Raw genomic sequence first — 58,794 nt, forward strand, 5'->3', positions numbered from 1 at the left:
GTGCAAGGAATGCCGTGCCATGCATGGGTGCCCCCACGCAAGGAGTGCTCCCCATAAAGAGAGCCACCCCACGCAAAAGAAGTACAGCCTGCCCAAGATTGGCACTGCAGACATGGAGAGCTGTTGTAACAAAACGATGCTACAAAAAGAGACACAGATTCCCCGTGCCACTGACAAAAATACAATTGGACACAGAAGAACACACAGAGAATGGACACAGAGAGCAGACAACTGGGGGAGGGGAAGGGGAGAGGTATAAAAAAATAAATAAATAATTAAAATAATAAAAGAATGAAGGAGGAAAGGACGATCCAGCAAAGGATCAAGAAAGAGCCATGGTAAAGTTGGAGGAAAGCAGTTTACTTTTGAGAAATTCTAGCTTCAGGATATAGACTGTTTAAAATTCTGCTTAGAAATTGAGAAATGTAATTTAGCCAGAGCTCTATCTATTGTGCTAGAATGATAGAATGAAAACCAATTTCCAGGGTTTGAGCAGATACTGGGAGTGAAAGAAGTAGAACAGAAAAGTATTTTACTCTTGATATCAGATTGTTTTCAAATGTCCATCCTTTCCCTTCTCAGAATTCATTTTAAAAAAAACAATAAATCGTACTTGTTCATTTTCAAAACTAAAAATCTCTGTAGGTCCTTATCTCTGGACTTTTTTGGTCAGTGTCATTATAAGAGTTTATTTTCACAAAAATTATTTATAATGGAAGTCCTGACAGGAAAAAAAAATGATATTTATGATTCCTCTTACTGAAATCATTGTATTTATTTGGATAGTTTTACTTTATCTTTTCTAATCCACATTTATTTATTCTTTCCTTTTCATAATTTCTAATAAAAATAATGTGATATCCTTGATTTGTAACTCACCATAGGGTGAAAGAATTAACTCTTGCACCACTAAACATGATGATACCGCAGGTTGTTTTTTTGTAGATAACTTTTTCCCCCTAGTCCTAGTTTGTTAAGAGTTTCTGTCATGAATGGGTATTGAATTTGTCTAAAGCTTTTCTGTATTTATGCATATGAATATAGGATTTATATTCTTTCTCTGGCTTTATAGTGAATTGCAATGTCTGACTTTACAGCATACATATATTCTGCATTCCTGGGATAAATCCCACTTGATCATGAAATATTTTTCTTTTAAATAACGCTATATTAAATTTGCTACTATTTTCTTAAAGATTATTTGGTTGTGTCTTTCTTAGCAAATGTTCCATGTGCAATTGAAAACAATGTATATTTTGTTTTTGTTGGGTGAGTTGTTCTATAAACGCAAATAATGTCAACTTCCTACATAGCTTTATATAATTTACTATATTCTTACTGATTTTCTGACTACTTTTTAAAAAGCAATTATGAGATTGGATTATCTTTCATTAGGATTTATCTCTTATACCAGAATTCCTTTGTTTTTGCTTTATTAATATTGAACTTCTTTCACTCTACAGGCATGCACCATTTTGCTGAGATATGTGCACTTAAGAGATATAGTGATTTTTACAAATTGAAGATTTGTGGCTATGCTACATTAAACAAGTCCATCAGTGCCTATTTACCAAAAGCCTGTACTAATTTGTGTTTCTGTGAAATATTTTGGTACTTCTCTCACTATTTCATTTATTCATTGTTATTTTATCTGTGATGGTGATCTATGATCAGAGACCTTGTAATTCCTTTGGGACACCATGAACCACACCCATAAAAGAAGGCGAACTTAATTGATAAATGTTTTGGGTATCTGACTGCTCTACCGAATATTCATTTCCTTGTCTTCTCTCTCCCCTTGGTCTTCCCTATACCTTGAACTATCACAATATTGTAATTAGGTTAATGAATAATCTTACAATAGTTTCTAAGTGTTCAAGTGAAAGGAAGGATTACATGTCTCTTAGTTTAAATGAAAAGATGGAAATAATTATGCTTAGTAAGGAAGACACATAGATTTCCCAATAGGCTAAAAGCTATGTATTTTGCTGCAAACTGATAACCACGTTGTGAATGCAAAGGAAATGTTCTTGGAGGAATTTAAAATCTTTTGTGAACACAAGAATGATAAAGCCAAACAACCCCAAAGCTGATACAGACAAAGGATTTAGTGGTCTGGGTAGAAGGTCAGACAAGTCACATTTCCTTTAACCTAAGCCATTATAATACTGTGTGAGACCCTTATATTAATTGTTAAATCAACCAACTATTAATTATTTCTATTTGCTACTTTTAGCTAGTACTTCTGTTATTTTGTTTAAATAATAGCATTTATGTAACAGACAAATATTTAGAATATGTAATTATAAATAAATGCATATTTTAATATTTTATATTAAAAACATAACACATGAGAACAACTATGTATTATAATGGGAATTATTTTTCTGGTATGGCTGCACTCTTACTGGCTCTCAAGAAAGTTCTTCACCATAGATAAACTGCTGGAGCTGAGTGTGGAGTAAAGGAACTGTGTCCAAGAGGGCTGTTATCAACTCCTTTTCCTATAAACAGAAGCCCTGCTCTGACTGCGAGATGAAGTCTCTTCCTCAGCTTTCTCACTACCCATTTCATAACCCTGCTTTGATCTGGCCTAGACTTACCTTGGGCTTGAAAAACAGAACTTGGCAAAAGTGACATACTGTAATTACTAACTCTAGGTCAGAAGAAGATTCACATTCCCTGCTTGGGCTTCCTGTAGTTTCTGGCACATTCAATACTGTAGAGTAAGGAAACTGCCAAACCTAGTGGCCATATCTAGGCTCATTAGTAAACAGACCCTGCTAAGTCTAAAAATCTGGTCATCTCTTTTAAGTCAACAGACATTGATTGAAAGTACCTAGTATTCTCCATGAAGTCAAAGCAGTTGAACGCTATCAAGATAATGCAGTCAACATTATAAGGATAAAAAATAATGGCTATACAAATCTTACCAGAATTCATGGACTGCACAGTTGTAACAGTAATTTAAATTTTTTAAAATCACTAAGTTGCATAGTGTGTCACACGGCCATAAGTAATCTGAACAGTGTGTGGCCTGCATGAATTTCTGTGGACCAGCATCTTGTTTACCCCTCCTGAGGCAAGTTTTCCACAGGCTTCACACCAATACAGCATCAGCTTACAATATACAATTGCATCATCTCTTGAATATAATCCATCCAGTAAAGCTCCTGGGTAACATCCTCTCTTCTGTGGATCTATGAAACAAATAGGGCATGTTTTCTGTCTCCAACTCAGACAGAATGCAATGGTGGAACATTCGTAGATATCAGCTATAGACATTCATTTCTCAAACTGGAGAAATGGAAGGTAGAACAGAGCCCAGGTCAATGCAAATTCCAAAATCTAGCTAACTCCATAGAGCATTTGTTGAGTAGGTTTTAAGGCCAGAGAAGAATCCTCTATTCGTTTTGACTATGTCCTCTGGTTTTGGTTTCACCTTCCAAATAATCATTTCTTATACATGAAAGGTAGTACCTGTTATCAGCTGACAAGTTTGTTAATATGCTTCCTGCCAAGAGAAATTTGGGAATTCAAAATTTCCTTTCATTTTGTACTTTTTTTTCTCTATTTCTTTTAAATGTTACATTCAAAAAATGTAAGAGGTCCCCATATACCCCCCAACCCCCTCACCCCACTCCTCCCACATCAACAACTTCTTTCATCATCGTGGGACATTCATTCCATTTGGTGAACACATTTTCGAGCACTGCTGCACCACAGGAATAATGGGTAATGGTTTACACTGTAGTTTACATTCTCCCCAAGTCTCCCCAGTGAGCCATCGCAGGATGTATGATGTCCAGCATCTGTCCCTGCAGTACCACCCAGGACAACTCCAAGTCCTGGAAATGCCCCCACTTCATATCTCCTCTTCCCTTTTCTTACCCTCAGCAGCTACCATGGCCACTTTCTCCACATCGCTGCTACAATTTCTTCCATTACTAATCACAACAGTTCCATAGTAGAATATCAGTTAAGTCCACTCTAGTCCATACTCTATTCCTCCATCCTGTGGACCCTGGGATGGTTACGTCTACTTCACCTCTATATTGAGAGGGGACTTAGAATTGATGGATGCAATTCTCCTACTTGCAGTTTAGGCACTCTCGGCTCCCTGGTGTGGTGGTTGACCTTCTTCACCTCCCTGTTAGCTGGCTGGGATAAGTCCAAAAAACCAGAGGGTAGGAGTTGCAAGTGTGCTGAGGCTCAGGGGCTGGCTGTCACATGGAATAGTCCAGAGATTCAGGTCTTCTGAGTATACACCAACCCCAGCCCCAACCGCAGGTCCAGTAAAAGTGACAAGAGGCATGTGTAGAAAGGTTACATCTGAGTCCAACTCCATCACACTCAGGAACACAATCTCAAAGTAGGGCCAACTGACATGGCACTGAACTTCAGAGCCATCTGCCATGACCACAGAACCTGTGCTTCTCTGTAGCCCTCAGGAGAACCAGTACCTGGGACTGTATCTACTTTGACTGTCTCTGGGACCCTCTTGAGGCATGTGTTAAGTGCGACCACTCTGATAACCTCCCGTCTCCTTTTTGGAGACTCATAGCCATATAAATTCATTTGTCTTTTCCATTTTCCCCTTTTATTCAAGGTCAAAAAGCAGTTTTTAACACCTGATATTACATGTGGGCTGAGATATTCTGCTGGTCCCTTTTATTCAAGGTCTCTTTCTAATTACATCATCAGCTGGTGTTTGGTAGTAATCCCTTGGTGCCAGGGAGACTCATCGCTGGGAGTCGTATCCCATGCTGGGGAGAAGGTAATGCATTTACATGCTGAGTTTGGCATAGAGAGTGGCCACATTTGAGCAACATGGAGGCTCTCAGGAGGTAACTCTTAGACACTCTGCAGCTCTAAGCCTAGTTCAAATTTCAGGTGCACAGGCTCATAAGCATAGTCATCAGTATCAAGGGCTCATTGTTGAACCATTCTTCTTTATCCGTCTTTGCCCTTGCTCTTGGGGGATTGTTGCTGTTCCATTGGGGAATGCGATAGAGCTCCCCTTGCTAGGAACTCAGCACTCCCTCAATTGTCCTTTTTAACTGTAACTATTATGAAAATGCCCAAACATTTTTATGTACCTTATATTCATGCCCTGGAGAACTCCTTCCCAACTATGTGCTGTTGGACATGTGGGAATACCCTATATTGTATATGTACCCTATATTATTTTGTACTTTTTATGTTTCCACAGTCCAAGCTGGCTATGGTTTCCTGAAATAAATTCTTGAAAACTTTATCATACTTCTACAGATTTCATGAGGCTCCTTTGAAATATTCCCTCCTCTCACTTGATCTTCTGCTGAGTCAGCAAAGAACATGACATAAACTTACTTGTGGTACTGTCATTTGCTTGACAATAAGACAGCATCTTGGTGATAACACTCTCAAGATCCTGAAAAAGCAATTTTTGTGATTTGGTATTCTGAACTTCTGCCCTTCCTGTGGTTTTCTCAAGAAATTATACAACCACATCCTCAACATTCCCTCTCTCACATATATTCTTGACAATGAATTTATATATATATATAAATTCATATATATATGAATATATATATTAGTATTTATTACTATCAGGGGATGCTGAGAAATTTAAAAATTTTCAAGTCCTGTTTCCTTTTAAAAAATAATAATTTCCCTTTCAATATATCTCTCTCCTCTCTCATTTTGCAATAATAAAACAAGTGGGCAGCTTTGCTTGGAGATCTCAGTTATTTTGTTAAGGTTTCTGCCATTACACAACTAGTATAGCCCTTCCCACTTTCCTATTACATGTACCTCATGTTTTTCTGAGCCTTCATCAGCAGTCAATGTCATTATTTTACTAATAACCTATTCAACCAATTTTGGATTCTCTATCACACAGTTCCAAATTCTACAGTCTTGATCCACTACCCATTTGTGAAGTCACCAGTTTTAGATATCTATTATAACATCACTCCCTTATTCCAAATATTTATATTTGTATTTATCACTTCATAAGAAATTGAAGAAATCTAGTAGCTTAAAAGCACACACACACATAATTATCTCAAATGAGCAGCGGGTCAGGAGGGAGTCTGGACATAGCTGATTTCACATTACAATCAAGATATCACCACATTACAATCAAGATATTCTCATCTAGAGTCTCACCTAAAGTAGAATCTGCTCCAATCTCATTGACAACTCATACCCCATCACCTTTGGTAGTGATATTGTTTAAAAATTAGTCACATGACCCACCCCTACTCATGAATCTATGAATCAATGGGAGTTCATGCTTGGGTGTATCCTCCACAAGTAATTCCATGAGTGAGAATACAGGGCATCCAACAGCTCCATAGAAGGATTTAATAGGACTGCAAAACTTTAACAAATATAGATAATTAAAATATTAAATGCACTTTTAAGGGATAAGGACACTGGAGAAATGATTCTTCTGCAGGATTCAGATGGTAAATCACAAAATTTTAAGTTTCTTAACAGTGGTGCTCCTCTGAAGGACCCAATGATGCTTAATTATATCATTATTTTGACTTAAATATAGTATATTTTTTTATTCTTTTTTTATTTTTAAAGAAGCTTTAGATTACATAATGTTATATATAAAAAAAAACAAGGGATTCCTTCAAACTCGTGCAAAGAGAACTTGCCATGAACTTGTCCTCTTAAAATGTGTCAATCATAAAATCATAGTTTGTTAAAGGTGTTTACATCACAAAGAACTCTAGAAGATCTTCAAGATGTGTATTTGGCTATGGAATTAATGGATGCTAACTTATGTCAGGTTACGCATTTGGACTTGAACCAGTAAAGAATGTCCTATCTTCTTTACCAGATGTTTTGTGGTATTAAACATGTGCATTCCGCTGGTATAATTCATAGAGATTTGTAACCTACCAAATTCGTGATATAGTCAGCCTGCACCCTTAAGATCCTCGACTTTTGCTTGGCCGGGACAGCTGGCACCAACATTATGATGACCCCTACATGGTGACATGGTATCTTCAAGGCCCTGAAGTCATTCTTGGGATGGGGTACAAAGAGAATGTTCATATTGATATTCGTTTAGTGGATTACATTATGGAGACCTGGTGAAAGGTTCTGTGATATTCCAAGTCACTGACCATATTGATCAGTGGAGTCAAGTTATTGAGCAGCTGGGAACACCATCAGCAGATTTTATGGAGAAACTTCAGCCAACTGTGAGGAATTATGTAGAAAACCAACATAGTATCTAGGCATCAAATGTGAAGAACTCTTTCCAGACTGGATATTTCCTTTAGAGTCTGAGTGAGAAAAAATGTAAACAAGTCAAACCAGAGATCTGTTATTGAAAATGTTAGTGAACGCTCCCGACAAGAGGATCTCTGTAGATGAAGTTTTGCACAGCCAGTATTTAACTGTTTGGTGTGACCCTGATGAAGCAGAAGCACCACCACCTCAGATTTATGGTGCTCATTTGAAAGAGAGACAATATGCAATTGAACAATGGAAAGAGCTAATTTACAAAGAAGTAATGGATTGGGAAGAAAGAAGCAGGAATAGCGTTGTCAAAGACAGCCTTCAGCAAAGATGCCGCAGTAAGTAGCAATGCCACTCCTCAAGCATCATCTATCAATGACATTTCATCCATGTCCAACAAGCAGACACTGGCCTCAGGTACAGACAGCAGTCTCAACACCTCAACAGGACCCCCTGAAGGTTGTCAGTGATAATTTAGACATAGCAGTTACTTCTCACTTCCATGGGCCTGAAATGCTGGGGAGTGGCTTGAACCAAATAGAGAAACTCCATGTTCTGCATGGAAGAATCCCAATGTCTTGCCCTTACTCAGTTCTAATAGGATGAACTGCTTAGATTATAAAAGGAAACCGATTATGCCTGAAGAAAAAAGGACAAGCCACACTTTTAGAGATTTTGTTCAAGGTCATTTCGGGTGAGCAATTAAAATAGATGAAATTTTAAAAGTCATACAGTAACAGTGGTGATTTCTAATCATTAGTAATTGTTGGGACTTATATGCATGTCACCCCAGATGCTAGATTGGTCTTGCCCAAATAGCAGTTTGGAAATCAGTATTTAAATTCCAAGCAATCTTCCAGGTAGTGCTGCTTCTAGAAGTATGTTTTACTCCTATTAAGTAACTTGGTGCCCAGAAAAAAATAGATTTATGTGAATTAATTGGTCACCATCAGATTTTCCTATTTTACCATCTTTGAGGTATCATTTATTCTCCTTTGTATTTCATAATAAAAGGAAGATAATTTATTTAATAAATAAAAAAATAAATTTCTTTTATTTGTGATTATACATATTATCACTTCTAAATCCAAGGTACTTATGTCCATGGATGGATATTTTGTTTTCTCTAAATTATCTTAATCTGGGATGATTTGTAAATTCAGCTTAATGACATGATAAAAATTTAAGTTTGATTTTGTGTGACTTAAGACATGTGTAACTTTATACATCTGTCCACGGTATCTCTTATTTCGTGGTCTTCTAGGCTCCTTATTAACTTAAAATATTACCTAGAACATGACCTTCCTTAGAGGGCACATAAAACTACATCTCAATAATGATTCTTAAATCTATTACCTTCTGATAGAGTAGAACTTTGCAAAATAATCATTAAAAACTATTGCAGCTATTTACTACATGATAATTTTGAGCCAGAGTCTACACTAGGTCCTTTATTCTCCTTAGTTCATTTAAGATATAAAATACATGGCTTGACAAGGCAGCATTTCTCTTTTCCAGTGACATCCTTACTTGATTTTCTTTCTTTTCTGAAATAACCCAAGTTAGATACACATCCCTCTTTAGTCCATTTTAGGAAGCAGGGCTGATTCAGAATGCCTGTTTGTTGTTGTTTTCCATTTTGGGGGGCATGTCCTTTTCTTAAGGAAAATCGCCAGTGTTCTGGGAAAACCCATGAGAGGGATATGGAAGAAATATCCTAAAAAGAAGTGCTTAACTATTGGATATTTTATGATTTAAAACCGCTCACTGGAATTTGAGATTTCAGACTTGTTAATAGGTAAATTATTCAAAATTCTTTAAGACACTGAGTATTTCAATGTTATGGCAGAAATGTTGTTATGATCAAATTTTGGCTTCCTGTTATCATGATTTTTTTTCTATTGAGTTTAGTCTGTTACGAAATCACATTTTTTAAAAAAGATTTTATTTATTTATTTCTCTCCCCTCCCCCCCCACCCCAGTTGTCTGTTCTTGTGTCTAGTTGTTGTATCTTCTTTGCCCGCTTCTGTTGTCAGCGGCACCCGAATCTGTGTTTCTTTTTGTTGTGTCATCTTGTTGTGTCAGCTCTCCATGTGTGTGGTGCCATTCCTGGGCAGACTACACCGTCTTTCACACTGGGCAGCTCTCCCTACAGGTGCACTCCCCACGCGTGGGGCTCTCCTACGCGGGGACACTCATGTGGCAGGGCACTCCTTGCACACATCAGCACTGCACATGGGCTAGCTCCACATGGGTCAAGGAGGCCCAGGATTTGAACTGCAGACCTCCCATGTGATAGACAGATGCCTTAACCACTGGGCCAAGTCTGCTTCCCACAAAATCACATCTTGTTTTGACTTATTTTGGAAACTATTTGGATAACTTTCTATAGAATGTCTTCTGAAGAGGAATTTTGATAAAAAAGTTTATTGTAAATATCTACAATTTTTTATTCTCTGCATCAGTTGCATCTTCTTGGTTGGTCTTATCATTGGAAACTGGAAGACTGATGAACAAAATTAATACTGAAATAAATAATTTTATATTGTGTCATTTAAATACAGCATTTTTTTTTTTAAATGAAAATACTAACTTGGATTGAGGCAGAAATACCTATCACAGGTTTTGGATGATTTTGGGCTTTGTGGCTAGACTGTTAATTAAGAAAGGTCTCAATATGCATATCTAAATTTCCTAAAATGGCCTTTCTCTCTAGTATGTGCTTTTTTTTCTCATTTTTAAATTATTTTTTTCAAGATATATAGATCACAAAAAATGTTACATTAAAAAAATTAATCCAGAAATGATGTGGGCTCCACCAGAATCTTCCTGACAAAAATCAAGGGCAATGGAAGGTCTGAAGAGAAAGATTCTGGGAATGAGAAAGAACTCTGAACATGGAAGAAGGTTAGACTCCCCGGTGAGCACAGTCTGGAAAGCCATAGCTTTAATAGCTAGGAGGGGGAGGCTGATCACCCCCCGAGAGAACCCTAGTAGCCCCAGAAAACTGGGGGGAAGGTGTTCTCTGTAGGTCTGGAATAAGGAGAAAAACTGGGAAAAAGCCCTGGTGTTTTGGGTTTGTGTAACTGCATGTTAGAATCTGGTACTGCTCTCATATCCACTGAAGGAGTGCAGGCTTGATTTTAATAGGAAGGGCTGTTTATAGGTTCAATTCCTAATGTCCTGGAGAAAAACCGGGAAAAGCCCTGGTGTTTTGGGTTTGTTTAACTGCATATTGGAATCTGGTACTGGTCTTATATCCACTAAAACAGTGGAGGCTTGATTATAATAGGAAGGGCTGTTTATAAGTTCGAGTCCTAAAGTCCTGGAAATTGGTCTGGATTTAAAAAAAAAAACAAAACTTGGTTACAGGAAAATGGGTTGGCTTTTGTAGTGAAGCTTGGTCTGGGTATAAAGTTAAACAGTGGAAAAAGTCTAGCTGAAATCTTTTGTTATAGTGCTAAATTGTGAATGAATTCACTTTATAACAAATGTTAAGTGTTCTAAGGTTTGTGATGGCTGTGGGGGCAGCCATGCTGAAAAAATATATATAGAACTTGTGGGTCAGATTAGTGACCTTTGTGCTTCTGTCTGTGTTAACTCAATGCTAGTGTTAGAGTTGTGTGGTTATGTAAAGTAGAATTCAGTTGAGCTGGAACCCTCCCTTGCCATTGGAAAGGGTGTAAAATGATTATGGGGCAAAACTGAGGAGTTTGGATGTTTGCAGAGTCTAAATGTTTGTGCATGCTCTGCTGTCTTGTCTCTGGTCTGCCCCTTTGCCGGGGCTTGGAGGCCATCTGTGTCAACACCACGCACCCAAGTTTGTTGCGGTACCCCAGTCAGGGTGGCTGGGTCCCTGGGAGATTTGCTGAATTTGAGTAGGTTCTGTCTGCCCATTTTGGCCGAAAGCTGGAAAGGGGGGAGTGGCATGCCCTTTCCAGTGAGTCCACACCTTCTATTCATAAGCCACATTCCTATTTGATTTGTGCACCTGGCTGCCTGGAAGGGGGGGGGGGGAGTATAGGGCATGAAAAGCAGAATCAAAATAAATGCAGTAAAATTCCCTCCCTAGGGTGTCAAAGCCAATATACATTTGCATTCTGCCCAGGTTCTTAGAAGGTATTGTGGTAACTTTAAGTAAGAGAATGTGTTCTGTGAAGGTAAAATTTGTCTTAAAAGTATAAATAATTATAAAAGTTTAACAAAGCATTGTTTATATTAAGGTATTTAAATGGTTAATTGCAGAAATTCATTATTAAACAAAAACTGAATTGATAATAATAATAATAAAAGGTAATTTTATAACAAGAAAACTTGTCGGCAGCCAGCCTCCCCTGCCAACTTGCTTCCAAAAAAACTTTTTTTAGTATTACATGCTACTAAGTATTTAAAGTGAAGAAAAGTTCATTATTTTAACAAGCTTGTTTAGTATTAATGACAATTATATGTTGTAAGAAGTTTGCCTGGTAACTTAGTATGTGGAATATATGGAATGTGTTTTTATTGTTAAGGAAACAGAAGATGATTTTGTCCTAAGATAAAATGATTGATTATTGGAAAGAGTAGAGGGTGGGACAAAACCCAAATGAATACTGAAAATGTAGAAGGTTTGTGGAAGGAAAATTTTTATGATTAAAATTGAGTAATATTTAATAATAAGTCTATATAAAGTTTTAAAGGATTTAGTATCAAGTAGTATACTGATGCAAAGTTAACATTTTGTTCTTTCTCAAAGTCTCACGTCATCAGTCTCTTTTAGTAAAGGTTTCCTGAATAATAAATATACAAAGAAAATCTGTTTTATCAAAATAGCTTCTTGTGCTTTAACCTCATCATTTCCTCAGTGTTTGAAGAAGAAAGGGTCTTATCTCTTTTAAAAGAACATTATGTTCTAGAAATCAAATCCTGAAAAGTAGCTTTTTATTTCAAACTAACTTCAAGAGATTTATTCTTTTTCCTTAAAAGAAAAATTAAAGTAATAGTTAAGTTCATTTAATATGTTATAAGTCGAATGAAAGGTGTTTAAAGGTGTTATAAAATTAACAGATTTTTAAAAATTAATAAAAACTGTAACAAAGAGTTAAAATCATTTATAAATGCATTTATAATATAAAACAGTGGAAAGATAATAACTGAAATTATAGCTGGGTGAATTTAGCCTGAAACTATTATTTAAGTGTAAATTCTAAACTAATCTTTCCTTTGTTTATGGTTACTTCAAGCCTAACCTCACCCCTTGCCTTTGCCTATGGTTATTTCATAATAGCTTCTGCCCCTACAGTCCAGAGAAGAGCTGGGATCTCCTGTCCTGGTATTAGTAACCCTTTCTCTCATGAATTCAAGTGTTAACTAAATAAATTGCTGCCTGATGGAATAAAGTTAAATGACCACTGGAGTTTTATTATCTCCAAAAACTGGAAGAAAAAAGGGGAGGGGGGGGAGAAGACTCCTGCCTTAATGGTCAGTGTTCCTAAGAGTGGCAATTCATGAGAGAAACTGGTTTGTCTCCCTGAGGCTTCAAATAGCCTCAGTAAATATACATAGAATTAATCTTGTTGCTTATCCAAAATTCTGCTAAATTCAAAGTAAAATATAAAGTTCTGAAACAAAAAATGGTGCTAAAGCATTGAGAACATATTGGTTACAATCCATTAATTAAGAAGGAAAATTCTTGTGTAAAACTGCATGGTCATAGTGTAAAACTGCACAGTCATAGTGCAAATTAAAAAGAGTTTCAAGAGTCTTTGAAATGTTTTGCAGTCACACTTGTTTTGTAAAATTTAGAAGTTTAAAGTAACTAAATTTATGTTTTTGTGTCAAACTATTCATGTCTGCCTATTTTCTCAAATTGAGGTTAAATATGCAGTTATAAAGTAATATTTATTTCTGAAACCAAAATTAAGCTAAAAAGTATATAAAATGATGCAAATTAACAAGAGAAAATTCCTAAAAGAGCTCTATTCAAATTGTTAAAAATTAAATATACAGTTATATATGTAAATAAATATTCTTGGAACCCAAATTAGACTAAGCAGGATGAAAAGGTCATATAAAAATCTGATTATAAAAACTATTGGGAAAGGGCCTCCTCTTGGGCCTCCTCTTTTCAAGAGCTTTGAAGGGAAGACTAGGTGTGGCAGATTAAACCTATCTACTAGGCTAAGGAATTAAGAATCAGTTTGCCCTGTAATTTCCTAGTTTAAACTTTTTGTCAGCCATAAAATGTAAAAAACAAAGATTAGTTTAGTTTCCCCATAAAGAAAGAAAATATTGATTAATGTAAGCTGGCAGCCTATTGCCTCAGTCTCCCACTCCCGGGTTAAACAGCAGCAAAAGAAACCAGCTTAAGCCAGTCTTATAGGCAATAAAAGGATGCCCAAGAAAGAGCTATGTCAATACCAATTCAGTACACTAAATTCCATTCCTTATTTGACAAAGGGGAGCAGGTAAAAACTAAAATATTTGGAATGTGATTAGAGGAAGCAGTTAAATCACAAACTTTTGCGTGGGAAAGTTAGATCTCAGAAAAACTGTAACTTCTGAAGTATCCAATCTATAGAGAAACAGAGGAAGAGCTTGCCTGCTAGGCTTAAGGGTATAAATTATGTCATTTTTCTTTATCTGGGGTGCCAGCCATATCTGGTTCTGCATCCCTTCTTGCAAGATTGAGGATAAATTCTTTTCTTCTCCACAATCGGGTGAGCCTTATTTTCTTCCAGAAGAAGATTTCTTTCCAACAAAATAAAAGTAATTAGAGGCTCTATTGACAAATTTCAATAAGTAAAGAAAAGTCCATAAAAACTTTGGAGAAATCTTTCCTGGATTATGATGAAACAAATTAAGTAATTGTGTAATGTGCTTTAAAACCTGGTAGTCAGTATGCTTTTAAATTATTCATTTTCATAACTGAAACAAAGAAAAGAAGATTTTAGCTTCCTGTAAGGAAAAAAGAGAACATTCCTTGCATAAACTATAATGGTGTCGATTTTATTTAACTTGAGTGTACTCTTCCATAGTTAACTTATAAACTAAATTAACATTATATGTATGAAATCTTTAGAGTAATGGAAATTGTAAGTTCACATTGGTGAAATTAGGCTAAAGGAAAAAGATTGTAGATATGCTCTCTTAAATAAATAGAGTAAATTTCTTTGGTTGGTAATTGTAATTTAATAAGTTTATTTAAACATGAGGTGGCTAGTCAATGTGGTTATAGTCAATTATAAAGAGCTTGTAAAACATCTTCCAAACTGAAAAAGTTTAAATAGTTCTAGTTCTAGAAGTCATTGTTAACTAAAAACTTAGATTAGTATTGGTTGCAAAAAATAACTTCATGATAATAAAACCTGTCTGAAGGCCACCGCAAGGTGCATATTTAAGTAAATGGTAATAAAAAGTTATCTTGATTCTATTAGGAATCTTCTGTTTTCATTTTAACAATGAAAAATAATTTTTCCATCTATTACTAAAGTATAATACCTACTGTTATCTTCATAGTAAAATTGTGTAAGTAAACAGTCATTTGATATAGGTGTTGCATTAAATTGTTTAAAATATATACAAAAACAAAGAATAAACTTTAACATTGTCAAACTCTTGTGCATTCAAACCAGGCCTTAAATATGTTGCAGGTTGCCTCTCCATGTGAGTTATTGGCTAGGCTGGTCACTGACCCCTCAATTAAAAATATTTGCTATATCAGCCTCTGGTTCTGCTCCTGAAATCGATGGAAACTATACTGCAGTTTCAAGCTCCTGCAGCAGCCAATGATGACTCGGTGCAGCCAAGTGTACAATGGATATCACCTCCAGACTGGCACTGTTTCATAGTGCCAGACAGCACTATGCACCAGGCTAGTAGAATACTAGAAAATCTCTGTAGGATCAATGATGCTGCCACTTGCTCACTGTGTGAAGAACATGCTAAGTGGAGCCATGATACCAGGATACTGTAAGTAAAACTTAAACACAATTGGCATTATGGCCTGCTCTCATGGAGAGATAACATGTAAAGTATTACAAACCTGAAACTTAAAACTATTAATTGCAACTCTAAATCCTTTGCATTAAGTAATACATTAGTTAATATTAAGTGCTGTACTCTTATCCTGTATTAAATATATGCCTAATGATTATAATGTTATCTTTTCTATTTTGGATCAAGTGCAGAAGTATATTAGACATATTAAATTCCTAGTAAATTCATTTTTTAAACAGTTAATAAACATGTCTATAGAATAAGGTGGCAGTCTCAGCCAGGCTCAGTCAACTTACTATATTCTACTGTACTTTACTGTGTAGCAAAAATGAAGCTTGCTTGCTAATAAGTCACCTATTGAACAAGTCAAAATTACTAGAAATTGTACAATTAAAACCAAAATGTAAAACCTTTATTCTGTAGTTCTGATCACTCCCACAGCTAAAAACTAGGAAAATTTCCAACTTGGTGTACTAATCCTGAGTGAAACCAATTGCCCAAGGGGTGCCAGTTCACCAGGAGCATCTGACAGAGCACATGAGTGCCAATCCTTAAACAGCTTGAAATGTGCCTTCAAACAAAGCTAAGTATCTTTTGCAATTTCTCTCTAAATATAAATAACTTAGAAATATATATATATATATACTGTTCCCACCAGCTTTTAAAAAGGAGTGCCATCTTTATAAGCACCTAACTTTGTCTACCTTTGTAATCCAATGTCCTCTTTTAAAAACGAGTATTCCAAATTTTTAATTAAGTTTGTTTCTTTCAAAGTGAACATCTTATTAACCATATGAAAACTACTTCCAACTTTGTACAGAATGCCAGATCCTTCTTTCTCCAGTTAAAATAAAATAAGAGTTTTACACCTTGTTAGGCAATGACTACAGCCCATGGCCAGCAGGAAGCAGTTACAGAAAGAAATCATCCCCCTTCAGCACCCCTTTTAGATTAAAGGTGTAAGCTCTCTAAGGGTAAAATAAAAGTAATAGATGGATCTGGAACCTGACTGGAAATCCATGAGAGTGCCAGTGGCCCCAGGATGACTGCAGGGGGCCCCTGCCCCAGGATTCTGCTGTCCAAAATAAAAACTTCTAAAAACAGTCCTGGATGCTACACTAAAGATTGATAAATAATCAACCAAAACAACAAACAACCATCCACCTCATAGCTCCAACAATAATTATGCCAAAGCTTAGCAAGTTAAACTTTGGCAAAGGGGGGAAATGATGTGGGCTATGGGTGGGAGGCTCTTTGTCTCTTCAGAGATAACCTAAGCTGTCTGACTTGTGGGTATGAGACAGTAAGAGGCTGCAGTCCTGCCCTTGGTGACCATGGCAACGACTCCAGTCCCAGGATACAGTTTAACACTGCAAAGTCTATAAACTTTAAGTATTCAGGGGAAATGCAAACCAAATATGCTAAAAGCTTATCTAGAATGTATGAAGTCCATGCTAAAAGCTTACCTAAGATGTGGAAAATATATATGCTAATTCAAGCCTATTGGGAACTGAAACAAAGCTACCATTTAACCTTTCCTCTCCGTATAAAAGAAACTCCAAAGTCTTGTTCAGGGCTCGGGATTGAAACAGAAAGCTCCTGAGTCCGGCTGGCCATCAATAAACCATTTTTCCTTCTCAAAATCATTCCTGAGTCCTAGCCTCTCTATATGCAAATAATTAAACCTGTAATTCTACAACAATACATTTTATAGGTTTTGATGAAATCTGAAGTGGCCTGACTCTGTTAGTACAAGATCATGCTGAATAATTCCAATGCCCTAAAAACGCCCTATGTTCCATCTATTCTATTCTTCCCTCCCCTTTCCCTCAGAACCTATGGTAATCGCTAAGTTTCCATTTTTGGAGAATAAGATTCATGGTTACTTGCAGTAATATTGAGGGTTGACAAACTAGTCTGTTTTCTTTTGTCAGCTACTGTCTATATTGAGGGATTTCTGCCCCTCTAATTGAGATCATAGTATGAATTCCCAGAATGGGAGTCTGATATTTTCTTACTTATTGTGTGAGCCTGGAAGCACTGATATAACACACTATGACAAGATAAACATATATTCCATAGAAGCCTGCCCCAGGATCACCCTGTCCCACATATACCTCCACATCCATATACCAGTAACCCTCTCCTGCCATATTTGCCAAAAGAACATTCACAACATTTTAGTTTTAATCACAGACCTGCAAACCCTCAGATTTGACTTGGTCCTTTCCCCAACAATCCCCCCAGGTCCATGGATTGCCTAACTGAAACCCCCACCCTACTTCCCCTCAATGACCAGCACCACTGAACCTAATCCCATCAGTGCACAACTGTCACTCTCATGCAATGCAAAACTACACCCATCCACTTTATTATAGATTTTGCCCATATGGGTATTGGTTCACACTCTCTACTACCTTTCCTTTTTTTTTTTTTACCTTTTTTTTTACTAAAGTTAATAGATCACAAAGAATGCTACATTAAAAAACATTAAAAAAATAAAATAATACAAGAGGTTCCCACATAACCCACTCCCTACCCCCACCCCATCATTTTTGTAAATTGTATTTTTTGAAGATATATATGTCACAAAAAAATGTTACATTAAAAAACATAAGAGTTTCCTGTATATCCCTTAGCTTCCAACTCCAGCTCTGTGAGTCTGCTCAATTTGCTTAATTCATAGCCATGAGTTCATGTAATATATGTCCTTCAGTGCCTAGTTTACCTCACCCAATATAAGGTCTTCAAGATTCATTCAAAGCTATCCTATGTGTTAATGCTGCATTCCTTATTATAGCTGAGTAATATTCCTTTTTATGTATACATGATAGTTCACTTATCCTTTCATCTGTTGATGGACATTTGGGTTGTTTCCATCTTTTGGCAATAGTGAATAATGCCACTATATAAGTTCATGTCCCTGCTTTCATTCCTTCTGGGTACATATGCAGTGCTGTGATTGCTGGATAATATGGTAGTTCAATAGTTACCTTCTGGAGGAACCCCCAAATTCTTCCCCACAATGGCTGCACCATTCTGCATTCCCACCAGTAGTGCAAAAGTGTTCCCTTTCTTTCAATCCTCTCCAGCACTTGTAGTCCTCTGTTTGTTTAATAGCTGCCAGTCTAATGGGTATAAGATGATATCTCAATGTAGTTTTGATTTGCTTTGCCCTAATAGCTATTTATTTGACATCTTTTCATGTGTTTTTTAGACTGTTGTATTTCTTCTTTTGAGAGCGTCTGTTCATATCACCTGCTCATTTTATAAATAGGTTGTTTGCCTGTTTTCAAGATGTAGGATTTCTTTATATATGCTGGATATTAGACCACTATCAGATAGATGGTTACCAAATATTTACTCCCATTAGGTCACCTGCCTTATCACATTCTTGACAAAATCCTTTGAAGTATAAATTTTTAAATTTTGAGAATATCCCATTTATCTATTTTTTCTTTCATTGCTCATGCTTTGGGTATAAAGTTTATGAAACTATTTCCCACTTCAAGATGTTGTAAATACTTCCCTGTATGATCTTCCAGGAACTTTATGGACTTGGCTTTTTAATTTAGATGTTTGATTCATCTTGAGTTAATTATATATATAGTTTAAGATGAAAATCCTTTCTCATTCTTTTGATATGGGTATCCAGTTCTACAAGCACCATTTGTTGAAGAGGCCATTCTTTCCTAGTTGATTGGGCTTAGTGGCCTCATTGAATATGAGTTGACTGTATGTGCAAGGATCTATCTCTGATCTCTCAGTTCTGCTCCATTGTTCATTACATCAATCCTTGTGCCAATACCATCCATTTTTGACCACTATAGCTTTGTAGTAAGTTTTAAAGTCAGGTAGTGTGATACCTCCAATTTCACTTTTGTTTTTCAATATATCTTTGCCCTTCCAAAGAGTTAGTTTTTTCAATTTAGTAAAAATTGCTTTTGCAAGTTTTATTGACATTGTGTTAAATCTGTAAATCAGTTTGGGTGGGATAAATATCTGAATGGCGTTTAGTCTTCTTATCCATGAACTGGGGAATATTCTTCCATTTATTTAGGTCTTCTCTGATTTTCTTTAACAAAGTTGTGTATTTTTCTATATACAAGTCCTTTACATCTTTATTTTTGTTTATTCTTAGATATTTGATTTCTTTAGTTGCTGTTTTGTAAATGGAATTTTTTTCTTGATTCCTCCTCAGATTGCGATTATTGGTGTACAGAAAGGTACTGATTTTTGCACAATCATTTAAAATCCTGCTACTCTACTGAACTCATTTATTAGCTCTAGAAGTTTTGTTGTAGATTTCTCAGGGCTTTCTATACATAAGATCATGTCATCTGCAAATAGTGAAATTCTTACTACTTCCTTTCAATTTGCATGTCTTTTATAACTTTTTGTTGTGTAAATGCTAAAGCAAGTACTTCTAACATAATGTTAAATAAGACTGGGTGACAGCGGGCCTCCTTGCCTGTTTCAGATCTTAGAGGGAAAGCTTTTAGTCTTTCACCATTGAATATGATGTTATCTGTGGGTTTTTCATACATACACTTCATAATGTTGTGGAAGTTTCCTTCTACTCCTATCTTTTAAAGTGTTTTGCATCAGGAAAGGGTGCTGTATTTTTTAAATGCCTTTTCTGCATCTATATGGATGATCATGTGATTTTCATTTGATCTTTTTATGTTTTTGTGGTGTATTATATTGATTGATTTTCTGATGTTGAACCATTCTTGCATACCAGAGATGAAACTGACTTGGTCAAGGCACATGATTCATTTGATGTGTTATTGAATACAATTAGTATGTATTTTGTTGAGGAGTTTAGCATCTAGTTTCATTAGAGAGATTGGTCTATAGTTTTCCCTTCCTGAGACATAGTTGTTTGGCTTTGGTATTAGGGTGATGTAGGCATTACAGAATGAGTTAAGTAATTTTCCCTCCACTTTTTTTGGAAGATTTTATGCAAGATTGGTATTAGGTCTTTCTGGAATGTTTGGTAGAATTCACCTATGAAGCCATCTGGCTCTGGACTCCTCTTTCTTGAGAAGTTTTGATGACTAGTTCTATCTCGTTACTTGTGATTTTTCTGTGGGGTTCATCAATTTCTTCTTTCATCAATGCAGTTTCCTTGTGTGTTTCTACAAATTTGTCCATTTCCTCTGAATTATCCATCTTGTTAGCCTACAATTTTTCAAAGTATCCTCTTATGATACCTTTATTTCTGTAGGACCAGTGGTCATATCCTTTTCTTCATTTCTTATTTTATGTATTTGAATTGTCTCTCTTATTTTCTTTGATAGTCTAGCTAAGGGTTTGTCAACTTCATTAATCTTCTCAAAGAGTCAAGTTTGGTTTTGTTAGTTTTTTAGTGCTTTCTTGTTTTCAATTTATTTTAGCTCTGCTCTAATCTTTGTTATTTCCTTCTTTCAAATTGCTTTGAGATTCATTTCTTGTTCTTTTTGTAATTCCTCCAGGTAGGAAATTACATCTTTGATTTTTGCTATTTCTTCTTTTATAATACATGCATTTATGGCTATAAATTTCCCTCACAGCACTGCTTTTGCTGTTTTGTAAGTATCAATTTAATTTTCCTATTAAAATTTTCCTACACTTATTATCAACTATCTTTCATTTTCATAATCTTTTATTTCCCTTTTCTTACTGACAAGAGGCTCCTTCATAAATGAAGCATATTTGTTTGCAGAACTTCAGTATCTATGGGTTATTGCTTGAGATAATGAAGAGATTACAGATGATTATTGATGGATGGAATATGTTTTACAATGTAGGTGATTTTTATGGATATTAAATAACTTCTATTGTTCTATTATATTCAATGTTGAAGAAAGAATCTGCAATCACAATAACAGTGAGCAAAGAAATGAAGGTGAAATGATAACATTGTGTATAGAGAACACATAGATGTGGAAGAGGAAGCTAACTGGATTCATTCATAATGAAGTGAAATTAGAAATAAAGTTCAGTGGAAATAGGGAAACCAGGATGGGGATGAAGCCAAAGCATGTTTCCATGGTCTGTAGAACTAAGAAAGCAAGTAAATCTAGAACTTGATTGGAAAAAAAGTAGAGGAGCTCTATATTTCTCTTAATTACTTGCTACCAAAATCTCTGTTGTTTCAATAAAGTCCTTAGTTACGAGCTTCTTCTCTGTTCCAAATACATTTAGTCACCCACACAGAGCTGTGTTTATGGTAAGGATCTCCCCATAGGCAGATAATTTTCAGCACACACACAAGCTGGAAGTGAGCACAGCAACCTACTTTTTCTATTATTACAGCTTAACTCTACAAATAGACCAGGGAGCTTAATGGTAGACATGGGTATTCTTGACTTTCCTCTCCTGGTAAGGAAACTCTGCCCTCCAGGTGTCTTGGGCCAGTGAAAATTAAGGGCTTGATTTTCTAGGCCTGTGGTATCAGGGGTAGGACCTTCACCATATGAGTTGCTGTAGAATGAAAGTGAATGAGGTAGGCCATCCCCATACAAAATAAAGTGTTGACAATACAGAACACACAGAGGGAATTTAGACTGTTTATCCTGCCCCTGAGTGAGTGAAGCAATATAGCTAGACTAGGATCTTGGGACTGAGGGAGTCCCTATGCCTGGGTAACAACTTCCCATTACTGAGCTTATGTAACACAGAATCTGGGAGCCAGGTACATGGGAATATGTTGTAAATCGCTAACCAAGGATTCTCTCTGTTCTTTCCAAGATTTAGTAGATTTTGTGGATAATTATTTGCCCATTTGAATTATGCCCTTAGGTCAATTTCCAGAAACTTTTATTTTTTTCCCCAGAACTTTAATCAGTTAAATAATTGTCCTAGGAAGAGGGCCCATCAACAACTCACAAAGACGTTCTGGAACTCCCAATCATCAGACATCTTGAAGAAAAATACAAAAACCTTGGCATTGTCTGTCCGTCATGCTTTCTGCCAGGCCAGCTACCTTCCTCCTTTCACTATTCAAATATGCCTCAACTCCCCTCTCAGAGTGTTCATGCCTATATTCTTAGAGTGGATGCTGAGGAGTGATGGTCATTCTTCTGTAATCACTTCCTGCTGGTTAGGGCCTGCTGGTCCAAGTCTGACAAGGCGTAAACCACTCTGGCTATTCTACTGAGGTTGAGGTATGATGGGTTCAGCACTCTGATTGTAACTGGAATAAATCTCTGTGAGTTTAATAAGGCATGGCACTGTAATGAATAAACTTAATTAGAATTTTGAAGATGCAAAGTCCTATACAAAGGATAAACAAGAAGGTGCTCAACAGACATGGCCGATAAGCAACATGACTGACAGACCTGCCAAGACTTGACCTCCATCTTGAGGTGCAAGCGGGACTCTTTCCTGGGCCAAGCAGAGCCCCCAGATATTTCAAACAGGCCTCACGTTGGCACTCACCATTAATGGGGCAAGCAATAAAAGCTGGGGTGCCTCCCCTTAGCATTAGCAAATAGAGGAAGAATTAATAGATTAAAAGGTAACCACACAAACTGGAGCTCATTCTTTTTGCCTAGAGGAGCCCGTACCAAATCTCAGTAAGTATTTCCATCTTTCTCTCCCATCTCAGCAAGTTCTGCTTTTTTTTTACCCTATTTCCCAATAAATTCTTTTCCTTGGCCTGAAAAAATATAAATAAAATAAAAACCAAACACACAAACAAACAAAAACCTTGTATTTTACACTACCAGATATTCAAGGTTAATATAAAGCTACACGAATTAAGTTACTGTGGTACTGACCAATAAAATAGACTAGAAAGCACAGGTGGCCTCTTCAGTAACTGGCGCTGGGTCAATTGAGTACCAATGTGGAAAAGACACACCTTTAATTTTACCTCACACTGTATACTGAAACCTATTCCAAGAGGATTTCAAATCTATGGGTCAATGGGAAATCACTAAGGTTTGAGAAACAGAATCATAAGATTATTACCCTGTAGTAGACAAAGATTACTTAAAGAGAAATAAAATCAGGTAAGTAAAAAAACATACTTGATAAACAGTACATTAAAAATGAGAATGTCCTCTTCCAAGAAAAAGAATGTTAAAAAGAGGTAAATTGCAAACCTGTTTGATACATGCAGAATATTATAAAAATACATATATGGATAATTATATGTATTCCATATTCATAATCATATGAAGAAAAAATAAATAGTACTCCTTCAAAGCAATGAAATTGAAGAAAGACATCCAATAGAAAGCAGGCAAAGAACTCAAAGAGTAACTTCTTAAAAGAGGATATCCAATAGCCAATAAACATAAAAAATAATGCTTAATTATTTTAGTTATAAGAAATACAAAAGAAAAATGGAATTTGATGCAATTTTATAAACATCAAATGGTGAAAAATAAAGACTTAGAACAATATCAAGTATTAGAATGTATATGGATTATGTAGAACTTTTATATTTGTTGTTGGGTGTTTAAATTGGTCCAAAGACATTGGATTCCTACTTTGATGTATATACTAAGCCTGAGCATATTAATGTGCTATAAATTAAACTACAGGTACAATTGAAATGCCTGCCTGTTTCCTGAATGTTCAAAAAACTACTAATTCAAATGTTAAAAACTGGAAAAGTACCAAATGTCTACCAATGTTAGACCAGATGAATAACTTGGATATGTTCCCTTGCTGGGATCCTAAATGGACAGGAAGTATGCTCTAACAAATGCAACTGATAATGTGGATGGAATTCACAAACAAAATATTGCATGAAATAAACATTACAAATGAGTATAAATTGTTATTACAAATTAGTATAAATTGTATGATGATTACATTTCCATGAAGTGTAAGACAGGTGAAAACTTAATTTATGTTGATAGCAATCTGGACTGGACTTATTTTTAGAGAAAAGGGGAGAGAACTCTTAAGTATTCAGGTTATAATTTAAAGTAGTAATAAATTTATAGAAAAAATATTACAAGGCACTAACAAGCTAGGTAAATATAAAAATATGAATTTGCAAACAAAAACTAAATCTAAAGACCTAAATCTTCTGAAACCCTTTCCCGTGTACTCCTAAGGCAAACTTGACTGCACTAACCCCTTGTTTTATAGAATTTTAAGACAGATAAAGAACTATAACTTTTCACCCAAAGTGCACGGTTTCAATTCTAAAATATAACTTTTATAATGTTATGTGGGGGTTATTTTCTTTATTCCATAGTTTATTTTTAAATATTAAAATGATAAGTATAAGAATCAAATTTGGAGAACTATGAAATAATGTTGAAATTAATAACAAAGTCCTTCTTTTCTGAAATGAATGTGAAAATAATTATAGATATATTATGGGAATTGTAATAATGAGTGCCCAGGGGGAGACTGGATATTTTTAGAAAGCTTATTTTTTTAGCATGATCTCATAATTTGTTAATAGCGCTGATATTCTGAAATAAAAAATTAACCTGGATAAGGAATTTTATAGAAAATTTAATTACCCAGTGATTGTAAGTCATCTTTATTTCTATTAAACTGCTGATATTTGACCATGTAATTATGCTCTAGCAATTAATAAATCGTGTTTGCTCTAAATTCAGTAATTTTAGACAAGAAAATTCTTTATGCCATCAGTATAATTAATATTCAGATGCTATATTAGAAACCATGCATGTGTCCCCAGAACTAGTTTTTCTCCCTAAGGCTGGTTTTTAGAATGCTGGTGATAAACCAAGCCTCATTTATTATATGACCATCCTGTTTGGGAAATGACTAACTCAAGACATCTTTGGCCAACCTTAAGAGATAAAGCAACTACAATAACTTTGAAAATAACCAGTATTAATTTTGCAGTTATTTCTAAAGAAGGGAAAATTTGTGATTACCAGCTGCCATTAAATGAATTGTAAAATTACTGTTTTATTTTCTAGGTGATTCTGATATCATTAGAAGCATGCCAGAACAGATTGGTGAAAAGTAAATCATGTAAAAATTTTCTTTAATAAAGCTTGTTTAAAAAAAAAATTCAGATGAATTAGTATTAGTTATATAATGAATGTTTTGAGAAAATAAGAGGAAAAAAGATGGTGCAATGCTAGGAATAATTAATCATGCGTGTGACTGCTGGGAAAATTTGAAAATGTAATTTTAGAATAATGTCCATATTTGACTTAGAAGATACACACCTCAAATGACAACTACATAACCAATATTTTAATCTGCATATTTTCATTGGCTTGTTATATTAATCAAATTAAAAGAAAAAAATAATTAAGAATCTTCACTTTGTCATGTAACTCAATGTTCTATACTGGTTTATATATTTTGTTTAAACATGTAAATTTAAAATACTGTTGTCTAACATCATTAATTAATTTTAACAATTTTGTGTGTATTAAACTTGAATCTAATTATTATTATTTACTCCAGAATTCCATAGCAAATATAAAGATATATTTATGAAGAATTGTATGGACACTAATTTCTTAGGACAAATCTGCACTTTTCTATCTTTTAATGACATTCATATTTTACATATCATAGAAATACTTCTTTATTACTTTAACTTACAAATCATAAAACCCATGCAAATTTTTTCTTTGAATAACAACCAGGTGATGACCGGGTTTAGATTGGAAACACAGGGTTAAATTAGAGAAGAAGCACTGACTATTAATAAGTTAAGGATACAATGAAGAAATTATAAAATAAATCATTGAAAATGAACAATGATAGAAAATGGAAGGAACTGAGGGAAGTTTAAGAATCAATGAACTTTATAGTATAAAAATCTTTGGATAGGCAGATCTAGAAAATTTAACAATAGCAAATATTGACAGTAAAATGCAAAAATTAGGGCAAAAAGAAAGCCATAGACTAATAACATGCTCAGAGGATAATATGAAAAGAATATAAATCATATAGTATGGTCATGTCTTTTCACCCATTCTGCCAACATCTGCCTTTGGATTGGAGATTTAATCCATTAGCGTTTAAATTAACTACTGATAATGCAAGACTTATAACTACAATTTCGTATTTTACTTAATAAACCTTACATGATTTTTGTCTCTCATTTCCTCCACTACTGTCTAGTGTTTATTTACGTGTTTGTTTGTAATCAAACATTTAGAATCTCTTCTTGTTTATTATATTTTTCAGATATTTTATTTGGGTTACCATGGGATTTTCATTTCACATCCTAAACTTCAACAATCTTGTTTGAGTTGATATCAATTTAACTTATTAACATACACATCCCTTCCTTCTTATAGATTCAGGTGCTTAGGGATAAATTAATCACATTCTTCTGTACATGGGACATTACCGTCACTGTTCCAGGCAAAGCTCCTCTCTAGAAATCTGTCTGAGTGCACGCACACACACACACACACACACACACACACACACACACACACTCCTTCCTGTTCAAGCCTCCCAAGTAATCATTCTTTTGTGTTTGATGTGGAGCCTTTAATTTGATATGTATGTTATCCATCATCTTGTTTGACTTGTCTGTTCTCACTTTGCAAAAGTATAACATTTGTCTTCCAAATCAAAGTTGTCTGCAATAAAGTCTGTCCGCTATATTAGGGTGCCTACTATCTGATACCATAAATTACACTTACTCTAATGTATTCTCCCTATGATAATTTACTGAGTTTATCTATCAGTGAGCAGGATCATCCAGTATAGTTATACTTGATTTGTGAAAGTGTTACAACATGCTTTTCTAAAAACTGCAAAGAAAAGATTAGCAACCTATATTATTATTCAGAATATTCCAGCCAAAGGCACAGTCTTTATATACTTGAATTCTTTCTTCTTTCCTGGCCCTAAGAAGAAAAATCACATGTCTATGACAGAAGAATCTATGCAAGAGTAAATGATGTAAGTTAAAATAAAAGTGGGAGTTGGAATCTTTCTACATGATCATATTAATAAAACACCAATGATTACTGTGAAAATAGCCATATCATTAGGTATTTGGTAGGATCATATTGCTGAAATAGTTATGTGGAAATTCTTTACTGTAGTGAAAATAACAATGTGTAGGGCTATATGTAGTATGAAGAAAGGAGAAATATACACAGAGGACTTGGATTCCAGGGGATGTTTTCTGTTGGCAAGCGTTACTTTTTTTGAAAATGTAATTTAGGAGCCTAATTAAGAGATGAAGAACTCACAAAATTAGCTACACAACATATATAACAACTTAAAACAATAATTCATCCCACTATTGCCATTTTACTTGGAATATTTCTTATGTAAAAATTTTCCAAAACTGGTTATTCCTGCTATTCAGGCTTCTTGACAATTCATTCATTTCCATTTTGTCTCATTTTATTGTAGTTCAACCAAGCAGCATACATTTTGCAATAACTGTTTAACTGTGAAATTGATATCTGACAAATTAAGTTTCACTTTTCGGGATCGTGTTAATTCCCAAAATTATGTCCTTAAATGCTTTTATTCAGTCTAACAAAGTAAATTGTCAGGACAAATGGTCAAAATAGTACATTTGATCTTATTGAAAGTACAGATAAATATAATATAGCCTATGTTAACTTGGACTTTGTTGGCAAGTCTTTGTATTTAACGTTCACACTTTTGTGTCTATGAACATGGGAGTCTTTTGTATATCACATCTCATTCTGTGAGTGTTTCTAGATAAACATGAGTTATAGGGTCTTTATTCACAATTTTAGTATAGTCTGTCTTTTAAGGCATTTTAGTTTGCTACAGGCTGCCAATGCAAAATAACAGAAATGGGTAGGTGTTTATAATGGGAATTTATTAGGGAAAACTATGACAGTTCTGAGGCTTTAAAAGTGTCCAAATCATCATAAAGAGATGCTGTCTTATCAAAGGTCAGCTGCTGGGGGTGCTGGAGTCCTCCCACATGGCAAGACAAAATGGGGACAAGCCTCTTGGTTATTCTCCAGGCTTACTTTCTTCCGGAGCGCAGCTGTGTGAGATCAGACCTCTGGTTCATCTTGCTTCTCTCCTTCCATGCTTCAGCTTAGGCTGCTCCACTGATTGCAGCCTCTGACCTCTCTCCTCTCTTTGGTTTCTTTGTTTTCATTAGCACCTGAAAGTCAAGGAAATCTTTCATATCACTAGTTGGATACAAACTTAAGGGATAGAAAGCTCACGGAATAAATCCCAGAGATAACAGTTTAAAATAATAAAATGTACACGGTGCATCAAAAGATTGCAGGACACACACACACACAAACAGAAAATGATGGCCCAGCCAAATCAACAGGACAAAAATCCACAAACCATCAAAGAAGAGAAATAAATTTTGGACACACCAGTCAAAGACTCTAAAAATGTTCCTCAAGAAACTTGAGGAGATAAAGAGAAATATGGAGGAAAAAACTAGAGTAGATGATTAAAACAATGAATGACCAACATGAGAATCTCTACAGAGATAGAAATTTTTAAAAAGAACAAAAAGAAATTTGGTAAGTTGAAGACCACAATAAAAGAAATAAAAATATTCTGGAGGGTTTCAACAACATTCAGAGCTGGCAGAAAGAGACATCTAGAAGACAAGAACATTGGAATGATTCAGACTGAGAAAAAGAAAGAAAAAAGAATTTTTAGAACAGTTAGCAAAACCTGAGAGACCTATGGGACTCCATCAAACTTAACAAGACATTACAGAGGTCTCAGAAGTGGAAAAAGAAGAGAAAGAGGCAGAAAGATTATTCAAATAAATAGTGGCAGAAAAATCCCCCAAAGACAAGAATATGCTTATTCAAGTAGCCAAACAAACTATAAGCAGGTAAAAGTCAAAAAGAACCATACCCAGACAAATAGTATTGAAAATGTCCAATGCCATGGAAAGTGTTCTGAAAGCTTTAAGAGAATGATAATGCATTCTGCACAAGGGAATCCAAGTAACATTAAGTGCCAATTTCGCATCAGAAACCACAAGGTCAAGAAAGTAGTGGTACAAAATATTTAACGTGCTGAAAGAAAACAATTGCCAACCAAGAATTTTATATCAGGTGAGACTACTGCAAAAATGAGGGAGAGTTTAAGACATTTACAACTACACAAAGGCTGACTATTCATTAACATGTAATGCTAAAGGAAGTTCTTCAGATTAAAAGGAGAGGATGTTAAAAAGTGATAAAAAAAAATAAAGATCTCCAAAAAAGTTAAGCATATGGGTAAAGATAGGTGCCAGAACTACTGTTTTACATTTTTCATTATGTAACTTAAATTTTTATTTCTTAGTTTTTAAAATGCAAACACTTAAAAAACAATGATATATCTGTGGTTGTGGACAATACCTTTATTTAAATGAACTTGTAATTTGTAAGAAGTACAACCAAAATATGGGGGTATGGAGGGGTATAGGAAAAGTGAATGTGTATTTTATTGAAGTTAATTGTTATCAAATCAAACATGATTTTTATAGATTTAGGGTGATTGATTTTTCCCCATGATAAACAAAAAGAAAATACATTAAATACATATATATATATAGAAATGAGATGGGCCACAAAATGGGACAATTTTAAAAAGTCAGACAAATATGAAAGTAGGCGTTAATGAAAGAATTGAAAGCCAAAAAGTATAAATTACAAGAAAAAAATAGCAAAATGGCAGAACAATGTCCCATATTATCAGTAGTTACTTGAAATGTAAATGGATTAACTTTACAGTCCAAAGTCAGGGATTGGCAGAATGGATAAAGAGAATGACCCAACTCCATGCTTATTGCAAATGATACACTTTAAATACAAAGAAACATTCGGTTGAAAGGGGAAGGATGGACAAAACATACCATTCAAATCATCACTAAAAGCCAGCTTGGGCAGCTATCCTATTAGAAGAAAATAGAATTCATTCATAAAGTTACGAGGGAAAAAGAAAGTTACTGTACACTGATAAAGGGTTAATTTCAAAAGAATACATAGAAATTAAAATACATACACATGCAATGGTAGAGACCAAAAATATTTGAAGTAAATGTTAACAGATTTAAAGGAAGAAATAGATGGCTCTATATTAATATTATGAGATTTCAAAAAACCACTTTCAATAATGAATAGAACATCTAGACAGAGGATACATAAGGAAATAGAAGATATAAACAGAACTCTACACCAACTAGACCTAGGTAACATATGTACAACACCATGCAATAGCAGCAGAATACACATTATTCATGACTGCACATGGATCAGTCTACAGTATAGACCATACGATGGGTTAAAAGCCATCCAATAAATAAAAAAATATTAAAATTATGCAGTGTACTTCTTCAGCCACAATGGAATGAAACTAGAAATCAATAAGTGAGGGAGAACTGGAAAATTCACAATTTTATGACTATTAATGCCATCTTAAACTACCAATTTGAAAAGAAGAAATCACAATGGAGATAAGGAAATATCTTGAGGCAAAAGGAAATGGAAACACAATACACCACAATTTATGGGATGCAGGAAAGGCCTGGTGGAGATTATAACTAAATAACTCTAAGTGCTTACATTTAAAAAGAAAAGCAAATTAAACCAAACCACACAGAAGAAAAAAAAAACCCAAACTTTAGAGCAGAGATATGTGTAACAAAAATAAAGAAACAACACAGAAAATTAACAAAATTAAAGTTGGTCTCTGAAAAGATCAATAAAATCAGCAAACCTTTAGCTAGACTATCAAAGAAAAAAAAGAGAGAGGACATAACTAAAACCAGAAATGAAAGTGGGGACATTACTACTGACCCCAGAGATTAAAAAAAAAATACTTATAAGAATGTGCTATGACCAAATATACACCAACAACTTTGATAGCCTAGATGAATGGACAAAATGCTAAATACTTAAAAACAACCTACATTTGACTTAAGAAGAAATAGACGATCTGAACAGTCCAATAATGAGTGAATAGATTGAATCATTAACCAAAAACCTTTCAACAAAGAAAACCTCAAAGCTTGGCTTCCCAAATGAATTTTACCAAACATTCCAAGAAGAATTAACACTAATCTTGTTCAAACTCTTACAAAAAATTGAACAAGAAAGAATGCATTTCCTGTTCCATTCTGAGGCCAACATCACCCTAATACCAAAGATAAATAAAGATACTACAATAAATGAAAATTCCAGACTACTATTCCTTAAAAATAGAGATGTACAAATCCTTAAGAAAATACTGACAAGCTGAATTTAAAAACACAGAAAATATTTATATACTATTATCAATGGGGATTTATCCTGAGCATAAAAGGGTGACTCAATATAAGAAAATTCAGTAATACAATACACCAAGTTAACTGAACAATGGGGAAAAACACATGATCTCCTCAATTAATGCAATAAAGGCATTTGAAAAGATCTAGTACCACTTTATGTCTAAAAACACACTTAGAAAACTAGGAATAGAAGGAAACCTCAACATGATAGAAAGGCATATATAAAAATCACTGCTAACATCACACTCAAACATGAAACACTGAAAGGTTTCCTTATATGATGAGAACGAGACAGATGCTCACTGTCACTGCTCTTAATCTACATTAAACTGGAAGTTCCAGCTAGATCAATTAGGCAAGAAAACTAAATACAAGACATCTAAATAGAAAAGAAAAAAGTAGAACTTTCCCTATTTACATAAGACCTGACTTACATACAGAAAATCCTGAAAAATCCAGAAGAAAGCTCCTAGAACTAATAAATAAATCCAACCAATTGATAGCATAAAAGATCAACTAGAAAAAATCACTAGTTTTTAAATAAATTAGTCATGAAATATTGGATGAAATATTCAAGAAAAAATTGCATTCACAATACCAGCTAAATGAATCAAATCATACTAAGTAATCTAATCAATGACGTAAATTTATATGCAGAAAACAACAAAATATTGAAACTATCTTGAACTTTGACTCCTCTATAGAAGTGGAAAAATATATACGGAATTGTGTTTCCCTTTGCACACTTGAATATTATGTGACTATTCTGACACTATGATTCCATCTGTGTTCTGTCTTTCAAAGTTCATGAAACTGATGATATCTGCTAACTATTCCTGTCCCTCCAGTCCTCCTCCATTAGCTCTGCTTTAAGTTTGTTCTCCTGGGGCCTTATTTTCTGGTATTATTTTTGCGTTTGGGTTCCCAGCTACCATCTTAAATGGCTTTATTTAGGTTTGAGTACTTGTGTGTGTTTGAGTGTCTCTGTGAGTGCTGCATATGCATGTGTGTGTGCTTTGACTTCCACGGTTAATTTTGAACATCTTGAGGGGAGAGAAGAAATATCATTCTCTCTCAACTCCAAAACCCTATCAATTCTACACACTTTATAATCCATTGACACTGCATGCTATCCACCCCCTGTGTTGTCAATACATTTTAAATTTCATGGTCCAATGTTGCAATTATTTACTTGCATACTCACTGAGTTCACTTGCTCCTCACTCTGTAAGAGGTTCTATCTAAAAATCCTTACCCCTATGTGAGATCAACTATCTATAGTCTATATTCTGCAGATGCAGATATATGTTGGGGAAAACCTAAGATGCCTTAGATGGATATCTTCATCATTTCACAACAAACAACTCAAAGGGGCTCTTAGTCCTGTCTAGCAAATTTACTCCAGCCCCACTGGCCTCTTGGCAGCTCCACAGTTCACCAGTATGTTCCTTCATCAGGCATCAGCCCACCTCTGAGTAGGTCTAAGATGCCCTTCTTTCAGGTAGCCGCATGGCTCTCACTTCACTTTGCTAAAAGGCCATCTTTACAAATAGTTCTTTTCTTACAAACATACTTCAAAGTATACCCTTCAACTCTTTTATCAGCCATAGGCCACTTTACTGATTTATTTTTCCATTTCACATTCTATTTGTTAACCTATTGATTCCCTGCTGCTTTTCTGTAGCCCCTCTAGAAGGTCAGTTCCAGAAATCAGAACGTTTTGTCTGTTTTATTCACTGCAATATGTTGAGTACTGAGAATAGTGGTGCTGTCTCAGTTAGACAATCACCTAATTGATGATTGAAAAGTAAGTGAATAAACCATACTTTAATCTTTGAGTCCTGAATTCCTGAAATGTTCCTGGCTCTATTTTAGAAATACAATTTTTTTTTTAAAAATTAAGAATATTATGTTGCATTTTTTGCCTTTATGAATATGATTGTTATGCTTATTTTGTCTACTACTTTCTATATTGAATGATGTCATTTTTCCTCAAAGTTCATACTTTCTAGATAATTTTAAAGTCATGTAATTACAGGTGTTAATTTCATGATATCCATTACCCTGAATGTTTTCCTTAATGAAATTTCATTTTTCTCCTTTAAATTTATTTTTTTTAGAATACTCTTAAGTGGTATTATAAATATAAACTCACCTGAGCAAATTCAAAAAGCAATAATAAGTTTCTTTGTTTAGTTGGAAGGGGCATTTAAATTTTGATTGATATTCTTACTATACTGGGTTCATCTGAGTAGTTTTTCATGTCTACTTATTATGAAACTTAAAAATATCCTTTGCAATGTGGTGGGATATGCCATGTGATATGTACATGTTAAAAATGTCTTTTTTTCCTAATAGCATCATCCGATTTATACTTTAGCTAAGTTTGTACATGCATTTTATAAGAAATCTTTACTTTGTAGTGGCAAACCTTGTATTTTAGTCAGGTTTTCCAAGATATAATATATACTGATATTATATGATATGATATTAAATTATGTTATATATAAATGTTAAGATATTTATTATTGGAATTATCTCAGGTGACTGTGGAATTTGGCATGCCTGAATTCCGTAGGGCATGTTCCAAGTTGCAACCTTCATGATTTTGACATTGAATTTCCCAGAAGTTTGCTATTTGGAGCAGAGATAGAAATTCCTTCTGGCTGAAATCATCAGTTATTCTTTTAAGGCTTCAAACAGTAGAGTAAGATGGAGACTTCTCATTGTTGAAGACAGTCTCTTTCATTGATTAAAGATGTAATTACACAGGGATACACTCTAGTGATTATTTATATCCAGAAAATACCCTCAATTGACAATCAGGCCCATACTTACATGATTAAGTGAACAAACACCATAACTTAACCTAGTTGCCACATGAAATTCACCATCATGTCTTGTTTTATCCTTAAGTATTTTAATAAGCTTATTTATCTTTAGTGAGTTGAGAACCAAGTCATAATACTACTACATGGTAGAAAAAAAAACAAAAAAACAAACAATTGGGTATAGTGGAAAGGACAGAATTATGGAAGTAAATAATGGCCATAAAAAAAAAGAAAAAAATGTGATTTTCTCAAAATTACTTAATACTTCACATTTTTTAGAATCATTATTGTCATTAGTGAATTTAAGGATTATCAGCATATTTCTATAATCAGTACATTATTTCTTACTTAAAATGTCCCATAATTTTGATATAATTTACTCTTTAGAGCTAAGTAAAAAAGAAATGATTATTATATATGAACATACATAATCATTAGTTAAAAAGGTTTAAAAACAATGCAAGCCATTGGTGGTAGGGTGAGATGTTATATAAGTTTGTTTGATGTTATATATGTTTGTTTTGTAAGTTCACAAGTATTATACATTTACTGTTTATGTATGTTTATATATCAGTGATATATTTCAATAAATTAAAAAAAGGAAATGATTATTATAAAACTGATAAACATGTTACTGAGGAGACATAGGAAACACAAAGACTCCTATTACCTATTTTATAGTCTTAAAACAAATGATGAAAATCTGTGTGAACAAACTGAATTCATCCTGCAAAAAATGTTGAAAAATTCAAGGGAAAGAGTAAGAATTTATAATAGTTCACCAATCTTTTAGGAAAGAGACATAGGAGTCAGTGATTGTATTACGGTGCTAAAATGTTTAACTTGATTTGTTGCGAAATTCAACTAATTTATTTCAGTTCCATTCAGTTTTCTGGGATTAAAAAATTATATGATTGTGGGTTTTCCCTAGTCACATTTAGTTATGCAGGTGTGACTGGACATGTTGGGAATTGTATTTAACTCTAAATTGTCTTACAGATGTATTCAATTTCTTTACTTTATGACAATAATTATCATGTTGCTCCTAATATGTTTAAGAATATGTACTTTCAATTCAATATTGGCTGATTTCCTCAAATCTAACTTTTACATCTCTATATTTTTGCATATCTTGTCTGTTTTTAATAGCTCTATATCTACAATGGAATTCTTCAATAGTTTTCTGAGCTATGCCATCTCATTTTCAGTTGTTTTATTCATTTGTGATTCTTTTATCACTTCATTATGCTCATGTTTCAGCAAATCTACACTTTAAGTATGCTTTACTACACAGATGAATGCCTTCTAAACATTTCTCTTTTTTCAAGGAACAATTTCTCCTCATTCCAGAAGTGTTTAGGAATCTGTTATTACTTGGGAACCTTTTGTTTAAGAAAATGTTAAGAAGAGGGTCCATGAGCTGCACATCATGGAGCTTGCATTTACTCACTTTCTCAGTGTAGTTTTTCATCACCTCTGCTGATATTATCTCCCTCTTATACACGGCAGGAGGTCAGTCTTCTAGCAATGAAAGCACATAAGATATCTTCTTTTGGAGATTTAACATTTCTTTCCTTTCAACTGTACAGGAGATTTGGTTGAAGAATTGACTATTTTCTACACATGAAACTCCTGCTTCTGTTAAAATATCAATTGTGATATGTATCATGACTTTGCATTCACATCTCATCTTCCCTACACTCCCAGGCCCTGTTCTTTTAAATAGAAGAATGCTGATTTGATCACTTATGATGGACCTTTCTTTGGTCATTTCTGATTTCTCTTTTATAATTTTTAAGAATCATGTCCACTTATAACAGTCTCCTTTGATTTGGTTAAAATTCCAGTGTGTTCGTGACTTTTTTTAGATAACCGCTTGTTTCATTGAATGTTTCTTTTAATTTCCTTGTTTCAGTTATCTTTTGCTACATTAAAAAATAAAAGAAACCCTTGGATCTGAGTCATTTAAAATACCTCCATCATTTATTTTCCTCCTGAATATAACTCTGGGGAGGGCTCAGCAGGGACAGATTCTCTCTCCTGCCCCAGGTGACAGTAAGAACAGTACGGAAGAAGGGGTTAAGAATAATTTGAAGGACACTCTCATATGCAGTATCTGAACTGGGAAAACACACACTGGAACACTGTGGGCTACTCAAGCCCTTCCATCTCTGTCTAGCCTCATGATTTTTACCAGCAGGCAAGAACGAAAATGTCCAATTCTTACCTATCAGCACAGGGCTCCCAATAGCCACAAATGATTGCACAGAGAAAAATAGCTTGTGGAATCTGTATTATCTTTTATGGCCTAAGCTAGGAAGTCATGCTGTGTCATTTCACTTGGATTTCTTGCATTAGAAGCAAGTTCCAATGCTTACCCCTATTCAAGGACAACAAATAGACCCTCCCTCTCCATGAAGTGGTATCAGTAGCCCATTTTAGGAAGAATGTGTGAGTGTAGGGGTAATATATATTTACTTCAGCCATCTTTGTAAAATACAGTCATGGAGTGTTTGATTTTCTTTAGAAATCCATTTACTTCACTTCCTTCCCAGCGTCCTTTGTATTTTCTAATGAATAGAGGGCAATCTTTTATCCAGAGATCCTCTAATTTTTCTAATAATTTTAATATGAAACAATCATGGAATTGTAGTTGCAGAGGTGATTTGGTCAGATCTTAGAAAAGTAGGTATTGAAATCAAAATAGGAAATCAATATTGAAGACCAGTTTTCAAACATAATCCCAGGTGAGTACTGTAAGTCAATGAGTGCAAACAATATTCACAAAGGAAATGGACTCTGAAGACATAAACGTCATGAAGACTTGAAAGTATCCCCACTCACCGATAGCATGGAGAAGAAAGTTAGCCAACCAATCAACAAACAGTCCAAAGTGTATAATCAGGACCTGTTGAAGAGAAAAAAGGAATGGATTTGTGGGCAAAAGAAATGGAATTCACCTTACGCTCTCAGGAAGCTAGAGTCCTGTCTATTTTGTGGGGGAGTATGTATTCTGGGAGGCTGCTGACCATAGGTCTTCCTGAAATGAAATCTGTTACTTGGAAAGAGGTCACATTTCATAAAGTGAACACAAATCATGGAATCATTGGTGGGATATGAGGAAAGGCTATAAGGGAAGTTCTGACTCACCTAGAGAAAAGGGAATTCCCAAAGGCCTCTTTGTAAAAGATACTTTATGTTCTCTGGAAAGATATTTTATGTTCTCTGGAAAGATAGGAAATCAAAAATTTTGGAGGTTTCCAAATTATTCTGTAGTAGACACTAAAGAGAAAAAGAGTGTGAGTAAATGCATGTGTGGGATTGCTCTTAATACAAGGCCTCTGAAGGAAGGAGCTGAATCATAACAGGGATCTCTAACGTCTTCTCTGGTGGACCTATTTCTGCTTATAGTGCATCTGTGAAACCACCAGAAATTAAGCAGCTGAAGAGACCACAGTGGTGGGTATGTTAGGAAAGATAAGCTTGTGTAACAAAGAGGAAGTAATCATCTCCACAATACTTAATCCACAAATATTATGAAACTTTAGCTAGAATAAATATAGTTCAAAATCATTTACCCAGCCCCCCTCCCCATTTCCATGCTTGTTTTAAGGAAACACTGAGTAACTGAATTGAAATATTTTTAAATAAATTTCTAATGGGCATGCGTAAGTTTGAGTGTCTGGCATATATCACTCTCCTTTTTGCTTGTCCTCAGGCAAATGGGACACAGGGCTATAAGTTCTACTACTGAACTCATAGATGACTGATATTCCTCACGTCTGTTCCCTGACTAATGGATGGGCATGAGAGCTCAGTCCATGAATAAGATGATTGTGACCTAAATTTTGAGTCTTGAACATGGACCATAAGAGCAGAGGGAACATTATAAATCGTTTAGAGTGACGGAGGTGGGGTTGTGTGTTCAGGATTGTGCATTAGTTGTATATTTGAAATACATATATATGTATGTACATACTATAAATTCAACTTTAAAAGAGAGAGCAGGTCATGCTATGTCATAGATACAGATATAAATGTGAAAAATGGCTAAAAAGAAGAGCAGAGATTCAAAATTCTGCTTGATATGATCGAGCTGGTTTCCCTCAATGGGACCTGTAATTTGACTCTCCCATATGTTTATTACATTGTACTAGCTTCTGCTGGACTTAAATCAATGAACACATGTGTAAAATAGGGTGGTTTCTATGGAAAGACATCTGACAAAACAAATCAATTTCCTAATTAAATTAAATTAAATATGTAGTTATTTAGGAAGAATTGTTGAATTTGTGAAGAATTCATAAATTTACTCTGCTGCATTCCATAAATGAAATCACAGCAAGAAACAGGCATGGCAACATATAAAAATGATGGGAAAGCTTATGGAATTTAATTTTTATAATGAAATTACTTTTAGTCAAGAAAAAAGCCTGGGCAGTGACCTCTTTCTGTGTGATAAATGTGCATTTGGCCAATTGTAATACTTTACATGTCCTAATAAGAATAATTGGGATATTTTATTATGGATAATCTTAAATAAAAAATTTTAAAAGTCTAAAAATAGGTTTTTTTAATGACTTCCATAGTTTCTCTCAATGAACTAAAGAGTTTTAGTCTGTGTTGTAAGGACACAACTAACATTTGAAAAGTTTATCTGATATGGAATACTTAGTCCTTGTCAGAAATTGAAGAATATGTTACAACAAAATTGGCTGTCAACTCCTGAACTTTCTGTCTTTTTTTTTTAACAACAGAAAAGTTCAGTAAATCTATAACAAAATTTTTAGAAATGTTTATAATGTTTTGTGATGTTGGTCCTAGTTGTGCTGATATTTTGTTCAGGGTGAATACTGAGTATGAAGTAATCTATTTAGTAGTACACGCTATTCACTATTCTGGGAAGAGGAGTAGGTGTACTTAGTATAATAAACTGTGGTAATTTTCAGTTTCATATATGAAATCATCTGAACGTTTCAATATATTTTTGTCATTGCATATATCCCTTTTATTAAAGAAATTCATTAGTTTGAATATTACTATACTTAACATTTCTGAGCTCTGATTTTCTAAAGCTTATTGGCTAATTAAAAATACTCTGCCTAAGCTCTATGTCTTACATATAGGATTATGGAAAACAGTCAGTAAAATATCAGTGTGAACCAAGAGTTCCATGTTAGTGATCAAATATTTTTAAAGGAAAAGGAGATTAGAAATGAGCTGCAAACAAGAAGGCAAATGGATGTCTCAAAGAATTTTCTGCTACTTTCCAGGGAGATATAATTTCTACTACTTAATAGATCCCACCAGTTTTATAATAAGATAATAAATTCATTTGGCATAAACACTCAATTTCTCTCTTTTTCTCTCTCACACCCCTTCCCTCTCCCCCCCTCACCGCCCCGGTCTCATACACACACACACACACATCTACACATGCACACACAAAGGTGGAGGTTAGTGTGGAGAAGGAAAGGAAAGCATTACGATATGTGTATGAGCTTCAAAATCTGCTTGGTCAGGAAATAAAAAGCCCATTCGTGTTGAGTGAGGGTTTCTTTGAAAGGTAAAGACTTTATGGAGAAATGAATAAAAACTTGTTTCGTTGCGGTGGTGTTCTTTGATTCATGCCTTCTAAATCCAAAGGTTAAGTTGACGAGTCACTTATTACCATGCACTAAATTACATTCTAACAAGTGCCAATGTTATTTCAGAGTGACTAAATAGGTCCTTTCCCTTTTTATCCAATTGAATATCTCTCTCACATATTAGCTCTGTTAGTTTTCGTAAACTTCTAGGAAAGAAGTAAAATAGATAGGATTATTTTTTTTTTACCATGGAAGAAAGAGAGACACTGACATTTGAAGACACATGGTAGTGAAGCTGACCCTAGGACCAGGTCACTTGGGCTCCACTTGACACTGCCTGTAAGATTAAGCACATTTTTAGCTACCTGATTTACCTGAAAAGCAGAAAAATTCAGTGCTACCAAGAGATGAAGTTATACACATGGGGTCAGCATTTAAAGAAATAAGATGACACTGCCAAGTTCAAGGCATGAAGAATCAACAATAAAAATAGAAAGCGAAGAAGCTACCAAGCTCCACAAAATCTCAGCTCCATTTCTGTTACAGTCTTTCAAAGATTTCTGCATGAAAATAGGTAGCTTCCAGGGCCTTCAGAGGTTTCCTGAAGTTTAATCCAGTGGTGTGATGGTACTTCTCTGTTAACCTCAATGAAAACTTGACAATGAGTAATGAAAAGACATGTCGTTAACATTACCACTGAATTTTGGGATAGATATGCCAGTAATTGTGACAGAGTGAGAGCTGGAAAATGGGCTTATTGAATTTCTTCACTTAAGCAGCTTTGAAAATTCTAAAACTTGTGATTGTTTTAGAATTCTGCTGGTTTTCTATTAATCTAATCTCAGAAGTTTATCCTTTGCACTTAGTTCCCTGGTATTAGCCAGACTTTCTCAGGTTTGCTTACCAGAATAATGTAACATCTCAACGCAAAACGAAACAGAGTGGTGTAAATCTGTAGCTTTTCCCAGAAACTAAAAGTTTGCTATCCTTGAGCGACTGTCTGAGAAAGGAGCCAGGAAGGCCTTGTACCTGCTAAACCTAGATTTATTAGCCACTGAAATCAAGGACAGGGTGGATGTACTTGAGACAACACAGGTCTAATAAAGTGCATGTATCCTCCTCACAAGACCACTAGCATTTACCTTTAAACTGCTTTGGGGAAGATTCCCCCAGTTTCTTGCCTGTACACTCGCAATAAATAACCTTCTCACTAAAAGATATGTTTGTCCTTTGTAGCGCAGGATTGGGCGTGCCTGTCTATTAGAAGTAGCCGTCCTTATGGTAACAAGAGCAATATTAAATTATTTAGTCCCAAATGAGGACAGTGTTGGAATTTTCTTCAATGAAAAGAATCTTTTAATAGACTGTATTTCATTAATAAAAGCAAAATACTTTTGCTTTTAAAGTAAATATTTTTACTTTATATTCTAACTTCTTCAATGAAATATTTTTTACTTTAGTTACATACTGGTATTAAGTGTTAAATTGTCACTTCAAAAAGACATATTCAAGACCAAACCCCTTGTGAATGTGACCTTATTTGCAAAGAGTGTTTTTGAAGATGTAATTTATTATAATGAGGCCAAACCAGGTAATGGTGGACCTTGAACCAATATAACTAGGTTCCTTTTAAGTAAGGGTGAATTGGACACATAGCCCATAGGATCAAAGATAGTTTATAAAACTGCACTTTACACATATAACAATATTTCAACTGGATTAGTAAGAGAATAAATTTTTTTCTTTTAATACAGGGATTCAGGGATTTACCTGGTCAGGAGAGAACTTTTCCATGTTTCTTCAGAAATAAAACTACTCATATAAAAGTGGTGATACATGAATTAGAGAAATCACTCTATTATAAAATTTTCTCAAAAATATCTTCCATTATTCATCTTATTTATATGTTATATATTATGTAATTATTGTTTGGTTTTGAGCCCCTTTACTTTTTTTGATAAATGTTGCATAAAAACATTTATCAATGCATCTTCTCCAAATTAGATGTACTTAATTTTACCAACATCATTAAGATTATTTGTATCTTTTTTTGTTAATAGACCATTGGACCTAACCATTGTGTTGATTGTGACTCATTAACAGTTGAAAAATTTAAAACCAGATCAACCTTGAAATATCTCTGCCCCTCCTATCTTTCATCCATAAAATGGGAAAAAGATAACACTCACTTTGCAGAACTGTTCTGAAACATAGGATCCTTTGCAGCAAAATATTTGGAAATTGAATATATTATTAATGCTGATCAATTTTCAGCAATTATTGTTTTAAATGTGCAAGTCCAACTTTTTCCTTTCTTCTTAATTTAAATTTAGTCTAAGTACATATAATATTTCTGAGTCTGAAGTCAAATATCAATTATATTTCATATGTATTATTTTTGCAACATGAATTTAATGAGACCTAGTTTTATAGACATCATTTCAAGTTGGTCCTTCTATGGCATACACAAACAAAAAAAAATCTTATAAATTTAGCAACAATACCTACAAAAATTTTTAAAAATTCATAAACGCACAGTAAAGTAAACACATTGATTTGACTGATGAAATGTGTGCAGATGAAACACAAACTGTAAACATAACCGCAAAGAGCATGCGGGAGGGGTTTGGCATGGATTTTTGCTTCGTTTAGAAAGACAAAATGACTACTGAAAAATGAGCAGTCAGATATCATTAGGAAAGTGTTAGAAGAAGCCTTCTGGGTAAAAGGAATGTTTAACATACAAAGAGGATAGTTAAAGGATTGCTAAGGCTCTCTTAGTGGTTATTAGCTGTGAAGCTAGATAGTAATGAAGCTAGAAGACTTGGTCTGAAGCATGTTTAATTTCCTAAGCACAGTGGGGAAGAAACTTTCCAAGCAGGGTTTAGAATAACAAAATGACTTTTAAGGATTTTTAGTTATACAGAAATTTCTAGGTGCTGATTGTTGAAAATGGAGGGAAGATCATCAGCAAAATTGTAGAATAAACAATGCATGAAGCAAGCACTTTCTTCTTGGTATGTTTTCCAGGAAATTGCTTATGAAGGGGCAGAAAAGCAAGACTTAGTAAATGGTAATCACACAGGGTGAACTAAGTCTGACCTTTAGTTATTGACCCTGTACACATGATATATCTACTCCATCTTTGCTCTTTTCACATAGTGTGTGGAGAACAAAATTGACTGGATCCCTTAAATGAGAGCAATTCTAAAAGTGAACAACTTACAGGTAATAACCTATTTTGAAGAGTCTAACTATTGGAGTCCTTTATAAATGAATGAGCTGCCCAGCGCGAAAGGAAGTGCAGCCTGCCCAGGAATGGTGCCCCACACACGGAGAGCTGACACAGCAAGATGACGCAACAAAAAAGAAACACAGATTCCCGTGCCACTGACAACGACAGAAGAGGACAAAAAAGAACATCTTATCCAGCTGAAGCTATTGGTATTTTTTTCTATTATGTTTATATTGGGTTGTATTTATATAGTTCTTATAAAATTAAAATGTGTTAACATTTCTGGATTAAAGCAGGAAAATTGCTTCTTGCCAATGGCAATAAGGTGATCAAACCTGCAAAGCTTATCTCCCCTGAAGATAGGCATAGGTCTTTTAATAAGAAGTAATAAAAGAGAGATAAAATCACTTGTCCGGGAAATGGGCTTGGCCCAGTGGTTAGGGCATCGGTCTACCACATGGGAGGTCCGCGGTTCAAACCCCGGGCCTCCTTGACCAGTGTGGAGCTGGCCCACGTGCAGTGCTGATGCACGCAAGGAGTGCCGCGCCACGCAGGGGTGTCCCCCCCCCCCCCCCCCCCCCCCGCGTAGGGGAGCCCCATGCGCAAGGAGTGCACCCTCGTAAGGAGAGCCGCCAAGCGTGGAAAGAAAGTGCAGCCTGCCCAGGAAAGGCACCGCCCACACTTCCCGTGCCGCTGACGACGACAGAAGCGGACAAAGAAACAAGATGCAGCAAATAGATACGGAGAACAGACAACCCGGGGAAGGGGCATTAAATAAATCTTTAAAAAAAAAAATCACTTGTCCATTTGCACTGTAGACGCATACCATAACACCCTCTAGTATCTGACAGAAGCAGAGTCCCCTCTTCTTTTGTCTCCATGTCTTCTTTCCTGTCTCCCTAACAGGGCTGCATATGGGATACATGGGTTAGGAGTGATGGTGAATTTCACTCCTTTCCTCATCAAACAGTTCATCATTTGATGAGCCTGAAATCTGACACATTCAACTTAGAGAAAATATCAAGTTATACTACTTTATACCTTTTTCTCATTCATGGCTTATGAAGTATTGCAGGGATTTGTCTGGCATGCAAGTCAAATTGGTGATATTTTTAAAGACAATTCAACACTCAAGTTCAGAAAAATGTTTTTCTTCTGTCAATATTTTATAGATGTCTTTACATTTTACCTTTAAAATTTTTTTCTGTACCTACTCTACATGAATACATTTTAATTGTTTTATGATAGCAGTCTAATACAGAGCTAAATGAAATAAATTGCAAAGTACTTTCAATTAATAAGCGATTATTAATCTGACATATTTAGTGGGAATTTTCAGGTAAAGGCAGATTAAAAATACTTTAGCAAAAATATATTTTATAAAGGAGCTTAATAATAACACCATATTTAAACCCACACGATTATCACTGCAAATGTATATAACCTACTCAAAATAGAGATGAACTCCATTTTCACAGATATTCTTAATTCAGACTTTTTAAATTCATTTTTCTATTATTCTTACAGGAGGTTTAGACCCCATAAATGTAACAACAAATAAAATACATGCCGTGGGGCGGCGTCACGGCTCGCGGACCTCCTTCCCCGGGCCCTCCTCGCTGCTCCGTTTCCCCCCTCTCCCCACCTGCTCCCACCAGGCGTGATGGGGTCCACAGAGCCGGGGAGGCCTGCTTTCTCCTTCCCTGCAGCTGCTCCGTGGAGCCGGCAGCGCGGCTCCCCACTCCGCCTGCGATGAATGCTGCGCAGAAGCCTAGTTCAACATCCTTCTGGATTCCTACCAGGTTACTCACTATACGCAGTATCCCCCCAGCACAAGCAAAGTTTATTCTTACTTTGAATGCTGTGAAAAGGAGACTGAAAACTCCAAAGAAAGGATGGTGAAATACGAGGAAACAGTATTTTATGGGTTGCAGTGCATTCTTAGTAAGGACTTAAAAGGTCAAGTAGGGACCAAAGAGAAAATCCAGGAAGCTAAAGAGGTCGACAAAGAGCATTTCCAAGATGATGTCTTGAATGAAAAAGGGTGGAACTACATTCTTGAGAAGGGTGATGGGCATCTTCTAACAGAAGTAGAAGCTGTTCCTGGGGGCTCTGTCGTTCCGAAAGGAAACGTTCTCTTCACAGTGGAAAACACAGATCCGGAGTGTTACTGGTTTACAACTTGGGTTGAGACTAATTCTTTTTCCGTCCTGGTATCCAGTCACAGTGGCCACGAATTCCAGAGAGCAGAAGAAAATATTGGCCAAATATTTGTTAGAAACTTCTGGCAGCTTAGATGGTCTGGAATACAAGTTACTTGATTTGGGCTCCAGAGGGCTCTCTTCAGGAGAGACTGCTGGCCTAGGAGCATCTGCTCATTTGGTTAACCTCAGAGGAACAGATATGGTAGCAGGAATTACTTTAATTAAAAAATATTGTTGAACAAAAGAGCCTGTCCCTGGCTATTCTGTTCCAGCAGCAGAACACAGTACTATAATGGCTTGGGGGAAAGACCATGAAAAAGATGCTTTTGAACATATAGTAACGCAGTTTTCATCAGTGCCTGTATTGGCTGTCAGCGAAAGCTATGACGTTTATAACGTATGTGAGAAAATTTGGGATGAAGACCTAAGACCTTTAATAGTATCAAGAAGTACAGAAGCACCTCTGATGATCAGACCTGATTCTGGAAATTCTCTTGACACTCTATTAAAGGTTTTAGATATTTTAAGTAAGAAGTTCCTGGATACTGAGAACTCAAAGGGCTACAAATTGCTGCCACCTTATCTTAGAGCTATTCAAAGGAATGGAGTAGATATTAATACCTTACAAGAGATTGTAGAAGGCATGAAGCAAAAAAAATGGAGTATTGAAAATGTTTCCTTCAGTTCTGGTGGAGCTTTGCTACAGATGTTAACAAGAGATATCTTGAATTGTTCCTACAAGTGTAGTTACGCCGTAACCAACAGCCTTGCAGTTAATGTCTTCAAGGATCCAGTTGCTGATCCCAACAAAAGGTCCTGAAAAGGCCGATTATCTTTACGTAGGACACGAGCTGGAAATCTCGTTACACTTGAGGAAGGAAAAGGAGATCTTGAGGAAGGAAAAGGAGATCTTGAGGAATATGGTCATGATCTTCTACATACTGTCTTCAAGAAAGGAGAGTTGACAAAAAAGCTATTCATTTGATGAAGTAAGAAAAAATGCAAACCTGAATATCGAACTGGAAGCAGCACCTCATTAGGCATTGTTTTATGATTGAGTGTGTGTGTATACATAGATCAAGTTTATTGTACAAATGTGTAGGGTTTGTGTTTTAAGATACATTATAGCCAAATTTTTCATTGGTTTATGGACATACTGCCCCTTTTTTCCTTTTTTTATTAAGTGATCATTATCTAGAAGACTTAACCTTGTAGAAGATAAATGCTAAAGTAAGCTTTTTAGGGCCCTTTGCCACCAGAGATTCAATATGGTATTGATCTTTTCACAAATAACAGAACCAAGAAACTTTTTTATATAACTAAATATCACATAAAACAGATCTGCATAAAATGATCATGATTGCTTTTTGTTTATATTTAACTTGTATTTTTGTACAAACAATATTGTAAGATATATTTAAAGTGTCTATGATTTAGCAGTCTTTCTAACTTTTCATGATTTTTATGAGCACAGACTTTCAAGAAAATACTTGAAAATAAATTACATTGCCTTTTGTCCATTAATCAGCAAATGAAATATGGCCTTAAAGTTATTTGTGTTATTGTACAGTTTGAAAATTATGTCAGGACATACCCTGTAGAATTACTAACCTCACTGCTCCTTGTAGCATATGTAATTATTGTTCTACATTAAGAAAATAATGGTTCTTACTGGAATGTTTAGGCACTGTACAGTGATTATATACCTTGGTCATTGTATGTGTACCAGTGAAATGCCAAATTTGAAATGTCTGCACTGCAATTTTATATGTCATATATTGCCTGTGGCTCTAATATGCACCTCAAGATTTTAAGATAATGTTTTTAGAGAGTTTCTGCTTCCACTGTAGAATCTATATGTAAATGTAAAGTATTTACAATAGTGGAAGTGGCATATTTTAAAGTAATTACACTTTATGAATTTATTTTTCATATTCCGTAGTTATGATTTAAATGAATTACTTGAGTGTGTAACAAGTGTACTTATTTTAAATGTTTTGATTCTGTTATATATTTCATTAAGTTTCTAAAATATTAAATTGAATATTAAATTGTAAAAGAAAAAATATATATATAGATAGGGACTCCCCGCCCCACACACGCACCACACCCTCCCCCCACCAACATCTTTCATCACTGTGGAACATTTGTTAAAATTGATGAAAACATAGTGAAACACAACTACTAAACATGGTCTATAGTTTACATTATGTTTTACATTTTGTACCACACAATTTTATAGTGTTTGACAAGATGTATACTAGCTTGAATCTGTCATTGCAATAACATGCAGAATGATTCCAGTGTCTCAAAAACACCCCATGTTATACCTCTTCTTCCCTCTCCCTCTCTCAGAACCTCTGGTGAGCACTGTCTTTGTATCAATGTTACAAGTTCTTCCATTGCTAGAATAGTAATAAGTCTACTTTAGTCCATAGCTGCATTCCCCCCTTATATTTGTTCATTTCTCTATCTTAAGGACTTTGGGATGGGGATGGTGATGCCCATTTTGCTTCCAAGTGAGTGGGGGCTTCGATCCCATGGAACAGATGAATGGAATTGTGTTTCTTGCAGTCGCAGATACTCTCTGCTTGTTGGGATGAATGCTGCCCATCATCATCCTGTATTTAGTTGACCTGGGTGAATCTGATGAATTGATGAGTAAGTATTGGCTGCAACTCTGAGGTTCAGGGATCACCCAACATATGAGCAGCTGGAAGATTAAGTCCCTGGGACACATATTTAATGAGCATAGTGCTAATTATAGGTTCAAATAAATGGGGCAGAAGAACCATGTGTAGGAAAAGTATAAATGAATCTAACTCTGATACATTGGGGAAGATGGGTTACCATATATTCCAAGGTAAGGCCCACTGACAGGAGGCTTCCAGCTTCCTGAGTTTATCTGTCCTGCCTACAGTGTCTAGATTTCTCTAGAGCCCCCAGGAGCACTCCTACTTGAAGCACTGTTTACTGTGGCAGACAGTGAGAACCTTGTGAGATATGCATAAGCTTTTCCTCTGTAAAGACCTCCCAACTCACTTTGAAATCTGGTGCAGGGGGTTGGTGGTGGCGATGTATGGGAGAAAAGGTGCAATCGGAACTTTCTTCTGTGGAATGTGAATGTGTTCACCTTGGCATGGGGTACTATCTCAGAGGGTGTAGACCCAACACGATAAAAAAGGAAATATCAAATTCCCACCCTGGAGTCTCAAATAGAGGGGCAAGAGCATCTTGAGTACATAGTCAGTGCCCAGTAAAAGAAAACAGACTAGGATGTCAGGTCCTCAATATCAATGTATGTAACTATCAACCTTATTCTTTAACAATTGGATTGTAGTTTTTGCAATAGGTTCTGAGGGGAGGGATGAATGGGTAGAACATGGAACATCTTTGGCGCAATGGAGATGAGATGTTCTGTGTGATCTTGAATTGATAGATACAGGCCATTACACATTTCGTCATTACAAATGACATTACATTACACATTTGTTACTAATGTAAACCATAGTGTAAACCACTGCCCATGATTAGCAGCAATGCTTCGATGTTTGTTCATCGATGTAACAAACGTGCTATACTTATGTAAGATGTTATTGGTAGGGGAGGATTTGGGGTGTGAGGGAGTGGGGTGTATGGGAATCCCTTCAATATTCTATGTGCCTTTTCTGCAATGTAAAGCTTCTTGAGAAAAAAATTGATAAAATAGGCCCTGGGGAACATATAGAAGAAATTGTCAGTATTCATAAAAGGTAAGGAATCTTACAGTGATTAAGAACACAGTGTAAAAATTTTATTTTTTTATCTTTTTTGGTTTAATTTTTTAAAAAATTATTATTGTTATTTGATGGTTTTGTTTTTGGTGAGGTTTTGTGTTGCAGAAGGTTTTTAGCTGTAGTAGGGGGTACAACTGATCTGGGTTATTAGTCATGGGGGTGATATGTGGGGTGGTGTACCTGGGGCATGCCTTTATGGCGTGTGGTCATGGGGTATTGTCTTGGTGGGTGGAGACCCACAGTATAATCAGCAGAATATTCAGCTCCCATCCTGGTGGGTCCTGCTACCTTCTCTCACAGAGGGGTGGGAATGTCTGGAGTACTCAGGCAGTGCCTTGAAAAGGAGGGTGGACCAATATGCCAGGCCCTTGATGTTTATGCTTGATCTTATGAGCCTTGTTCTGGTGAAGTTTAAACTTGGCTTAATAATATATATTGCCTAAGAGTTACCTTCTGAGGGGCCTCCTTGTTGCTCAATTGTGGCCTTTCTCCAAGCCAAGCTCATGTATAAATTCACCGCCTTGCACCAGATGCAGGACACGATGCCCAGGGATGAGACTCCCCAGCACTGATGGATTAATAATAAATTGCCAACTAACAGTACATTTTGTAAAGACTTTGACCAAAAGGGGTAAATACTGAATGCAAAGGAGTTTTTATGTCTTAATTCAGTCCTAATTCATTACTCTGCTGCTGCCTACCTCAGGGCTCAATTCAATCTATAAATTTAGAGATTCTTAAGTTTGGTGACAATTGGGATGTTGATCCTTCCTTTCTTCATTCATTCCTTCCATCTTTCCTTTCTTTTTTGTTTTAGTAAAATCTATTATCTTTGCAGTAATTTTCCTCCATCTACTATGGTCATTGATGCCTTAGGTCACTCTGTTTTTACTATAAATTTTATTTTTAGAAAATTTTCATATTATTAAAATAGTTATGTCAAATTAAATGGGACAAAGGGGCAAGAAGGTGGCAGGATAAGGAGCTCTAAGAGTCAGCTCATCTCACAGGGCAGTAAGTAATCACAGAGAGCTATCTAAAGTACCTGTTTGGGGGTGCCAAAGACCAAAGAGAATCCTACATCATCCTTGAAAGAATGAAAGGAAGAGACTGCCCATTAGCAGAGAAGATTCATAAATAGAGCTCTCCATGCCACGGAGGCTGGTGCCTATCCTCCATAAGTGGTGCAAGCCACGTGGGGAGCTATTCTATGGCTGGAGTTGGAAGCTCCATCTCCCAAATAAGGGGAGGGGGGTGGAGATGGTTGGGAACCAACTTCAACTACTAATTAGCAAATTCTGCTGGCTAAAGTATATCCTAAGAACAGCTAAAGTTTGAACTTGTCCAAATCAGAAAGAGGCCAGTAGCTGCCATTTTAACTCCACCCCCAGCATGAAGGAAGCAGGTCTGACTGAAAAAGACAGTGACTTAATGATCAGCTTTTTTCCACCCAGATTGCATTGCCGATTTGGCCTAGGCTCCAGCCCTACCTTTTCCTGGAAGAAAGCTGGCAGGACCTGCACCTGTGTTCCAGGTAACTGTAGATGTATTTGGCCTGCACAAACTGACTAGTTGGACACCTGGGACTCCATCCCCACATTCCAATAGGATAGGAGAGGAGCTGTGTTTCCCCAGACTCTCTGGGCAAATGTAGGCACTTTTGGCCCAAATAGACTGAATAGGTAGACACCTATAGCTTCAGTCCCACCCCCAAGTAAGGTAGGATGGGAACTGTGTTTCTTCTGCCTTTCTGGGCAATCACAGTCATTTTCAGCCTACACAGCCTGGACTGGTAAGAATCTGTGGATCTGCCCTTAACCTAATAGGATAAGAGTGGGCAGGTGTTTGCTTAGTCTCCAGGCAACAACAGGTTTTTTCAGCCCACAAGGACTGAAATGTTGGATGCTTGTGGATCTACCCAACTATCCAATTGGACAGGAAGGCACTGTTGTTTCCTCAGCCTTTCTAGGCAACGGCAGGTACTCTTGGTTTACAGGATTGCATTGAATTGTTGGACATTGGTAGTTCCATTCCCATCCCCAAAATGCTGAATAGACAGTACTCCCTCAGCTTCTTTGGGCAACTACAGGCACATTCAGCCCACACAAATTAGATTGTTGGGCACTCCAGAGGTGGCAGTGCTATGTTAGTCTACCTGGGCAACTGCTGCCATTTTGGACTCACATGTCATAGATTGCTGCCCACTCCTACAGCTCTGTCCCTGCCCCAAACAGTAGATGAAGGGTGTGAAACTTCATTGGTCTCTCTGGGCAACTACAGATGATTTTGGCCTGCATGACTTGCATTATTACAAATGCCGAGGTTCTGTCTGTAACACTGAGAAAGGAGAAAGGAGGGAGAAGCTTGACTAGTCCCTGGGACATTGTGGGCACCTTTAGATTCCACAGCTTATAGCACCAACTGCTTCCTCTTCTCCTACTACACAACCAGCAAGGGAGAAAGGGCAAGGAAACCATACACTAAAGAGAGAAATTTCACCTAGAATAAACACATCTAGCAATCTAAATGCCAACAACAACAAAAATATAGAGTCACTATCAAAAACAGGAAGATATAGCCCAGTTAAAGGAACAACATAAACTTCCCAATGACATAGAGGAGTTGAGACAACTAACTATAGATGTTCAAACAAAATTCCTTAATAAATTAAATGCAATAGCTAAAGAGATGAAATAAAGATGACACTGGATAAGCACAAGGAACAATTTGAAAGCAAAGAATGGAATTAATTGAACAGGGTCTTAGTGAACTAACTGATGGCAACAGATGTGCAAACATACATGTCATGGGTTTCCAGAAGGAGAATAAAAGGGAAATGGGGCAGAAGGAATAATTGAAGAAATAAGGGTTGAAAATTTCCCAGCCCTATTGATGGACGTAAGTATCCATGTCCAGGGAGCACAATGTATTCACATCTGAAGATATCCAAATAACCTATTCCAAGACAATCTCTAATCAGAATGTGAGAAACTAATGACAAAGAGACAATTCTGAGAGCAGCAAGAAAACAAGTGATGCATAACTTATGCACCCAATAAGATTAAGTTCTCACTTCTAGTCAGAAACCACAGAGGCAGAAGGCAGTGGTATGACATATTTAAGATACTGCAAAAAAAAAAACATTGCCAGTTAAGAATCTTATACCTGGCAAGATTGTCTTTAAAAATTGAGGGTAGTTTCCTAGAAGCAAGAGTGTTTCTAGAAAGCAAGACCCTTCCATATATATATGCGAGCTGATAAGAGCTCTACAAATGACAAAGGATGAAAAATGTCCATGAGTAATTTCTCTAAGTTGTTTGAAATGATATGAATGTAATAATGACTATCTAAATAAAATGTATCAGATTGCCCAAAAAATAAGGGTGAGTTTAAAATATTCACAGATAAACTGAAACTGAGAGAGCTTATAACTAACCAACTGACTTTGCAGGAAATACTAAAGAAAGTGCTGCATCCTGAGAAGAAAAGACAGGAGGGCTTGGGAGAGAGTGTAGAAATGAAGATTATATCAGTATAAATACTAAAAATGTCAAAAGAGTGGTGAAAAGAAAATATGATGGATAAAATCCAAAGATCAAAATTGGTGAATTAAGAACTGCTTTTTCAGTAATAAAATTGAATGTTAATGGGTTAAACTCCCAAATCAAAAGACAGAGAATGGAGGAATGAATAAGAAAATATAATCCATCTATATGCTGTCTCCAAGAGACTGACCTTAGACCCAAGGATACTTGACCCAAGGACCCAAGGATACCCAAGGATACTTGAAAAGTAAAAGGCTAGAAAAGTTATTCTACACATGCAGTAAAAAAAAAAAAAAAAAGGCCAGAATAGCTATACTTACATTTGATGAAGACTTTAAAAGCAAAACTGTTATTAGAAATAAGAAAGGACATTATAAATTAATAAAAGGGGCAAATCATCAGGGAGATGTTTGAGCATCTAACCAGGATGACCAAAGATACGTGAGGCAAACACTAGCAAACCTGAAGGGAGAAATATATATCTGCACAGTAGTAGTTGGAGATTTCAATACACTACTCTCTGCATTGTACTGAAAACCAGGACAGAGAATCAATAAAGAAACAGACAACTTGAATAATATAATAATGGATTAAACCTAATAAACATATATAGAACTTTGCACCTCAGAACTGCAGGATATGTATTCTTTTCAAGTGCTCATGGATCTTTCTCTATGATAGACAATATCTTGGGTCACAAAACCAATCTCAATAAATTCAACAAGATTGAAATTATACAAGGCACTTTCTCTGATCATAATGAAGTAATGTGGGAAATGAATAAGAGGAGGAAAAAGGGGAAATTAAAAAATAAATGGCATTTATACAACACACTCTTAAATAACCAGTGGGTGAAAGAAGAAAATTTGAGAGAAATCAGTAAATATCTTGAGACAAATGAAAATGAGAACAAAATGTATCAGAATCTATGGGATGCAGGAAAGGCAGTGCAGAGAGGGAAATTGATAGTTTTCAATGCTTAAATTCAAAAAGAACAAAGAGCTAAAATCAATGACCTAACTACACAACTGTAGGAACTAGAAAAAGAAAGAAATCTTATCCCAAAGTAAGTAAAAGAATGAAATAACAAAGACCAGAGCAGAAACAAATGAAATTGAGAAAAACAACAAGAACAAAAAAGAAAAAATAGAATTAACAAGATCAAAAGTTGTTTCTTCGAGAAGATTTATAAAACTGACAAACTCTGGCTTTGCAGACAAAGAAAAAAAGAGACAAGATGCAAATAAATGACATAAAATATGAAAATAAGGACATTACTGTTTCACAGAAATGAAATAAATTATAAGAGGATACTATGAACAACTCTTTGCCACAAGGTAGACAATTTAGATCAAATGGAAAAATCCCTAGGAATACAAACAACCTACACTGGCTCTAGGAGAAATGGAAGACTTCAACAAAGTTATCACAATTAAAGATATGGAAACCATCATCAATCTGCTCCACAGGACCAGATGGTTTCACAGGTGAGTTCTAACAAACATTCAAAAAAGATGAAATACCAATCTTATTCAAGCTCTTCCAAAAAATTGAACAATAAAGAACAAAACAAACTCATTTTATAAAGCCAATATGACCCAATATCAAAGCCAGATAAAGTTATTATAAAAAGAAAACTACAGACCTTTTTCCCTAGTGAATATGGATGAAACAATCTTCAACAAAATACTTGCTAATCAAATCCAACAACACATTAAAATAATTATTCATTATGATTGAGTGGGTTTTATACCAGGCATGCAAGCGGGGTTCAACACACAAGAATATAAATCAGTATAAAACACCACATTAATACATCAAAGAAGAAAAACACATGAAATGATGCAGAAAGGCATTTGATAAAATAGAGCTTCCTTTCTTGATAACAGTTCTTGAAAAAGTAGGTACTGAAGGAAACTTTCTCGACATGATAAAGATCATGTGCATTAAAAACCAGGGCTAACACTGTACTTAATGGTGAAAGCTTGAACGCTTTCCTATTGAGATAAGGAACAGAAAAAGGATGTGCACTGTCACCACTGATGTTCAATATAGTGCTAGTGGTTCTAGGTAGAGCAATCAGGCAAGAAAAAGAAATAAGAGGCATCCACACCAGAAAGGAAAAAGTTAAACATTCACTATGCACAGATGATATGATCCTATACCTAGAAAGTTCTGAAAAATCTACCACAAAGCTGTTAGAACTAATAAATGAAATTAGTAGAGCATCAAGATATAAGATCAATATACAAAAATCAGTGGTGTTTCTATATAATAGTAATGTACAATCTAAGGAGGATGTTAAGAAAAAGTTACATTTATAATAGCAGCTAAAATAAGGAAATATTTAGGAATTAACTTAAGAATGTAAAGCACCTGTATTCAGAAAACTACAAAGCACTGCTAAAAGAAATTTAAAAAGACTAAACAATTGGAAGAATATTTCATGCTTATGGATTAAAAGACTAAATATCCTTAAAACATCAATTCTACAAAAATTGATATTACAGATTCAATGCAATCCCAGTAAAAATTACACCAGCATTTTTAAACACATGGAAAACACAATTATCAAATTTATTTGGAATGGTAAGGGGCCCAGAAACATCCTAAGAAGGAAAAGTAAAGTTGGAGACTCTTGCTTCCAGACTTTAAATCTTATTACCTACCTACAGTGGTAAAAACAGCATGGTACTGGGATAAAGATAGACCTATAGACCAATGGAACTGAAATAATATTTCAGAAATAGATCCTCGTATCTATGGTCAAATGATTTTTGACAAGGCTCTCAAACACTGCCAGCTGGGGTAGAGGAGTCTATTCAACTAAGGTGCTGGAAGAACTGGATATCCACAGCCAAAGAAAGAAAGAGGACCCTTATCTCGTGATGTATACAAAAATTAACTCAAAATGGATCAAAGACCTAAATATAAAAGCAAGAACCATAAAGTTTCTGGAAGAAAATGTAGGAAAACATCTTCAAGACCTGGTGGTAGGTGGTGGATTCTTAAACTTTACACTAAAAGCACAAGCTATGAAGGAAAACATGGATAATGGGACTTCCTTAAACTTAAAAACCTCTGTGACTCAAAGAACTTGATCAACAAGGTGAAAAGGCAGCCCACTCAAATGGAGAAAATATTTAGAAACCGCACATCCTATAAAGGTTTGGTTTCCATTCTATGTAAAGAGATCATACAACTCAACAATAAAAGAGCAAGCAATACAATTTAAAAATTGGGAAAAGTTTTAAATAGGCTTTTCTACAAAGAGGAAATACAAATGGTCAAAAAGCACATTAGGGAACTATTAGGGAAATGCAAATCAAAATGACTATAGGGAAATGTGAATGAAAACGACCATGAGGTATCACTGCACATGCCATAGAATGGCCATTATTAAAAAAACAGAACAAAACAGAAAACAAATGCTGGAATGGATGTGGACAAACAGAAATACTCCTTGACTATTGGTGAGATTGTAAAATGGTACCGTATCTGTTGAAGACAGTTTAGTGGTTCCTCAGGAAGCTAAATATAGAAAGCCATGATTCAGCAATTCCTGTACTCAGAATTTTCCATAAGAGCTAAAAAAGTAACACAAACAGAAATCTGCACACAGATGCTTATTGTGACATTATTCACATTTGCAAAACGATGGGAACAACCTAAGTATCCATCAACCAATGAGTGGAAAACAATTGTGCTACGTACATAGAATGGCAGTAAGAAGAAGTGAAATTGGGACACATGTCACATCATGGATGAATCTTAAAGACATTATGTTAAGTGAAGTAAGCCAGATACTAAAGGAAAAATATTGCATGGTCTCATTAATATGAACTAAATACCATTAATAAACACATGGAGTTAAAACCTAGAGTATAGTTTATTAGGAGATAATAGGAGGGCTGAGAAGGGCTACTGATGCTTAAAGTATGTAGATGTTTTTATCGACTTGTGTATAAAATTGTGGAAATGGATAGAGTTGATGTTAACACATTATATGGAATAGCATCTGGTTTATAAATGGGATTGTGGCTGGAAAGGCTTATCTAGGGATGTCAATTGGACGAAAGATAGAGTAATCAAGGAAATGAATAACACAGTGAACCCAGAAGTAGATGAGAACTGGGTTGATTTTATAGCTGCAAGAGAGTCCTTCTGTGAGCTAGTGCAGATGTATGTCACTATTGCAGGGTGGTGGGAATGTAGAGAAGCATGAGAAAAATATAATCAATGTGACCTATGGACTGTGGTTAACAGCAATACTGTAATATTCTTGTATCTATGCCAAGTATGATATGGAAAAAGTGTGCCAAATATATGCTATGGACCATGATTGGTGGTAATAGAATGATGACATTATCTCATATTCTATAACAAATGTTCTACCATGGTGTGTGTTCTAGGGAAATTCTACACAAGTGCACGATTTTTTTTTTTTGAATTCTCAAATTCTGTAATAAAAATATATTTTAAAAAATAATAGGGTAGTTTTGGGGGAAAATACTCCAAATTTAAGCGACGGACTACATTTAGGAGTAAGATTTTGATGACTTTCTTTCATAATTTTTAACAAATATTTCAAAACAATGCAAGCTGTTGGTGGTAGGGTGATGTATGGAGTCCTGAGTGATGTTATGCATGTTTGTTTTTTAAGTACACAACATTTGCTATGCCCTTATTGTTTATGAATGTTTGTGTATGAATGATACACTTCAAAAAATAAAAAAAAACATAAAAAACAAAAAACTATAGAAACTCCCATATAACCTCCCTCCCCTCACAGTCATATATGTGTTCCTGCATGATTCATGTCTTCCATTAGTGGGGTACACTTGTTACAACTGATGAAATAAATTGAAGCATTGCCTTAGTTCTTATTTCAGTCATTAATCTACTGCAATACTTTTTCTCAAGAAACTTGATTTTTTAAAAAAATGAGTTTATTGCTAATAGCATTTTTCTTCCTCTAGTGTTTTAAAGGTGAGTGGTTTGCTTTAATGTTTGTATGCATTTTATGTATGTGTGTGACTGTGATATCCATAATGATAATCAATAAAATACTATTTATTTTAAATTGTGTTGTCTTCTATATGTAAATATTTCAAGAAAATGTTTTCAGTGATGGACTCTACTACTGACCATGGAAACACAGTTTATTCCTCTCAGGATCAAGAAAAATATCTCAGTGAAACAAAACAAGAGAATGAGTAATTGGAACCTGAGCTTCTAGAATGCAAAACTAGTTCTCTGGACTATCATTAAAGAACACCTACCACACATCTTTCTATTGTCAGCTTGCTGATCTCAATATCAAATAAGTGGCTGGTAAAGGCTTATGATTATTTAGGGCTACCTTGAATAGATTTCTCCCATATTTTCTTTAATAAATTATGAAGATTTGCAATGAATAAAACAATAATCCAAGTAAAATGATTAATCAAAGAAAAATACCAAATGCTCAAATTGGTGTAACAAAGACAGTCTTGAACCAATGAAATAAAAACATTCTAACTGAAGTGGTGGGAATATTTCAGGAAAACATTACAAAAACAAACAGGAAAACATCCTTATTAATCAGTAAACTTCAGCATAATTGAGACTGCGACTTCTGGCTTTGGATGCAAGAGAGGACAGGCTAATCCTTGCACAAAGTGCAAGTGTAAAACTAAACAAAATAGACAGAAACAACAATTCTATCACTCTGGAAATTAACCAAAGACAGGTAAAAATCTAATAAGGTTTATTTTTGAAAACCTGCTTAACTTTGGGTAAAAGGAATGGAGTCTGTAATGCTCTGGCCTGGGGCTGGGTAGGTGACAATATGAATTTGCAACACCCATGCATATTGACAGAACAAAGTATATACCTTCTTGTTTGCATATTTGTAAAACATCAATACAAGGTCATGGGACTCCTGAAGGGAAGACAGTCAGTAAGAAAAAAAAATCTAACTGTATTATAAACATATGATGTAATTTCAGTGAACATGGTAGGAAAAAAGGATGATGACCTAGAAAGCTTTGGAAATAAGTGGAAATGATCAAACCATAAAATATGCATGGCAAAGTTGTTTCTCATGAGGATATGAGTTATCAAATGTGAATCTACTGTATGCGTATACTGGGAATGGAAAAATAAGTAAATGAAACCTGCATGTTGGGAGAAAACATTAAGAAAACTTAATGTTGGAAT

At 35.3% G+C, this 58,794-nt stretch overlaps 3 pseudogenes; all 3 read left to right on the plus strand.

Moving 5' to 3' along the window:
* Positions 1–6,596: 6,596 nt before the first annotated feature.
* On the plus strand, positions 6,597–7,715 carry LOC101429079 (mitogen-activated protein kinase 9 pseudogene; annotated as a pseudogene).
* A 165-nt stretch (positions 7,716–7,880) lies between these two features.
* On the plus strand, positions 7,881–46,312 carry LOC101429872 (nicotinamide phosphoribosyltransferase pseudogene; annotated as a pseudogene).
* LOC111764061 (small nucleolar RNA SNORA72) lies at positions 24,822–24,928 on the plus strand (annotated as a pseudogene).
* Positions 46,313–58,794: the final 12,482 nt, after the last annotated feature.

The sequence above is a fragment of the Dasypus novemcinctus genome, chromosome 1 (assembly GCF_030445035.2).
Source record: "Dasypus novemcinctus isolate mDasNov1 chromosome 1, mDasNov1.1.hap2, whole genome shotgun sequence".
NCBI lineage: Eukaryota > Metazoa > Chordata > Mammalia > Cingulata > Dasypodidae > Dasypus > Dasypus novemcinctus.